General features: G+C 38.3%; 1 protein-coding gene across 1 annotated transcript; it reads left to right on the top strand.

Moving 5' to 3' along the window:
• The first annotated feature begins 14,727 nt into the window (after positions 1-14,727).
• Positions 14,728-48,244, top strand: mxf (myxovirus (influenza virus) resistance F). Its single transcript, XM_059533598.1, has 14 exons — positions 14,728-14,791; positions 14,920-14,949; positions 15,277-15,485; positions 29,114-29,248; positions 29,617-29,771; positions 37,294-37,432; positions 37,540-37,738; positions 37,837-37,915; positions 38,104-38,226; positions 38,351-38,483; positions 39,011-39,169; positions 39,432-39,508; positions 39,607-39,864; positions 47,977-48,244. Exons 2-14 carry the CDS (start codon positions 14,927-14,929, stop codon positions 48,199-48,201), a joined length of 1,914 nt encoding a protein of 637 aa, XP_059389581.1. The 5' UTR covers positions 14,728-14,791; positions 14,920-14,926; the 3' UTR covers positions 48,202-48,244.
• The last annotated feature ends 23,845 nt before the right edge of the window (positions 48,245-72,089 follow it).

The raw sequence follows: 72,089 nt of genomic DNA, 5'->3' as shown, positions 1-72,089 counted from the left end.
GCACTGATTCAATGCACTCTAGCTCGACAATTTTTTATAGAAGCATGACATTTTTTTGAGTCAGAGATGAAGTATTACATGTCTGCTATCTGGTGCAGGGGCGGTCACATGAAATCGGCCGTTTTATTCAGTGCCACATCTTGTTGAGTAAACTCGACCGTGGCGCCAAGAGGGTTAAAGCTTATGCAGCCTGTCTATGTGTGAGAGAGAAACTCTCGTGTAGAGCTTGAAACTAATGAGAACAACAGCACACACAAACTCAAAAAAGAAACACACAGCTGTAAAGTTTTTATATATTTTGTTAACATTATATTGGCAACATAGCATTATCTGAATAAGCATGATTGCAATTCCAATAAACGAATAGTTAATATTAAGTTTCTTAAATACAATGCTGTTTCAACAATGTTGACTGTTTCTACTTGTTTACAAAAATAGTGCCAGAAGATCACAACAGAACTGTCAGGGTGCGTGCTAGAGAGGACTCGGAAGCAGAATAGAGAAAAGGAGAATCTTTATTCTCGCCACAAAACACAAAATAACATAAATAATAATAAAATGCTCTGGCACACACAGAGATCTCCGAGCTGGCCGGCACACTGCGTACCACTCGCGCTGCCGGATCTCCGAACTATGGATCCTTAGATGGGAAAACAGAAGGTGAGACTGAGACTTGGAACCATACAAAACATGGGCAAAGACAAAACAATCTACTCACGATGACAAACAGAAAAGCAGGGACATATAAGGGAGTGGGGGAACGAGTGACAGGTGGGGAAGAATCAGCTTGTGATTTGCACAACCCCACAACGATCAGCGCTGATTGCTCAGACCACGAACTACCGAACAGACAGGACAACACAGACCGCAGGGGAAGCTGAGATGGCACCCTCCACCGTGACAGTACCCCCACCTCATGGATGCCTCCTCGCGTCCCTGGAGGACTCACCATGACGCAGATGAAATTGATCAATGAGAGCGCGATCCAGAATATAGCAGGCCGCAATCTCTCCTCCGGACCATAACCTTCCCAGTCTACCAGATATTGATGACCTCTAGCCCTACGCCTCAAATCAATGAGCCGCCTTACAGTATAGGCAGGCGACCCCTCGATGAGCCTAGGAAGCAGAGGGGCAGAGGTCAGGGGCTGAAGGGGGGAGCAAAAGGCGGGTTTAATCTTCGAAACGTGGAAAACCGGGTGGCTCCTTCTAAACTGAGGGGGTAATTTGAGCTGTACTGACACCGGACTAAGCACTTTGACGATGTTAAACGGTCCAACAAATTTGGGTCCCGGTTTATGTGAGGGCAGTCTGAAGTTAATGTCCTTAGATGACAACCAGACTCTCTGACCAAACATGTTAAGTGGGGGCTTAGTACGGTGACGGTCCGCCAATGCCTTGTTCCTCTCGCCAGTCCGAGTGAGGGCTTCTCTGGCGATCCTCCAAGTATGGAGGCATCTCTGAATAAACGCATGCGCGGAGGGAACAATGACATCGGATTCTTGAGAGGGGAATAAAGGTGGCTAGTAGCCTAAACAGCACTAGAAGGGAGACCAAACCGTAGATGAGACCAGGAGGGAGGTATGCGCATACTCTACCATGGTCAACCTGGAACTCCAAGATGATGGTTCAGCAGACACCACACAGCGCAGGACTCTCTCCAAATCTTGGTTTGACGGCCACCAAAACCACTGCTTGATTGACCTACAAGTACGAGGCATGGCAAGCTAGACTAGAAGAGTGGCCCCACTGAAGTACGCTAGTTTGGACTGACTCAGGTACAAAGAGCAGACCCTCTGGGCATCCAGTGGGAACAGAAGCATCGCGTAGTGCCGCGCAGACCTTGGACTCCACCCCGCCAGGTGACCGCATCCAGAACCCGCTCGGGATGCAAAATGGCCACCGGGAGGGTGGGACTAGCCTCAGCCTCAAAAACCTGCGACAGCGCGTCAGGTTTACCATTCTTAGAGCCCAGGCGATAAGAAATGGTAAACCTGAAACATCCAAAAAATAATGCCCAGCAGGCCTGTCTAGAATTTATTCTCTTAGCGGTGCGAATTTACTCAAGATTCTTATGATCAGACCAAACGATAAACGGAAATCATGCTCCCTCTAACCAGTGACGCCACTCCTCCAGGGCCAGCTTGACAGCTAGTAACTCCCTATTCCCAATGTCATAGTTCCGTTCTGCGGGGGTTAAACGATGAGAAAAGAAGGCACAGGGATGTATTTTCTCGTCCGAAGATGATCTCTGAGACAAAACTGCCCCAACCCCACCTCTGACGCATCCACCTCCACAATGAACTGACGAGATGGGTCAGGGGTTGTTAAAATGGGGGCCGAAATAAATCGACTCTTAAGGTTCTCAAATGCAGCTTGGGCCTGCGACGACCAACAGAATCGTTTCCTTGTGGAGGTGAGATCAGTCAGAGGAAAGGCAATCTGGCTAAAGTTCAGAATGAACCGCCTGTAAAAATTGGCAAACCCCAGAAAGCGATGGGCCGCTCTATGACTATCTGGGGTGGGCCAATCAACAACTGCCTTTACCTTGGCGAGATTCCTTCGGATACCTTCAGACGAGAGAATAAAACCCAGGAACGGAACCGACTGTGCGTGAAACACTTCTCCAACTTAACGAATAAACGATTCTCCAGCAGCCGCTGGAGCACTCGCCTGACTATGTTACCCTTGGGAGATATCATCAGGAAACATGGTGTTAGCTTTCACTGTTATGCTGATGATACTCAGCTCTATATTTCTTCGCGGCCTGGTGAAACACACCAATTGTGAAAAACTAATGGAATGCATAGTCAGTATAAAAAACTGGATGACGAGTAATCTCTGACTGCTAAAATCTGAAAAAAACAGAGGTGTTAATTATAGGACCTAAAAAGTCTGCATGTAATAACCTAGAAAACTGTCTAAGACTTGATGGCTGCTCTGTCAATTCTTTGTCATCAGTTAGGAACCTAGGTGTGCTATTTGATCGCAATCTTTCCTTAGAAACCACGTTTCTAGCATTTGTAAAACTGCATTTTTCCATCTCAAAAATATATCTAAATTACAGCCTATGCTCTCAGTGTCAAATGCAGGAATGTTAATCCATGCATTTATGACCTCAAGGTTAGATTATTGTAATGATTTATTGGGTGGTTGTTCTGCACACTTAGTAAAAAAACTACAGCTAGTCCAAAATGCAGCAGCAAGAGTTCTTACTAGAACCAGGAAGTATGACCATATTAGCCCGGTTCTGTCAACATTGCACTGGGTCCCTATCAAACATCGTATAGATTTTAAAATATTGCTTATTACTTATAAAGCCCTGAATGGTTTAGCACCTCAGTATTTGAATTAGCTCCTTTGACATTATAATCATCTACGTCCGCTACATTCTCAAAACTTGATAATACCTAGAATATCAAAATCAACTGCGGGCGGCAGATCCTTTTCCTATTTGGCGCCTAAACTCTGGAATAACCTACCTAACATTGTTCGGGAGGCAGACACACTCTTGCAGTTTAAATCTAGATTAAAGACCCATATCTTTTACCTGGCTTACACATAACATACTAATATGCTTTTAATATCCAAATCCGTTAAAGGATTTTTTAGGCAGCATTAATTAGGTGAACCGGAACCGGGAACACTTCCCATACCACCCGATATACTTGCTACATCATTAGAAGAATGGCATCTACGCTAAAATTAGTCTGTTTCTCTCTTATTCCGAGGTCACTGTAGCCACCAGATCCAGTCTGTATCCAGATCAGAGGGTCACTGCAGTCACCTGGATCCAGTACGTATCCAGACCAGATGGTGGTAAGCAGAGACACATAAGGGAGTGGGGAAACAAGCGACAGGTGGGGAAGAATCAGCTCGTGATCTGCAAGACCCCGCCACGATCAGCGCTGATTGCCCAGACCACTAGCTAACGAACAGACAGGACAACACAGAACGCAGGGGAAGCTGAGACTGCACCCTGCACCGTGACAAGAACAGTTGTGCATCTATTTAGTTTTTAAGTGTTTTTAAACAAATCGAGTGAATGATTCAATGATCCATTCATAAAGACAGATGAATTACTGACTAAATGACTCACTCGTTATAGAAAAAATCCATTATTTTTGATAATAGGCTCATTTTCCAACTCCCCTAGAAAAAAAGTGCCAAAAAAACCACTACAACAACAACAACAACAAGCACAGTAAATGACTGTCAGCTATGGCTGCCAAACAAAAATGTCTCATGGTTCCCTGAGTAGGGAACGAGACACTGCGTCCTCTAGGGGGCACTATGGGGGAAAACCTCATCGTGACCCGTGTCTGAAGCATACATTGAAAAAACACCAACTTTTTGGCCGGCTACAGCCGCTGACGTCAATACCAGCGTGACTATAAACAGGAACCAGGAGAACATGTCATTCCCTTCTTCATCTGAAGCTTGCGTCCGAAGCATGGCAGGGAGCTAGAGGACACAGTGTCTCATTACCTACTCAGGGAACCATGGTTACATTGGTAACCTGAGACGTTCCCTTTCAAGGGAACCTCGAACTGCGTCTTCTAGGGGGCGCTATGGGGAACAGTATATCTGAAAATCTAACAGTAAATCTGAATTCACCTATTCTTGTTTGCTTCTTGATGTGTGTCTCACTTACATTTGCCATTGTGGTTGGGTGTTTCGATCGTAGGTGGTTGTGCATAGCTGTAGTCATGCTGCTATATTTTAAAGTAGTATAACAGAGTTAGCAAATTTCAATATTTTTGTCATCCTTGATGAAAAACTTCCACACATCTGATGTGTGGCGTCTGTTGATGACGTTCGACATTTTGAATTAGCTCGTTTCACACGGAACTAACTTCCGCTTTCCATGTATCTGTATTTCTGTTTACACTGAAGACTTCTCTGGAAAATGAGGGAAAAACTTGAAATATGCAAGGTGTTAGTTAAGAGTTAAGACTAATAATGTTAATTTTATGTTAATGCTCGCTCGGGTAGTCGATTTTTTCCAACAGCGCCGACTAGTGGTTGAAGTAATCGATAACTCGACTAGTCTATGCAAGCAAGCCCTACTATAAAGTCATACAATTGCGTCTTTAACGGTCCACTCTGTTGCATAATTACATGCATCCTGTCCACTGTTGGGAACATTACTTTAAAAAAGTAAATTGGTTATAGTTACTCACTACTTGTTCCAAAAAGCAAATGAGTTTGTAACTGAATTACTCTATAATAAAAGTAACTCATTACCAGGGAAAGTAACTATTTGCGTTACTGTTTAAAAAAAAAGTTGCTATATGTCAAAGAATTTGTATTTTTTAGCAGTTTTAACAACTCAGTTGAAATGAGTAGAACAGACAGGTGTTCGTACATAACTTTCGATATTTATTGCACATCAACATACAGCAAGAGTTTTTATCCTGCACTTCAAGTAGTATCTTTGTAAGAAAAGTGTTTTTGGCCACTAGCTTTGTAGATGCATGTGTCGTTGTGAGATGCTTCATTAAATTAGAGTTGCCTTCAAAGTCTTCGATCCATAATGTACACATTACATGCACTTTCTTGCCTTTGACCACAATGAATTTGAAGTAGTACTTATATCTCCACCTTGAAAATGCCAACTTTTCATCGGATTGCTCCTGACTCGCCATCTCTGCTAATGCTGTGAATCTCTGTTTAGCTGTTGCGTGTGTGTTAGTGATGCGCGGGTCGTCTCATAACCTGCGGACCCCGCGGGTTACCCGCGGGTCGGGTTGGGGCGGGTAAAGAAATTGTCACTTTATTTGCGGGGCGGGTTGGGGCGGGTCATTAAAAACAAAATAAAAAAAATATCAGCCTTTATTAAATATTTGCGAATATCTATTTTAATATTCTATTAGGTTATTTGATAAGGTTACAATATGAAGGTCGCCGCAACGTAAATTGCGTGATGTGCCCCCACTGCCCAGGCGTCACGTGACACGTCACAAAAGCGGCGCGCCAAACAGCTCCCAGCCTCCCACCGCCAGCTACAAAAAAAGGAAAAAATAAAAGTGGAGATGGAAGACGAGGTGAGGGAGAAATTGAGGTCGGGAATATACATCATTAAAAGAAAAGAAGGTCAGGCTGCTAAATCTAATGTTTGGGACCGGTTCTCAGAAATAGTTGCAGCAGGAGACAACAGCAGGCTATGTGAAGTGCAACTCGTGTGAAAAAATATATAAACACGAGAGCCACAAAACGGGCACTTCCAGCCTGTCAAGACATGTTTGTGGGGGGTCTAAGAAAAAGGACGACAGTGGCACGTCTCAAAATATTACCGCTTTCCTCAAAAGTAAAGTAGTACCAGCACATGTCAAGTCCGAGGTCACAGACGCTTGTGTTGAATTGTGCTGTCGAGACCTGCGGCCCTTCGACATAGTATCTGGAGATGGATTTCATTCCGTAGCCCAGTGTCTAATTAACATTGGTTCACGTTACGGACGTGTGGATGCCAGCAGTGTACTCCCTCACAGGCAAACTGTTTGCGACAGAGCCAAAGCAACCGCTAAAGAAAAAAAAGAAATCCTCTCAAAGAAGATAAATAAAGCTCTGGATTGTGGCATAGCTATTACCACTGACATGTGGACTGATGAGTTCAACAAACGATCATACACGGCGTTTACTGGTCACTTCATTAATGACGACTGGAAATTGGAGAGCCGTGTGATAAGCACAGCTGAATTTGACTCTACTCTCAAAAAGACAGCGCACAACATCCACGAGCAAATTATTAAGGAGCTGCATGACTTTGGTATTGAACCTGCTGGCATATCAAAAGTAATGTTTGTAAGTGACCAGGGAGCAAACATAAAAGCTGCCCTTCGCAGCTACAAGTGGGTGCCGTGCACAGCCCATGTCATTAACATCGTTCTCAAACACACATTTGATGTAAAAGAGAACACGCCAACATATATGCGCGACGTGAATGATGTCATTGCAAAGTGCAAAAGCCTTGTGACATACCTGAAAAAATCCGGGACTGTAGTACAACTCCCTCACACTGTGACACAGGAATGCGAAACCCGTTGGAACAGTAAAGTTGCAATGATGCAGTCAGTCAGTAAACAGTATCGTGAAATCCAACAGGCCTTGCAGGATAAAGATCAGCTCCACAGAATGGATGGCATTCAGCTGGATGTGTTAAACACAGTTACTGAGTTTTTGCTGCCTTTTAGAACTGCGAGTGAAGAGTTGGAGGGTGATACGTATCCAACTATTCAGCTGGTCGTGCTTTGGTTTTTTAAACTGAAGAAACACTGCGAGCCCCAATACGGTGATCCGGAGTACATGGTTTATATTCGGGCTCAGGCAACGCAGCTGCTAAACGAGAAAATGTCCATCAGCGTCACCCACAAGCTTGGAACGTTTCTCTGGAAAGTCCCTGAAGATGTTTCAAGCGGAGGAGAGAAACGCTGTGTACGACCAGGCCAGAAAACTTGTCAGGGAATTTAACAGTGCGCCGCTTACACCTCCAGCAAGTCTGAGGGAGCAAGAGCCGATGCCTCGAGGTGAGTATTGTAACACCAGCAAATAGGCTTTTTAGCTATAGTGGTCTAATGCATGTTTTAAAGGTTAAATATTGTTATATTTTATTTTTAGTTGACGAAGCCGAGCGAGTCAAAAGAAAAAGAGATGCGTTTAGTGAGTGGGAGGATGAAAGTGAAGTTGCCGCCGAGAAAGACGAGGTTCAGCGCTACATTGAGGGACAGTTCTGCTGGGACGGAGAGGACATTCTTAGCTTCTGGCAGTCCCAGTCAATCGCCTTTCCTGTGCTTTCCAAGCTGTCAAAAATGATACTCTGTATCCCGGCCACAAGCGCATCAAGCGAGCGCACATTCAGCTCTGCTGGCCGGGTGCTGGAGTCTAGGAGAAATAGATTAAACCCTGGTACAGTGGATGCCATTCTTTTTTTGCACAGCGAACGCAAAAATGCCAAATGAACATTTCCATGTGCTGAATAATCAAAAGTTCATTGGTTATATGTAGCGTACTAGGTTGTAAGTTGTTGGCCAGCCTATTAGATGATTACAAACGCTGCTTTGTAAATGTTTAAAAAATGTTATCACATGACCTGATAAATGGTTCATTTCATTCATTCATACTTAATCGTCTGTTGTTGTCAGTTAACAGGGCAATGTTTCTGCACTTTCAGGCTGTAATAAAGGCTGTTTTCATTTCCATTACAATGCATGTCTATTTAATTGTCGCCGGGGCGGGGCGGGGCGGGTTGTAAAAATAGATACAGTGGTGCGGTGCGGTGCGGGGCGGGCCAAATAATTTCATAAATGCGGGACCCGCGGGTTGGAAAAAAAGCCGACCCACGCATCACTAGTGTGTGTGGCGCCGCTGGCGCGTGTGCTGGCATTTGTGTAAAAACACTGGCTCTGATTGGCTACCATGAAACACATGACTCCGCCTTAGCCAATCATAATCGCTTATCTCGTTATTAACCCACCTCCTCACTAGCTGTGTGAGCCAGGGGTGTGTTCGGATTATACAGTTTATTCAATCAATGCATAGTAACGCACCGCATTTAACGTCCAGTAATGTTAACAGCATTGTAACGACGGGAAAAGTAATTCATTTACACCATTACACCATTACTGAAAAACGAATGTCTTTACCTAACGCCGTTTATTCCAAACACTGATCCTGTCACTGTAAACTAAAAAGACAGCGTGGATCTTTATGCAGAGAACTCTGCTAATTTTATTTATTTATTTGTTATTATTTTTTGCATAATGATGCATTTAAAAGTTAATGGCCAATGGATGTTTATAAAAGTTCACATTGTTGTTGTTAAATATTAGATTAAATATCGTAAGATAGATAACATTAAATAAACATTCTTACAAGGTTAAATGTTGATTATTAGTCTTGGTATTACTGTGTTCACAGTGTGTGTGTGTGTGTGTGTGTGTGTGTGTGTTCACTGCTGTGTGTGTGCACTGGATGGGTTAAATGCAGAGCACGAATTCTGAGTATGGGTAACCATACTTGGATGTATGTCACGTCACTTTCACTTTCACTTTATCTAAACCTCTCTACTTAACCGTTGGTCATGCACATCCGTCATGTTTGTATTTAATATTTTTTATTTGTGTTTGTAGTTCTGTACCAAATAATCCGTCAAAGCACATTCTTCATTTACACAATATAAACGCTTTTATGTATTTTGACGAAAAGTGTTTTTTTTTTGTGCACACACTTTTACAAACTTGTCTCACTACAAACCTATTGAAATGCTGTTATTTTCTGTAATTGTTATTATGTGAACTTGAAAATAAAGCGTTTTTCAATGCACAATGAACTTACAGCACAGATTTAATAAACTAATTCAAACTTTGTGTGCACCATTAGCAGATGTCTGTTGATAATAAAGGACAAATAAGAATGTCTAGACTGAATTTCATTGAATACCTTAACATGGGTTTCGTCAGTTCAGCTGACATACAGGCCAGATAAGGTTGATAAGATGACACAGTTCTTTATCTTGAAGAAACAATAAGCCTGTGCTCCATTTCCTGCTTCTTTGTTTCCCATTACCCTTTGGTTAATTCCTTGTTTGGTTGTTCCTTGTGCTTTATTCCATAATTAAATTATTGAAAAACAATATTGTTAATTTATTTAAAAATAAAACAAATCAGAAAATGGAAAATACACTTTGTAAATAATAATTTTTCTATTCAAAGTTACATAGATTTAAACACTTCAGGTTGACTTGGAAAGACTAGCTCCTAAATGTATTGCTTTTACAAGGGAAATTAAACATGGTCAAATATGTTGCACTGTTAAAAATCGCTGTAAAAAAATTTCGACAGTAACATACTGTTTTTCATTAAAACAGTGCATTCTGGGTAATATTGATCATTTTTGAGAAGGTAGCCTGCTGCTATATATCGTAAATTAACAACGTTCAAAGTCGACACTCAGCGGCTCTGTTTCAAATCACACCCTACACCCTCATTCACTATTTCCTACATGAGTTTACTAATATAGTCCACCTGACAGAGACAATGAAAACTAATGAGTGAATTCAGACACTGATCAACAGCTGCTGTTAACGAGCAGAATCACTGAAGAAAAAAAAAAAAAGACAAACACATGAAATTCAACTGACTTCAGCCACAGCCTTAGATGAAATGAATCTTCAACTGAAGATTTAAACAGTCAACAAACAGCTTTTACCAACTTCACTCATTACTAACCAGACTGACTTTATTTTTTATCAGATCAGAGATCAGAGATCAAAAGATCTTATTGAGAATTACAGAGATTTAGATGATAATGTTACTGTTTCTTTTGATGTCACCATTGTGGAGATCAGTGTTTGCTTTAGTTGGGCTCCTGACCCTTGACTTTTCTACTTTAAAATGTGTTCCATTGCTGTATTTGTATCTTTATGGTACGTCTGTTACAGCAATATTAATATTGATAGTCAAGTGATTATGGCTGTTTCTGTCAGGCATGATCTACTAGACTGACTTAAAGTGTTGCTATGGTAATTAAATATTAATTTGGTGTTGAAATATGTGAGTGAATTACAAAATTTTTTGTTTCTTCAATTTTATAAGACTGCACCGTAATGTGATAACCAGAACAAATGGATTTAACGACAGTTTGAGTTTTAAATATTTTGGGAAGTGGTGTCCACAACACTCAAAGAGAGACATCAACAATCAGCATATGAATCTCAACAATGGTGACAATCAAAAGGTTCATGATGCAATGCATGCTGGGTACCAGCACAGGATAAAACTCATCCATTACTCCCAGCATCCATTGCGGCATGAATAAATTATGCCCCTGAATTGTTCACTTATTTTCTTGAATTCTTATGTGCTTAGAGTTTTGCTTTTGTCTTAAGTTTTAGTAGCATGTTTTGTGAAGTTCAGAACTTATCTGTTCATTTATTTTGTGGATTGTCACCATTATTGTGTTTCATACGCTGATTCTTGATGTTTCTGTCTAAATTTCAGAAAAAGGTTTTTTTTAATGAGTTAAATTTTCTTAACAGTCTTTCATAACTTAAGTCTCAGCAGTTTTTCTTATTTTGCTGCAGTATCAATATTCAATAAGATAAGGCACACAGGATTGGATCAGAAATAATAGTATAATTTTTTTTTCAAAGATGCATTGTTACAGCATGTAAAAAAAAAAAAAAGAAAAACACCTTGGTTGTTAAGGAGTCACGTTCAAGAGCCCGACTAAAGTACACACTAATCTCCATCATGGTAGTGGAAAAAAACCACCTAAACCAATTTAACTCTCAATAAGATCTTCTGTACACATCTGACAAAAATAAAGTCAGTCTGGTTAGTAATGTGAAGCTGGTGAAGCTGTTTTAGGAGTTGTTTAATCAGATCTTGAGCGATTTGATGAATTCAAGGCTGTGGCTGAAGTCATTTGTAGTTCTTGTGTTTCTCTTTCCTTTAGTGATTCTGTTTTTAAATAGCAGGTGTTCATCACTAATGCTCAATCATCAATTAATCACAGAATTATCTCATTAACTTCACTAATTCAGTGTTACTCAAACACTCTGTAGTGTGCACACATTATAAGTGTTCACTTAAAACTGAGGATTTCGTTGTGGGGTTTAAAGGGTTAAAGATTTAAGATGAAGAAAAAAACAGCATGAAACATAATGTAACAGTAATAAGCTGTAATTAATTTACAGGAAACCCTGCTGCCAGTAAATAACTGTTTTTCTACAGTTTGTTGTGGTAAATTAATGGTTGCCAGCAAAAAAAAAAGTGTTTTTATACAGTTTGTTGCCGTTAAGTCGAGGAAAAACAGTAATATACCGTAAAAAGTAAATGTCAGATTTACCAAATGAAAAAAAAAGTTAATTTTACTAAAATATAAGTTAATAATAAAAATATAACATCCATACAAAAAAATGTATGCAAAGTCATACACTAATAAAGAGAGTAAATACTGAACTCAACTGTATTAATGTGCGTTTGCACAAGAGAGATCTGTTAATGTAGTTTTGTTGTTCACCATTGTGCTGGAGAGTAGAGCCTGTGCTTCAGTCAATGATGAGCTACAAATTCTGATCTTTTGCTGCGTTATATAGACAGTAAATTTAGAGTCTCCTGATACAGTGGTGATCTCTATGTGTTAAGTATTTCAGCACATACGTGTGAGCTGCAGTGATTTGAGTAAAAGTCATGCATTTGGTTACATTACTATTACACATTAAGTGTTTGCTGATTTATATTAAGAAATATTCCTTCTCAGTGGACTCAAATGAAAGAAGTTCATAGTACTAACATCGTAGGAATGCTAGCTTTTAAACTCGAACTGTTTGAAGCAGTGGGAGTGGAGTTAATTTCCATGGTAGAATTTACGGTAAAATACTGTAAAAAAATTAAGAGTGGTAAATTAATGTTTGAGAGCTGTAAATTAACAGTACTTTACTGGCACCCCTGCTGCCAGTAAATTACTGTTATTTAACGGCACAATTTTTTACAGTGTGTATACATGATTGCTTGTGAGTTTTGCCATTTTGAATTTCAAATCAGTCTTCCCATGTACATGTAGTACTGTCAGTCTACATTTTCTGCTTTATTTCGTTAGAGTCCTCAGCAGAGGTAGATGTTAGTGAAGTATTTTTACTTTACTCAAGTAAATGTAAAATGTATCTGTAGTTTATCAGTATTTTTTCTTTGGAAAACTTTACTTCACTACATTCCAAAGCATAATGTCATACTTTTTACTACACTACTCTTTAGAAACTAAAGTAGTTTTTTTAACCTTAAGAGCATAATTTTATATGATATAATTTTATAATAATTTTATAATAACTCCTACTTAAGAGCATAATTTTTTTTAGTACTTTCTTGTACTCTTTCTTGTAAAGGGACAAGCACAACGGTTGGGTTGTTTTGACCCAGCAGTTGGCAGAGGTATAAAGTCCAGGGATCAGAAAGTAAAAGTCCTGCCATATGTTTATTCCACCCATGAATTCAGCCAGCTTTTTATTCAACAGAGAACCAAGTCTCAAGTTAAATCCCAAGTCCTCAAAGAGTTAAAGTTAATGAGACAATTAAGTGACTAATTAAATGATAATTATATATTAGTGATGAACATCTGCTGTTAACAATCGGGTCATTCTTCAATTGTGGTGGCAAGTGGTGTCCCTCTACTTTACTACAGTTGAAATAAACTTTAAATACCAATAAACCATGTTTGTATTCTGTAGGGTTAACACAATTTGTGTATTATTAATAATTAATAGTGCAGTAAAAAAGTACAATATTATGCTATGAATTAAAGTTTTCTAAGGAAAACACTCCTTAGATTTTACAGCACAGTAAAAATATATGACTACACAGTACCAAACCATAGTCTTTCTTTGATCAAACTGGGTGGTCTGGACAAGTGTTTTTCAGCATATTTCATTACATTTAGAACAATACAATTTGTTAAAATGCACTTACAAATGATGCATCCAACCCCACAATAGCCTTGTTTCAGTTAATACCACTGTAATTTATAACACTGATTTTGTGATATACTTGGTATAGGAACATCTATGCATTTGACAGATGCTCTTATCCAAAACAACACTGTTTTAAAAATTTTCAACAGTTCATCGGTTCTACTGTTTGAGCAAAAAAAAAAAAAAAAAAAAAAGACTACAAATGCATTTGGGGGTAGATGAGACATTCATTATATAAAATATAAACTGCCAATTATCTCCACTGTATGTATTTTTGGGGTGTTTACAAACAAATGGAATTAACTGAGTATGTAACAGGGAGCCTTTAAGAAACTATGGAATGTTGTACTAAGTTTTCATCCAAAAGCTACTTACATTGAATTGATGCTACATCACTAAATTATGATGCTATTTTAATTTATTTCCTTTTTGAGCTATAAACCCAGCTAAAATATTTCAAAGGGTTACCTCATGGCTCATTATTATATGATAATGATGTCCATGTAATATTACAGTTATCTGAAGCAGAGATGTTAGACAAAAGGGAAAAAATAAGGCTAAAATGTCATAATTGTATGTACAAAATTATTATTATTATTAATTGCAAGGAATTAAAATGAAAGCAAAACAAAACAAAACTTATCTTTATTGGTTTACTGACAGTCATAACTGCCTTGATAAGGGTCATGTCAGGTGAAAGAATTTATCTATGAATCAGTTCTGATTATGTCTCCAGATAAATGATAATTCCGTCAGTTTATATGAGTGTGACGAATGAGGCTATTGAGCCGCCAGAGAAAGCCCTTGCTGAATGCTGACATGGACTGTTGCTTTGTTTGTTACTTCCTGCCTTGCATCAATATTTATAGCCATAAATTTCCATTGCTACTTTGCGAAGAACTACCTTGAGGGTTTTTTTTTTTCATCGCCTGTTTATTGTTTTATTGTTATGATCATTGTGTTTTCCTTATTGGATTTCTGTCTTTTGGATTACTGTTTTTGCTCTGGTGGCCTGGTTGGGCTGATTACTTATCTCTGTTTACCCTGCCTGCCTTATCGACTATGTCTCTGCCTAATATATTGTTTTTGTTTGTCCTAGTCTCCATGTCGAGTCTATCACGATGAGTCATCTCATGTGCCTTAAAATGTACTTAGGTTTTATTGGAGCACGCCCATTAACATATTATGAGACACACCCCACACTATATATATATATATATATATATATATATATACACTTCAAAATGTTGAAGTGTTCTTCACAAAACGCAGGCATAAAGGAAGGACACAGCAGTTTCTTTCTTTTCATTAAATATTACCAATTGAGGTAAGTGAAAGTGCTGCATCGAACATGTTGCTTTAACACAGCTTATTGCAACATTTCCTCCTAATTAACTCATTTAACAAAGTAGATTCCAAGTAAACTCAGTTGAGAATTTCTTAAATCATTTTCAGGCAAACAATGAATAGTCAGGATGAAGAGAGGTATAGTATTTAGTTATGTTTTGTGCATGTTTGTGTGTTTTGGCAATTTGAGCATTAAAATATCAAGTGTCTGTATCTGGGATAAATAAAATATCTGCCTTGAAATTAGCAAGATACATTTTTTTTATTTTTTTGCATGTTATTTCTTCCACACAGTACTGTGGTGGTAAAATATGTTGTTTCGTAACATGATAGCTCAGAATAAATGACAGTTATCTTGTGTTTATTGTACATTCACTGTTGCACCTGTATCTAAATCTACAGTAATCAATAATCTAAATCTAATAATGCCTGTTTGTTTCTCTCTTTTGATTATTCAATTATAAGATCATTTTCAGAGTCACAGACTCACGGAGCATTCCACAATTATTTGACTGAGTCTGTTCAGCCTTTGATTGAGTTGATTGACTCTCTGAGGTTGATTGGCATTGAAAAGGATATGGATCTACCATCAATTGCAGTGGTAGGAGATCAGAGTTCTGGAAAGAGCTCTGTTTTGGAGGCACTCTCTGGGGTGGCTTTACCTCGAGGAAGTGGTAAGCCTTTGAAAATGTTATCTTATTTTAGCATCTTGTGACAAAATGAGAATTACAAAAGCTATTTATTGCAGTGGTGCACCATTTTTGGTCCCCCAGTTCTAAAGAGATAGAGATAATTATATACGCACAACATTGCTTTCTTTTCCTTGAATCTGATTGGTTGAGAGGTCTTCTCACCCATGAGATATTCACCAAATATTTGTATCCGCCAATCCATAACATTACAGTGAGTGTAATGGCGGATGCCCAAATCCTCTGTAATTTTATAAATAATGCTGTTTTGTGTCACAGTACACTGTTAGACATTTCTAATTTCTACATATACCACAGTATAATACTGCAAATTCGATTTACAGAAAGTAACTCATACACGTGTGATATCGCTTTATATCACCATGGCTTCGAATACCTTCTGCATTACCCTAACCCTATGGCTGTCTCCATGCTGTATTAAATTTGATTTCACATGGGAACAAGTGTCCAATAACTTATATACAGTGAGCCCACAACTGTTATTTGATCATCTATTAACTCTTTCCCCACCATTGACGAGTTATCTCATAATTTAAAAGACAACACTTCTCTGCCAAAGAGGACTTTTCACAGCATTTTGTGTTTTCACTGTTATATACTTTACATTTACATTTATTCATTTAGCTGACGCTTTTATCCAAAGCGACTTACAATTGCTATATATGTCAGAGGTCGCACACCTCTGGAGCAACTAGGGGTTAAGCGTCTTGCTCAGGGACACATTGGTGTCACACAGTGGATTCGAACCCGGGTCTCTCACGCCAAAGGCATGTGTCTTACCCACTGCGCCAACACCACCCCACAATACTATACTTGGGGGCACTATTACACATCTACTGAACAAGTACAAAACCTACCGAACAAAAACACACATGAACAGTATGGAGAAACGAGTGATCTCTTATGTAAACAGATGCATATGAAAAATAATGTGATCATCAGCAAAAGACAGCATATAAATGAAAACAGCATAATACAGAGTAAAATGTTGATCCAGGAAGTGGTATATATCTGCGCACGCTTTGGAGGTATAGATTTACTGGATTTATGCCTTTACAATTGTACTAAATATTATCCAGATCTAGTTTTTGATAAAAAACTTTTTTTGTTTTCTCATGTTTTTTAGCTCAAAATTATGCAATTTTATCTAACGTTAACTTATTCTGCCTTACTAGATTCTACCTAGATTCTTACAGAGCATACTAATACTCTAATGAGAGTTAGTTGGCATGTAGTTGTAAAGTTATAGTCGATTGATTAAGGGGACCAACAAATGTAACCATAAAACATTTCATTTGCATTTTTTTTTTAAATATATGTATTTTTGTGCATTGTTTTGACAATAAAATAATGTTCAGTTTTTAGCAGCAATTTACCAATAGGCCTGAGTAGAAAGGTTTATTATATATGTAATAGCAGCCATTTTTATATATTAGCCTACCATTTGTATTGCCATAGTTTAACTGCAAATATGAAACTATAATTGCTATAATGAAACTGTTAAATTTGTGGTTACTGTAGCTTTACTACACATAGAATAATTATGGTTACTATAGTGAGAGAATAGTAATTTGTGAAAACTGTAATTTTTACTGCAAATACCCTAGTTAAACTGGTTACTATAGTGAAAACATGGTTAATTTAATGAGTTAACACATACACATGCGAGTTCACGCATGCTAAAAACTATACAGTGTTGAAAAGGTTACTTTGGAAATGTAATAGGTTACAGATTATAAATTGCCCTATTTAAAATGTAATAGTGTAACTTTATCAATTACCTTATTAAAGTAATGTAACTGATTACTTTTGATGACTTTTTGATTACTTTTCAAAATTTCTAATGATTTGTTTGCAACTGTTAATCATTTTCAAACATTTGCACCATGCAGAGTTAACCTTACTGTAGTGCTCAACACTGTTAGACATTCACAATCCTTCATCACTTGAATTAAGATGATCAAATTTGAACACATCCACCACAAAATCAGAATTTAGTACCGCCTTTTACTATGAGATTGATGTGAAGTTCAATGCAGATTTAAAATCATATGAAATAGTTTACTGATACTCTTTTTGAAACCAAAACTTTACATAATTACATGAAACACTGCATCTAACAATGGTTTGGAGGAAAATAGCTGATTAAAAAATAATAATAAATAAAAGCACATACATCAACTCAAATACAGTTATCAAATAAGCATGTGTCCTATTCTGTGTACTAAACTCCTGAAACATTGGTGTACTTTTGAAACATTGGTGTCTCTTTGTATATGACATGATGATAGTTTTCTCAAAATAAGTCAAATGCTCATGAAGTGTCTCAGAACAGTTCTAGAGATTATGTTTATGTGTTCATGTACTCATATGTTTGTGCCAATTCGTCCTTCACTGCTCCTATAGTACAGCTGTCCTGGCTTGCACCCTCAGCCAGAAGATAATATAATTGGCTTCAGCTTATTTTTTAATGCATTTACTTTCAATATCCATATTATTTATTGCAATATTTAGTGCCTTACAGTTCACAATATAGCCTTTGTCACAATGAACGGATCTTTTTTTACTGTTCATAGAGTTAAGAGAGAAATTGGGAAATATGCTTTCCGTGTTAGAGTCCCTCGTGATTGGAACAGTCTTCCTGCATCCATTTGCTCGCTTAGATCTTTTCCTCTGTTCCGAACTGCTTTGTTAACACATCTGCAGAATACTTGTCTATGTTTTTAGCATTTCAAATTTGGCACACAGCAAAAAAATTTGAGTGAAATTAACTCTGCTGGGAGTACATGTGAGACCACACTCAAGAGTGTGAAAGTGTTAAAATAGTAGTGTTAAATTACCACTGAAGCACAGTTAAAGTTAATGAGATAATTAAGTGATTAATTGAGTGATGATTGAACATTATTGACGAGACCTGATGTTAACATACAGAATCAACAAATACAAAAATCACTATTTTAATGATGTCACCATTATAGTGGTCAGTGTTTGCTTTAGTTGGGCTCTTGACCCCTAAAACGTTAAAGTAAGATTTTATTTGGCTGCTAATGGACAAACTGATGGACAAGCAAAGACTATTTTTACTCCTGGATTACCGAGTTAAAGATACATTGTTGATTATTGCAGCCCTCTGATTCTTCAACAAAGTATTTCCAGCATTTTAAATAGAATCGGAGGAATTTCTTAAAAATTGTTTGTTCAAAATTTTTTCAAAAGAGTCTTTCAGTTAGACATGGAAACATCAAGAATCAACCTGTGAATCTCAACAATGGTGAAAATCAAAAAAGCATGTTGCAGTGCATTCTGGGTGCCACCTATCAAAATTCATCCATGGCTCCCATTATGCATTGCGGCATGAATAAATTATTATCTGTATTGTTTCAGTAATTTAATTTATTCTTATTATTCTATTTTTGTTTTTTATGTTTCTTTTAGTAGTTTGTTTTCTAATGTTTAGAGTTGTTCTGTTTTTCTGAATATGCTGTTTGTCACCGTTGTTGAGATTCCTACACTATTTTTTGATGTATGTGTGTGGCTAAAACAAGGTTTTTTTATTATCAGAACAACTTTCAAGAAATCCTATTAAATAGCGGGTACTGTACAATCACAGGGTTGTTATAATCAATGAGGTCAATCAAATCTGTTTAGGCTTTAATTCAGTTTGGTGATTCAGGTCAAATGCTCATGTTTTGATTTTTTTCTTGCCTGTTTGTTATAGTTCTGTTGTAACAGCCAAACCGAATCTGACTTTTAAAATGTAAGGCTCAAGAGCCCAACTAAAGCAAACACTGACCACTATAATGGTGACACCATTAAAATAGTGATTTTCGTCTTTGTTGATTCTGCATGTTAACATCAGGTCTTGTCAATAATGGTCAATCATCACTCAATTAATCACTGAATTATCTCATTAACTTTAACTCAGCTTCAGTGTTAATTTAACACTCCTATTTTAACACTTTCACACTCTTGAGTGTGGTCTCACATGTACTCCCAGCAGAGTTAATTTCACTCTGGATTTTTTGCTGTGCATCAATATGTGTCATGCTATGTTTGTGTGTATATATGAATGTGCTTATGCATATATACATTCATATATAGTGATGTTAACTTGTCAGTTTTATTTGGGATTATTGTGTTATATGCAATATGTTGTATCAGTTGTTCTCCAACATCTCACATGAAATACCCCTCTTAAAACGCTTGACTTTTACTGAGTCCTAGATTAAAAAGGTTTTATAAAATGTGTTTAGTGGTATACATACCACAGTTTGGGAACCACTGTGGTTTCTTTTATTCCATCTAAGATGGGTGGTGATAATGAGAGCTGTTGTGTGTGTGCATGCGGACATGCGCGTGCGTGCATGTCCGTAATGGTGCGTGTGAATGTGTGTGAGTGTGTGCGCTAAGTTCTTTTTTTCTTTTTTCTTTTTTCTGTTTCGATTGTAAATTCGATCTGTTTGAAGCGTGTATCTGAAAGAACTGGAAAGAGCGATCTTTCTCTGATTATCATGGCGACTACTAGTAAGCGTTTAGACAATGTGTGCATCAGTGTCGGCATTATTTGACACCTGATGACACACACAATCTTTGCGCCATTTGTTTGGGTAAAGAGCACGCATGCGATGTCTTTGAGGAGGCAATATGCATGAACTGTGAGTGTTTTTTCAAGAAAAACACTTGTTTATCTTTCTTCCGGGGGGGGGGGGGGCAGTTATCTGCTTCCCATGGTTCAGGACCTGTCGATGCTGAAGCACGGAGGAGAATGAGCTCGTGAGAATACTGGTGGATCTGTCTGAATGTGAAGAGGGATTTTTCCTTTCGCACTCGTAATGGCGGTGGACAAGAGAGAGCCTTGGGAGGATGATATTATATTTTTAACACTATCTGATACTGAGGTTAGTGCATTGCTGGGTTTTTACCCAGCAAAAGCAAGAGATATTTGAGAATGGTGAAGAAGCTGAGGCTGAGCCTTCTCAATTCTCCTGCTATGCGTATGTAGAGCTGTTAGAGGTTATGGATCGCGCCACGGCAAAGTTGGACTAACAAGATGACGATGTAAGGCCACTAAAAAAAAAAAACCCTCGATGAGCGTTATCTTTCTGACCATAGTCATTCAGCTCAGGTGATCCTTCCATTTCTGCATACAGATATCAAAATAAATGAAAGAGGCCGTTTTATTCTCGCATCCATCGGTTTCGGCATAAGAGTAAATCTGCCGACATCGAGGTGATGCGCGAAAGCGGCTATGAGAGGATGCCCCCTGTAGAAAGAGCTAAAAACTTCAGGGGAGGCATCCTCTCTTAACCCTCTGGAGTCTAAGGGTATTTTTGGGGCCTGAATAAGTTTTGTCATGCCTTGACATTAGTGCTTTTTTCAGTTTTTTATGCACATCTAAATGGCTAAAGTTTAGTCTCACTGTAATCAGCACAAACTGGGCTATACTAATATGTGAGCAGCATGTATGTACATCATTGTATTTTTGAGAAAAAAAATGTTATGCATGGTTAGTGAAAAACTAAAAATGTTTAACCACTTGAATAAGGCCATTAAACACATACAGAACATTGGTTCCCAGGACTTTTGACAACTGGAGCTTGTAGATTTTTTTCTTTCTAAATGATGTGAAAATCATCTTGTTTACTCACTCACAGAAAACAATATATTGATTTAAATTTTCTAAGACACGTTTTGTTGGTAAAAGTCATTTGTGAGTAGGCGTCACACCTGAGAAGACAAAGACTCGCATAATGAGCTGCATAATGAGCTGCATAATGAGCCTTTCAGTCAGGTTTGTCACTGAGAGGGAGGAGTTACAAAAAAGAATGTGAGCACAAAATAAATGTATATAATTTTATGTTTGTAGATTATTTAGAATATATTTAATTATCCCACAACATCATTTAATCTCCACTTGGGAGTGCAGTTAAACAGTTTATTAGGAACAATCAAAGCTGACTTTGAAACTGAATTTTTTGCATCATTACTCCAGTCACACAATCCTTCAGAAATCATTTTAACAATCTTATTTTTTACAAAAAAACATTTATAGTTATTATTATCATTATTATTGTTATTATTATTAATGTTGAATATTTTTGCTTTCTTTAGGGGGGATAAATTGAAAGAACAGAATTGTTTGTTACATTTGCTACAGTTACATTTATTTGTTACATTTATATTATTTACATCAAGCTTTTGAATGGTAAAGTATTGTAGGCTATATTGTTATTGAAACTTCATAATATTTCACTTGATTATACATTTAGTCAGGAATTATAGTTTGGATAAAGTCTTTGGAAAAAGTCTAACTAGTAAAATGTACGTTATGTGAAAACTAGTACAAGTATATAAATAAATAAAAAGAGACTTAGGCCCAATCCCAATTCTATTTTCATACCCCTTCCCCTTCCCCTTCCCCTACCCCTCCGCCTACCCCTTCCCCTTGTCCCTTAAAACAAAGTGTCAAGGGGTAGGGGAGAAGATATTCCCCTAAGGATTGGGACACCACTACTATGACGTCACACGTCATCAGGGTTCGTCGTCTAGCTCTTACAGTACACACGTATACTGGTGTGCTGGTGTGCAATAGAGCCTTTAATTATTGTTCTGTATTATGAGCTGCTTACTGACACACACACATATCGGAAATCGCGCAGTTCACACATCCAGGAGAAAATAAAATTGTCAACGCTGCCCCACGACTTTTATTAAATACAGTTTAAATACTGAATCGCTACATTATATTTTCCAGCGACGAGAGGATACAATCACTGTTTTTAAGTAAACTCACTCAAAAAAGATAAATGAACAGATGCGAATAAACGCAACCTCCATTTCTCTCTCTCTCTCTCTCTCTCTCTCTTGAATAGGCAATATTTGAGAAAATGGTTTAGCGATCTCTAACTATTGCGGGGATTAGTCTACGTCAGTTATCACCCTGATCAGACATATGTTGTGGCACTATCATGCAGTCTGTAATGATATGACGTTAGCAAATATCAGCGATTTTTTTGCAAACATTTCTTTGAGTAACATGACCGTTAATATGAACTCACAATTGAATGTAACATAAAACAAATGATTACTTTTCGTTAAAATCTTTATTTATGCCAAAAAAAAAAGTTTACATTTATGTGTCTTTTTGTTCGCTGAAGCAGCCATGTTGCCAAGATAATTCTTACCCCTTCATTTGAAGTGTGGTCCCAAAAAATCTTAGTTTGAAGGGCTATCTGGCCCTTCCCCTTACCCCTACCCCTCCAACCAAAAGAGAATCGAGACAGCCCTACCCCTTCATGTGAACGCGCGAAACGGAGGGGTAGGTGAAAGGGGAAGGGCTAAGGGGTAGAATTGGGTTTGGGCCTTACTCATGTTTATGATCTCTGCTGAATAAAAGTGATTCATTCTTTTTTTCTGAGGAAATCCAAATCTCAAATCCTCAACCACATCACATCTTTTTGGGGTGAATTATGTCTTATTCCTCTCATTGCGAAGCAAACAGTAAAATAAAATGAACTTGAAGAACAGTCTTGCTGTGTTGTCTTCTGTTGTGTGGGCGCTTTCAAGCCGCACACTTCAGTGAAACATTAGAATCTGAATAGGGCGCTCAGCGCGGGGGCGTGGTCACATTAGAAGATAATGAAGGGAAACGGACATCGCATTGTTTTCATATGGATTACTTTATCACAGAATATTTGTTTTTGGCAGCACTTGTTTAGTTTAAAAGTAGTCATGGCTTTCTGTTGATATATCTCTCATGTCTCTTCATTGAGTATTCACTGAGTTACAGTTCATTTTAATGACATGATTGTAAATGAAGATCAGCACAGACAAAGGCTGCAGACAGCACACCTTGTTTGTTATCTTTATTTTATAAGTACACAAAGTTTTGTTGTTATTATGTCTGTATACAAAAAAGTAGACTCTTAACAGATTTGATTGATGTATTGCTCTTCTCTGTACGATCAAAACTGAAAGTGTAATTTAAGTTCTTTTTGGGGTTATCAGGAGAAAATGCCTCATAACGCATATACACGTTAATCAACTTCAGAGAGTTAAGCTCCCTCCTTGCTATCTAAGCCCCTTCAGAAATGAATCTGGCTTAAATGGCAAGGCATACACAGCAGTAGGTCAGGCTGTGGCTTTGTTACACACAATGGTGGTGCTTCAAGCATATCAGGCTGATCTGCTAAGAGACCTGGATGGAGGCAAGAGCCTTTCTCCTGATCAGGTAGCTGTGCCGCACCACGGACCTCTCTTCATGCTACCAAGCAGGCCACCTCCCCCATGGGCGGGACTATGGCGGCCATGGTGGCAGCGGAGAGACGTCTGTGGATGAACCTGGCAGACATCGGGAAGAAAGAAAAGGCTTTCTTTTCGATGCTCAGGTTTCGCCTTCTGAACTTATCGGTATTTCCATTGAGATGGTGATCGAGAAGTTCAGGGAGATGAAGGTGCGCTCTGCTGCTTTCAGATCCTTCGTTCCACGAAGGTCCAGGTCCGAGCCCGAACAACGTAGCAGGGCTCAAGCGGGGCTCTAGCGCAGAAGGGTAGGTGAGTATGTAACCTTCTCTGTATATACTTATGTATATTAAATTGCTGGTGGTTATGGGTCTACTGATAAACTCTGTGAGTTTCCTTTGAAGTGCTTAATTACAGTGTTTACTAAACACTCGCCAGCACCAGCCATCCGGCTTCATGTTCCGGTATTAGGTGGCTGAGATCACAGGCTTCTGTGGGAGCCTCCTTGATCATCAGGCCTGGCAAAGCACTGCAGGGAATTTCATGGATGTCCGGCCAGGTCACCCTGAGGGGTCTCCTGGCCACTTAGTGGTGCTGTCGCATCTAGCGGGAAGTGGAGGTGGCAGTTACAGAAGTCTTCTTGTATATGGTGATGCTCCCCTCACCCGAGGTTTGTAAAATTGAGCTTGCCTCTCCGGTGCGATTCAACGCCTCTGTGATGCTTAGGAACCTTTAGGTACACACGCTAAGCTTTGTGTACTTTCTCAAAAACCACATGGTGGTCAGTGTGCACGTGAACACTTTGCACACTTTCTAAAATCCACGTAAGTGATAAGTGTGCATGCAAGACTCTGCGCACTTTCTGAAATCCTGTACATTTACATTTACATTTACATGTATTCATTTAGCAGACGCTTTTATCCAAAGCGACTTACAAATGAGGACAGTGGAAGCAATCAAAAACAACAAAAAGTGCTATAACAAGTCTCAGTTAGGTTAACACAGTACACGTAGCATGGGCTTTTAAATAATATAATAAATAAAAAGAAAACAGATAGAATAAAAAAAATAATAGAGCAATCTAGTGTTATAGGACTTTACACACACACACACATACACAATTGCTGTACGATAAGGGTTACGTACTCCGCCTCATTCCGTTTCTTGAGATGATTAGACATTGGTTCCTTGGGCTCCATTCAGCCAGTGTGTACTTGTTTATACACTTCAAGCATTGCTTCCCTCAACATGAGGGGCTTTTGGGCGATTCTCGTGGTAGTTTAGCTGCACTCCCCTTCTTTCGCCCATGAGCACGCTACTCTGAGCTCGGAGTTCTCCTCTCATATGAGACTGAGTTCTCTGTTTTTTTTTTCCCAGAGCGCTCCAGTATTTATTTCCATTGATCAAGTTGATGACTCTCAATCATACTGTTTTGAGATGCAACATTCCATCTATGAGCTACTCTAGCAGAATGCCACGAGAGCCCTCCTTAGAACAGTATTTGAAAATCCATGCTATGGTAAGTGTGAAGTCTTTGCACACTTTCTGAAATCCACACTGTGGTAAGTTCACACACTAGTATTCTGCGTTCTTTCTAAAATCCTATATGGTGAGGGCTTTGCGCGGTTGCTTCGTGCCCTTTCTTGAGTTGGTAAAAGCCCTGTTCATCTTGGGCGCCGCTCCACCTATGTATCCTCGGAAACATATCTAAACAGCGTGTTGCTACTAGAGAACTGTTGAGACAGCTCTTTTAGCAAACTTATGCGTAAGCTAGCGGTAGCCCCTGTGTGACAGGCAAGACTTGGTAGAAAATGCTAGATTCTTAGTCGTATCCCTTTAAAGGAAACTTTCCTGATTCTAAGCCTTCAGCTCTACCCCGGGCAGAGGCCCTAACAATTAAGTTGGGTATGTAGCTTAAGACTTTGGCCGTAAGGGGTACTGTCATAGACAGCCGTCTAAACGTCCCTGGGGCAACTCCCGTGGAAATGGTAGATTTGGTACTTAGTGCTCACCATGATTCTGGCCTGCACTCCCCTCAGCATGGTGGCGTGGGTATACCATATAGTATTCCCCATAGTGACCCCTAGAGTACGCAGTTCAAAGTTCCCTTGAAAGGGAACGTCTCAGGTTACGAATGTTCCCTGTGTAGGGAATGAGACACTGCGTCCTCTAGCTCCCTGCCATGCTTCGGATGCAAGCTTCGGACGAAGAAGTGAATGACGTGTTCTCCCATTGCATGTTTATAGTTGCGCAGGTATTGACGTCAGAGGCTGTAGCTGGCCAACAAGTTGGTATTTTTTCAATGTATGCTTCAGACACGGATTATGACAAGGTGTTCCCCATAGTGACTCCTAGAGGACGCAGTGTCTCCTTCCCTACTCCGGGAACCATGGTTACATTTTTAACCTGAGATGTTTTGTTACCAAGTACAGTAATATTTTTTTTTTCTTTTTCTTTGGCAAATTAATTACCATTTGTATTTATTTTTTAATACAAATTCCATGGTTAAATTGTTTATGGTTTGTATAACAAAAAACTTGGTTAATTTGTGGTAACCATGGCATACCATACATTCATTTTCGTAAGGGTTGTGTTGTTGCCTACCCTAGCTCCCCTTTAAACTATTATATAATATGATTATTTTTCTGCATTGTCCTGGTTCTCCCAATGGCCACTCTGTGCCTGATTTCCACAGCCACACAGAACATGTAGAATTCATGTATTTTCTTTTTGCGGCTTAATATTCACAGACACTAGTCCATATCATGTTTTGATTCAAGTGTACTGACCTACTTTTGATTTATTCGTCCAAAATGTGGCATATTCCGTCAGAGTGAGGCTATAGGAATTCTGTTTTTATGACTGGATTCTATGAACCAGATTTCCACATCGCAGAAATTATAGGGCCTTATGTCTTGAAATCAATTACATCTGTATGCGGATGTGTGTAAATATTCAAATGTAATCCCCTTTGTAATCGTTAAAATTTTCATAAGTAACTGTAATTTAATTACACATTTTTTCTTAGTAACTGTAACTAATAACAGTTACATTTATTTTTTAATTAAATTACATAATACCTTTACATGTAACTAGTTACTCTCCAACACTGGAACTACACATGTTCTTTGTCATGCAGATCAAGGTGTAGGTAATTTTTATTTACCATATGCTGATCATTATCTTCTAATAACTTTCATCGTGGCGCTCGGCCTACGTAAAGCATCACATACAGTTGTCTCTTTAAAATCAATGTGGTGAACACACAGATGATCACACCACATTATAAGTATGTGCCTTTTTCATCTTTTATCATCTTATTTGCCTTTTTAGAGCATGTTGTGTAGTGCAGATGTTTAGTTTAGCTGGGAAGGTCCAGAGGTTGCCAGATATTTAGTTTAGCTGGGAAGGTCCAGAGGTTGCCAGATATATGTATATATGATTCCTTTAAGAGAGTAGGAGATTTGCATGCTTTATCAGCTGCCTTCTCTTGTTTAGAATTTACCCCGGAATGGTAGTACTAGGGTTTTGCACTGACATCGTTTGTCTTGTTTTTGTGTGTGTGTGTGTGTGTCAGCACATGGCCTTGTTTGTTTTCTTGGTCATGTGCTTCCTTAGCCCCTCCTCATTATTTCCTCTTTACCACAGCCTCTTGTTGGCCTTGTTTGTCTAATTGTGCCCACCCATCTCTCGTCTGTTTTCCTCCATATTTTTAGTGCCCCTTACCCTACTGTCTTTGCTGGATTGTGTTCATTCTCACCCCCTTCTGTCACAGTCTTTGTCTCTGTCTGTGGATGTGTTTTATGTCCTTGTTTTATCTTGTCCTTTTGTAGTTCCATGTTTTTGTCTAGTTCCTTGTTAAAGCAATCTGTTTGTTCTCGTTTTTTTTTTTTTTGCTTTTACATGTAATATTAATTTGCTCTATCCTGATCTTTGGTTTTGTATTTTGTTTGATATTCTTTTAAGTTAGTGTGTTGGTTAAGTTGATAATTATTTATTACTTGTTACTTTACTCTTTATTTGTTCATTATTTTATGTATCCCCTCACTGTTGGGAAATTATGTTCCTGTGGAGCTTTGTCCTGTCTTGTCTCTTTGTGTTAGAGTTCCTGTCCTGTTCCTGTGAATCTTGCCACTGGTTCTACCTGCCAGGCACTTGGTCTGCTTCAGAGTCGGCAGTCAACAAGTATCTGAGCTCTGCTCTATGGTGGCTTGTTTGGTTTTCAGTCAGGTCTCGCTGCCCCCTCTGCTGTTATAGTTTTCTGCCAGTTGATGTCTAAAGCTGTTCCAATGGCCTTCCCTAACTGTCTTTTACGGTTTACTGTGTTCCTATTGTAGTATTACTTATGCACTTCACAACCCTCTTGTATCTGTCTGTTCTGTCAATAAACTCTTATTACTCATACTGCAATTAGGTCCGCCTTCCAGATCCCACACATGTAGAGGTGATTCTATACCCTTGGCCAGGTTATGTCTCAAAGGTTCCATCCTCAGTCAACCATTTATTCATGTTTTCCCCTTCCCTATTTGACTCCATGCAGTGGGATATGCTTCATTGTCTTTGGGCCCCCAGGATTTATATTAATGACAAAGGGAGTCATGTTGTTAATTCGACGAGCTGTTAGTCTGTTGTTGTTCTCTCCAGATGTACTATTGTAATGCTCTCTTGGCGGGTCTCCCTGAATGTTCTATCAAGCCATTGCAACTGAACCAGAATGAAGCAGCGAAAGTTGTCTTCAATGAGCTCACATTACTCCTCTCCTCATCAGGTTACACTTGCTACCACTAGCCGCTCGCATCAGATTCAAGGTATTGATGCTTGCCTACAAGACGACCACTGGCACTGTAACAATATACCTAAACTCACTAGTTCAAACTTATGCGCCCTCCAGAAGCTTATGTTCTGCAAGTGAATGTCATCTTGTGGTGCCATCCCAAAGAGGTTCAAAATCACTCTCACAGACCTTTTCCTCGACTGTGCCCAGCTGGTGGAATGACCTTCCAATCTCAATTCAATTGAGTGTTTCGTCATTTTAAATAAAAACATCTAAAGGCACATATTTTTCACCAGCACTTGACCAACTAATACTATAAGTTACATTTTCTTTTCTATTCTTAGAAAAAAAACAAAAAAAAAAAAACAGCTATGTGTCTAGTCTAACTGAGCCTTGTCATGGGACTTGAATACTGTTGTTGTTCTCTCGTTGGTGTGATTGCTTCTATTGTTCTCATTTGTAAGTCGCTTTGGATAAAATTGTCTGCTAAATTATTAAATTTGTAAGTTTTAAATGTGTAAGTTGTGTGTTATACGGCACATTGGAGTAAAAACCACATGCTTTCATGTTTTTCTAGGTATCGTCACTCGCTGTCCCCTTGAGCTGAAATTGCGGAGGGTCAAAAAGGGACCATGGTCCGGGACTATTTCTTACTGTGGTCACAAAGAGACCTTTTATGACCCATTAATGGTGGATAACCTAGTTAGAAAAGGTCAGTAAAAACAAAAACCCTTATAAGAAAAGAAGAAATGGTGATTATATTATAAGGTGGCAAATTAACCAACATCATAAAATGTCAATGAGGAAGCAAATATTCCACTTGTGTCCAACAGGATTTTGCAAAATTACAAATTTGAAGGCTTGATTCCCTTTTTATTAATGAATATGAAATGGATTGGATATATGGAATTTAAATGAAAAGAATTTGAACAATTTAATTTTTAAATTATATTCTCTATTCAGCTGTGAATGCACACAGCCCTTGAGCCCAGAGGTGGATTTTTTAAGGTTCAAACTCACCAATCCCAAAATTATACTCCCATGTATGTTTGTTGAAAAACTTGCATGTGTATTCAACAGCTCAAAATGATCTTGCTGGAAATAAGGTTGGAATCAGTGATGAACTTGTTTCTTTGGAAATTTCATCTCCTGATGTTTGTGACCTCACTCTGATCGATCTACCTGGTATAACCCGTGTACCTGTGCAAGATCAGCCTGAAGATATTGGAGAACAGGTGAGTGTATGTGGTGTTTCCTCAAAGCAAAGATAGTGTACACAGTGTCTTCTCTGCATGATCAGTAGCTATCTCCTTATGTCCCACCTAGTGATATGCGAAATTTGATATATAACAAAATAATGAAAAATCCTTATATTTATTAAAGGTGCCACAATATACCAGTATTGGTGATATTTAAAAATTAGTAAACTTTTGTTTACATGCAATCACAAAAAGGTCAATATGTGTGTGAGGCAATTTTAATCTTGTTTCCAGACCAAATGTTGCAATTGGAAAAGTGCATAATTAATAAGCATAATTCACTTTTTTTCTTTTTTTTTTGGAGTAATTATGCAAGTGTGTCTTTTGCAGAGAATATGCTTCCAATGTAAACTGTGAAATGTGCAAGATTTTTCAAAAAAAAAAGAGTAAAAAAAAAAAAGGTAAAAAAAAAAAAAATTATAATTTAGTTGTAAACATAAGACAATAAGATGAATAATAATTCAGAACCAGTGCTATTATCGAGCACTAATTTCTTACATGTAATTTTTTTTATTTATACTCGACACTGAAGGGCAACCTTGGCACAAAGTCCACAAGCAAGACAAGGAGGAATAGAACTAATGACATTCAAGTAAATTCCTTTAGGCTGGTGATGGGTAAAATGCACAAATAAATGTTTTATCTGATGGTCCTGTTTAAGATTACTTACAACCGAACAGCAACGTATTTTATGGATGACCATTTCATGAACCTAGGAGAGGAGGTCATTCTGACTTTGCTACGACAATCTGGTGCTTTAGAACAGTTAATGTAAATATGTTTTGTTTTTAGTTTAAGTATTTACTATTGAATGTTCCAATGCAGTTTTGCGTGTCATGTTTGTGTGTGTGTGTGTGTGTGTGTGTGAGAGAGAGAAAGAAAGAGACAGGGTCACACTGTGGAGTCAGCTGTCTTAACCATCCGTGGCTTGTGTACTGCAAACACATACGAGCTTCATCACTGTGTCTGTCATGTGACTTTTTTCCCCTTCTCGGGCTTGAACTGATGGTAAAACTAAGGACATTATTAAGTTATTAACTTTAGATTTTGTGTGGCCGTGGTTATAACATACAGACAGACCACAGCAAAGGCAATCTTATGGTATTGATTGTGGTTTGGACTATTTGTCATGGAGTGACCTGAATGCCTGAGTTCAGGTTTCTTTACTGTGTACATAAATTAGGTGGAAAAAAAGTGATCCAGCATTTTTGGCATAATATGAAATGTTTTTAAAAGTTAGTTCTACATAAATAAAATTTTTTTTTTTCGTTTAGAAACACAGACATCAAGAATCAGTGTGAGCATCACAACAATGGTGACCATCAAAAAAGCATGTTGTAGCCAATAAAAACTCATTCATGGCTCCCATCATGCATCGCGGCATGAATAAATTATGAGCTGAACTGTCTTTTTAACTTTTTATTCTAACTATATTTTATTTTTGCTGTTTTTATGTGTTTTTTATTGTATCTTGTTTTGTGATGTTCAGAGTAGATCGGTTTATCTGAATATGCTGTTTGTCACCGTTGTTGAGATTCATACGCTGATTCTTGTTATCTGTGTGTGCCTATAATTAAAATTTTTTAATAAAAAAGAAAATCAGAATCGCTTGCAAGAGATGCCTAAAAATGTATAGAAAATACAAACTCTTTCATTGTGGAATCAAAGCTGTTACAATCAATGAAGACTCAAGACTCAATTAAGGTCAAGCAATGATTACATTAACACATAATCATCACCACCCAATGATTTTTGCTCTTGGCTTGACACACTTATTCGAAAATTAAAAAGTCACAAGTCAAGATCCCAAATAAAGCAAACACTGACCACTATAATGGTGACATACAAATTGTGATTTTGTCATTTGGTGATTCTGCTTGTTAACATCAGGTGTCTTCAATAAAGGTCAATCATAACTCAATTAACTTCTTAATTATCTCATTAACTTCAACTCTGCTTCAGTGTTACTTTTAACACTGCTTCAGTGTTTATATGTGTCCACACTCAGAGAGATAAATTAACACTGGGGATTTTGCAGTGTACACATACAAACATGAACAATGGAAACGCTGTACATACCAGATCCGTCGTAATAACCAGTCATGAACACATCCACAGCTGTAAATCCCGGTTTAGTTAGGAAGGTCCACTGAACGACATCTCAAGAAGCATGTTTAGTCCAACGAAGCAATAACGTTGTAAAATGGATCATAATTCCTTTGTTTACATTTCATTTCTTCAGTGACAGAATTGTTTGCATCCGTTATGGAATAACTCACGGTCGGAAACTGCGTCTTGGTAGTAAAAACACGGCATGGTTTTGTAGCATACAGTGTCACAAACAGAATGAGGTGATCCACCGGAAAAAAGAATGAATGAAAAATAGGCGGAAGATAGTTTATTTGAATTTTGGCGCTCCCTCGTGACGCGCTCTAACGCACCTGTCAGCTGATGGAGGCGGAACTTATAGCGATCGCCTTTTCCTTTGTTTGTTTTATTTTTCAACAGCTTTTATATATGTGAGAGTGTGTTTTATGTTGAATGTGAATGTATCTGCATGATTACCATCTTTTGAATGCAAATCTCATGATTTTCTGTAATTGGCAAACAAAGTTAAATCTTTTTTTATTATTTTTCTTATTATTCTTATTTTTCTTACTCCAATTATTATTATTGTATTTTTCTAGTGCTAAATCACTTATATGATGTCTAAGTTTCTGTCTAGTGTTTTATAATTGAAAAAAAAAACTATGCAGTGGTATGTTTACTGACTAAATAGTTTGTAGAAGCCTTCAATACTATTGGGAAATATATTCTTGTATATTTGGGGGGTGGGGGGTGTAGACACAGTCTCATAAAAATATTTGCAGGAGTCTCATTTTTCATGATATCCTTTTCAGATTTGAAATAGAGACTTTTTTTGAAATAGGCTTTCAACCCAATACTTTTCTAGATTGCTCCAGGACTCATTTCATGTATTTGTATATCAAATAAAAAAAATATTTAAGTGTGGTAAAAAAAAAATTCAAGGCACTTCAGTGTCTATAACTTTTAATATTTTTGAGCATTATCAAATCTGGTTGATAAAAAGTAATGCCCAAAGGGTCTTCTTTCCAAAGACACCAAAATTATGTTTGTAACACACTGAAGTAGGAAACTATTACAATTATAAGTTAGGTAGAGCACTTTCAGCTGTGAGTCCCATAATGGGGGGTGCTGGCTAACAGGTTAAGGGTCAAGATCCCAACTAAAGCAAACACTGACGACTATAATGGTGACAAGCAAATTGTGATTTTCTCAGTTGGTGAGTCTGCTTGTTAACATCAGGTGTCTTCAATAATGGTCAATCATAACTCAATTAACTTCTTAATTATCTCATTAACTTCTGCTTCAGTGTTACTTCTAACACTGCTTCAGTGTTTATATGGGTCCACACTCAGAGTGTTAAATTAACACTGGGGATTTTGCTGTGTACTGCTTACACAAATGTAGCAAATACAGTCTTTATAAGCTTTCCATTGAAAACAGCGATCTGTCGTCGATGCTTGAGGCTTAGATCTTTATAATGATACATAGATTGTCACGATTAAATTTGTCCCGTTTCATTTAATCTATTCATAAACACTGACACGTGCGAGTTGAAAGGCGTTTAGGACGAGGACGTCTTTGTGCTGGCTAAGAGGGAGAGAGGGCAAGTTTGCCTGTGTCTCTGTGTGAATGTAAGTGTCTTTGTGCTTGTATGTATGTGTGTGTGTGTGTGTGTGTGAGTGAGTGAGAGAGGGAGAGAGAGCATGTGTGCGTGTGTCTCTGTCTGAGTGTGTGTTTTTGTGTGTAAGTGTTTTTGTGTGTGTCTGTGTGAGTGTGTCTGTATGAGTGTAAGTGTCTTGTGTGTGTGTGTGTGTGTGTGTGTGTGTGAGTGAGTGAGTGAGAGAGGGTGAGAGAGCATGTGTGCGTGTGTCTCTGTCTGAGAGTGTGTTTGTGTGTGTGTGTGTGTGTGTGTGTGTGTGTGTGGTTGTGCAGGTGTGTGTGTGTGTGTGTGTGTGTGTGTGTGTGTGTGTGTGTGCACATTAGGTCTCACCTAGGGCTGGACGATTATGGCCTAAAATCAAAACCTCGATTAATTGAACATTTTACCTCGATTATGATTATTGAACGATTATTTTGTTTCAGTTTGGTTTTTTTTTGCCATGGTTTGTAAGGACAGATTGATTAAATGTTTTTTACACACCTTCAGAACAACCGAATAAAGCTCAGATTTTTTGTGTATGTATAGATAGATAATGTAGGAAAAGTCACAAAATTGTATTCCTCTGAGATGAAGGGAACCCTTTTTTTAACTTATGAAAAGTCATATTGACCTCAAGGACAGAGAAGTTCCCTATTATGGAAAGATGTTACATTTCCAACGAGTTCTTGTTATGTTCAGCCAATCACAATGCACTGGGTCAGTTGGCCAGTCAGAGCAGACTCCGCTTGTTGGAAGGAGGGATTTTGTAGAAAATGGCCATTTGAGAGAGCTGGGGCATAGAGGACCTACATTAATGTACAGTAATTGAAATTTTTTTTATTTTAAACATTAAAGCATGTCAACATATTCTGTTACACCAAATACACAAAATAATGATCTGATTAAACAACCCCACAAACAGCATCACCAGCTCCACTTATTAATAACCAGACTGACTTTATTTCTGTCAGACGTCTACAGAAGATCTTATTGAGAATGAACTAAGGTTTAGATGTTGATTTGTTGTTTCATTTGAAGTAACCATGTCCATTGGTGACCATAAAAAAAACCGTGCTGCAATGCATGCTGGGAGCCATGGATGAGTTTTGTACTACAATAGTACCCAGCATGCATTGCAGCATCTTTTTTTATGGTCACCATTGTTGAGGTTCATATTCTGATTAATGATGTCTGTGTGTGACTAATTGCTTTCATAGAAGAAAGATGTATAAGCACAAGATAATTGAAAAGTCCTTTTTGACTGATTATGACAGAACCACTGGCTCTTTGAATGTTTTTCATTGTAATCATCTGAACTAATTAGAGAACACCTATTTAGTCTGATTTTTTTGACTCTGAAAAACTCCATAATTGATGATTGTCATCAACAAAATGCTGTATAATAACCAATATCTGATAATATTCTCTATGATTTTGAGTTATAACCAACATGTCTCATTAACACATTGTTACAACAATCAGAGAAAAATAAACTGAGACAGAAGTCAAGGGTCAAGAGCCCAACTAAAGCAAACACTGATCTCTAACATGGTTACTTCAAATGAAACAATAAATCAACATCTAAACCTTAGTTCATTCTCAATAAGATCTTCTGTAGACGTCTGACAGAAATAAAGTCAGTTTGGTTATTAATAAGTGGAGCTGGTGATGCTGTTTGTGGGGTTGTTTAATCAGATCTTGAGAGATTTAATGCATTTTATTTCAGTTGATTTTATCTAAGGCTGTGTCTGAAGTCAGTTGTAGTAGCGTTTCTCTTTTCTTCAGTGATTCTGTTTGTTAACAGCAGCTGTTCATTACTAATTCACAGTTATCACTCAATTAAACACTTAATTACTTAATTGAAAAGTTTTTAAACGTACATGGTTTAAATCAAGGCAATCGGTTTACCCAAAGGTTTGAGTTAAGTTAACTTGTCGGGTTTTACAGTGAGGTTTGAGTGAGGCTGTGTCTGAAGTCAGTTGTAGTTCCTTTCTCTCTTTTCTTCAGTAATTCTGTTTGTTAACAGCAGGTGTTCATCACTAAAGCTCAATTATCACTTAATTAATCACTTAATTATTTAATTGCAATGTACATCTTCTTTCAGTGGACTCAACTGAATTAAGTTCAGAGTACTAGTTCAACTTAAACGGTTTAAGGCAATCAGTTTCCTCAAATGGTTTGAGTTAAAATAACTTGTCAGGTTTTTAAGGCTATCTCTTTACTCAAACCGTTTGAGTTAAGTTTACTTGTCGGGTTTTACAGTCAAGGCAATCGGTTTACTCAAACAGTTTGAGTTAAGTTAACTTGTCGGGTTTTACAGCGAACCTGAAGCTGAACATGCTCAAAAATGTGGGGGTGATAGTGGGCTGCAGGAGAAACCCCACTGCATCCCCCAACTCACCACCACAAATATCACTGTGGCTGCAGTAGAGTCATTTAGGTTCCTGGGCAAGACCATATCTCAGGACTTGAAGTGGGACACTCACATTGACTCCATTGTAAAAAGGCCCAGCAGAGGTTGTACTGCCTTCACCAGCTGAAAAAGTTGAATCTTCCACAAGCCCAAATGATACAGTTTTACTCAGCTGTTATTGAGTCGATTCTGTGCTTTTCTATAAGTCTCTGGTTTGGGTCAGCCAGCAAATCAGAGATAAAAAGACTGAAACAGACTGTCAGGGAGAGCTGAAGGGATAATTGGTGTGTACCTTCCTAATCTTCAGGATTTGTACAACTCCAGAGTGAAGAAACAGGCAGGTAATATCACAGACCCTTCTCTCCCAGGCCACAAACTGTTTGCACTTCTCCCCTCAGGCAGATGCTTCAGATATCTGTCCACAAGAACATCTAGGCATAAAACAGTTTCATAGTTTTATTGTGTCACCTGCCAAATGATGTCATAACCCCTCGATTTCGATCACTACCAGTCAAAATGGTTTTGTTTTGTTGAAAACATGGAAAAACCAAAGCCACTTTAATATGTAATGCACTTTATTAGAGAGGTGACAACCGTGCAGAGTTGCATTGCAACAGAACTTTCAAATGTATCTAGTATGATAAAACAAAGTTTTTCTCACATACACACGACTGGAAGGAGCAGAAGCAGTCGACTGTGGCATAGTAAAAAGTCTGCTGCTTTCAAACCATGTGTCGCGATCGTTCAGCGGCCTCATTTCGCTTTGACGGCTTTCAGCCTCACCCTGCTTCATTCTACAATGTTAATAAATCATTAGCTCATACATGAACATGATTTCTGCATGAGTCCTTTCGGATTGCGTCAGCTGTGGGGATAAAGACAACAACTCCCATGATTCCACACTAGACACATGGTGTCATCTAACTAAGCTTTTGTTTTGAATATGCTCCCTCTTGTGGTGAAAACATACATATTGTGCCTTTAAAGTTAAACTTTAAAACAAACAAAAAAACATATTTTTGACTTATTTCCTTTTTGACACATCACACTCAATTTCAGATCAATGGAGATCTGAGATTAACATTTGATTTTAGTGTTTTATGTAATCTATTTGTAGCTGACTGGTGTAATTTAAAGTCAACATGAACTCAGAATTGGGTATATTTAATCAGTGTCTTAATTCTGGGTTATCTGGCCCCATACTGATGTAATACCCACTTTTCCCTAATATTTTTCCTGATTATCAATTTTATCATGGATATTATGGAAGTATAATGGGTTCAATGTTATTTCATACTGACCTGAAGATTCTCTCCTCCCTAATCAGTGAATATGCCATTTTTTTTTCTTTTTTTTAGATCAAAATCTTGATACAGAAATACATTTCCAAAAGTGAAACCATCATTTTAGTTGTGGTGCCCTGCAATGTTGACATAGCAACAACAGAAGCACTAAGAATGGCACAACATGCAGACCCTGAGGGATACAGAACACTTGGTTTGATAACCTATTGTATTTCTATAACATTTTTTCTCACTTTATCTTTATGAATCTCGCTATTCTAACCAATTATTATTATTATTATTTTTTTATGTGTGGGTTAGCAATTCTCACAAAACCAGATCTCATTGACAAAGGAGCTGAGATTGATGTTTTGAACATTGTCCAGGGCAGAGTTGTTCCTCTCAGTAAGGGTTACATTATTGTGCGATGTCGTGGTCAGAGTGACATTAATAACAAAATTCCTCTTGATGAAGCCATAGACATAGAAATGGAATTCTTTAGAAACCACCGATATTTCAGGTAAACAATTATTGACTTAAATTACTTTTCATATTGATGAATGGTTTTATTTCAAATAAGTAAAATAATATATTTTTAGCGTTTTTCTTTCTTGACAGCTCTCTTCTGGATGATAATAAAGCATCTATTCAGTGCCTGACAAATAAATTGACCACAGAACTGGTTGATCATATCAAGGCAAGCACTAAATTATGACAGGCATTCTTTTAAACCTTATGTTGATTTTTTTAAAGTAAATTAACAAAGTTATAAATACTAAAAAAAAAATTAATATATATATTTATATATATATTTATAGATATAGATATATAATATGGTGCAATTAACCAGCTGATTTATCCAAATATATTTTCTTATTGACACAGAAATCACTACCACACTTAACTGAGCAGATAAATGCTAGAATACTTGGTGTGCGAGAAGAACTTAAAAAGTACGCTCAGGGTCCACCTCTGGAAGAAGAAAAGATGGGACCTTTTTTCAGTGAGGTAAGAGCCCTGAGAATAAAGTAAATTACAACTATCTATCCTTACTGTTATGGCATTTTATTTATATTTTTTTATTAATTGGTTAATTGGTTGACTGATTCATTGAGATTGTTTTCTTATATAGATAATAATAAGGTTCAACGATCAAATCGATGAACTGAGTAGAACAGGACATTCAAAAGACAGAAATATTTATGCACTTCTACATCCTGTGTTCAATAAATGGGACATCCACTTGAAAGAAACTGAAAAATTATGTAAGTCAAGATATGTTAAAACGTCTCAGGTTAGGAATGTAACCATGGTTCCCTGAGTAGGGAACGAGACTCTGCGTTCTCTAGGGGGTGCTATGGGGAACACCTTGTCGTGATCTGTGTCTGAAGCATATCTTGAAAAAACACCAACTTGTTGGGCGACAAGTTCCCATTGAAGTTCCCTTGAAAGGAAAGTCTCAAGTTACGAATGTTACCATGGTTCCCTGAGTAGGGAACAAGACACTGCATCCTCTAGCTCCCTGCCATGCTTCGGACAAAGAAGTGAATAACGTGATCTCCCTGTGCCTGTTTATAGTCGTGCTGGTAATGACGTCAGAGGCTGTAGCCAGCCAACAATTTGGTGTTTTTTTCAATGTATGCTTCAGACACGGGTCATGAGGAGGTTTTCCCCATAGCGCCCCCCAGAGGACGCAGTTTGAGGTTCCCTTGAAAGGGAACCACTGGTTACTTTTTAGGACTGGACCCAAATCCCTAAACCTGATTTTCTGTTATCTTTATCACAAATTTAGTCAATACAAAAATTACAGAAATTATCGAAAAGTATAATGAGATGCATCGTGGGAGAGAATTGCTGACATTTAGTGAGTACATAAACTTTGAACATGTCATCAAAGACCATGTGGCAGCCCTTCAAAAGCCAGCTATGGAAACAATGAAAGATGTACGAGGTAAAGTCTGTATTTTTCTTAATGTACAATTAAAGTTTTTTGGCAATAAAGATTTTTTAAACACTTCAGAGTAACTCAGAAGTACTCTAGGCCCACTCTTTTGTATGGTGCATATTGTTTTACATTTCAAAACAATCTACAGCCCACATAAAACAATGAGATATTTTTTACCTAATTCTAAAAACAAGCATTTGTCATCTTCTAAGTGTAAATGATCAGATAAATATATATTCTTGTCCTTTTTCTCTCTTTCCATTTTCAGAGATTGTTAAAAATAAATTCAGGGAAGTATGCAATTTATGTTTTGTTCAGTACCCGTTACTGCAGCACAATGTCTCTGTAAGTAAAACGTTTACATTATTATTATTATTATTATTATTATTATTATTATTATTATTATTATTATTATATTTGATGTATTATGTTGTACTCCTCAGAAAAAGATTGATGAGATTCAGTCAAAACAAGAGGCTAAAGTGGAGAAAAGAATCGAGGAGTTTATTGCTATGGAGCATCTGGTTTTCACCCAGGACAAGGTATTGCAAAAGAAACTTGATGAATCTGAGATCCATCAGAAGACTGGGCTAGAACGTTATGAGAACCTCCATGAAGAAGACATGGTTTTAAATTCCAAAGGCTGTGGGTTGTTGGACACGAGGAATCTAGTACCAGAAAAACTGGCTCTTTATTATGAGGTGGGTGACAGCTCATGCATGCAATGAAACGCACGCACGCATGCAGAGAGAGCAGTGTTCATCATTTATGCTGCGGCGCTCGGGAGCAGTTGGGGGTTCAATGCCTTGCTCAAGGGCTCCTCAGTCGTGGTATTGCCAGCCCAGGTTTCGAACCCACAAACCTAGGGTTAGGAGTCAAACGCTCTAACCACTAGGTCACAACTTTATATTATTTAAATAGTCTAAATAAATAAAAGACCATGTCAATGTCAATGTCACCTTTATTTATATAGCGCTTTAAACAAAATACATTGCGTCAAAGCAACTGAACAACATTCATTAGGAAAACAGTGTCAATAATGCAAAAATGATAGTTAAAGGCAGTTCATCATTGGATTCAGTTATGTCATCTCTGTTCAGTTAAATAGTGTCTGTGCATTTATTTGCAATCAAGTCAACGATACCGCTGTAGATGAAGTGTCCCCAACTAAGCAAGCCAGAGGCGACAGCGGCAAGGAACCGAAACTCCATCGGTGACAGAATGGAGAAAAAAACCTTGGGAGAAACCAGGCTCAGTTGGGGGGCCAGTTCTCCTCTGACCAGACGAAACCAGTAGTTCAATTCCAGGCTGCAGCAAAGTCAGATTGTGCAGAAGAATCATCTGTTTCCTGTGGTCTTGTCCTGGTGCTCCTCTGAGACAAGGTCTTTACAGGGGATCTGTATCTGGGGCTCTAGTTGTCCTGGTCTCCGCTGTCTTTCAGGGATGTAGAGGTCCTTTCTAGGTGCTGATCCACCATCTGGTCTGGATACGTACTGGATCCGGGTGACTGCAGTGTCCCTCTGATCTGGACACAGACTGGATCTGGTGGCCACGGTGACCTTGGAACAAGAGAGAAACAGACAAATATTAGCGTAGATGCCATTCTTCTAATGATGTAGCAAGTACATAGGTTGTTATGGGAAGTGTTTCCGGTTCCGGTTTACCTAATTAATGCAGCCTAGAAATCCTTTAACAGACTTGGATAATAAAAGCATATTAGTATGTTATGTGTATGCCAGGTTAAAGAGATGGGTCTTTAATCTAGATTTAAACTGCAAGAGTGTGTCTGCCTCCCGAACAATGTTAGGTAGGTTATTCCAGAGTTTGGGCGCCAAATAGGAAAAGGATCTGCCGCCTGCAGTTGATTTTGATATTCTAGGTATTATCAAATTGCCTGAGTTTTGAGAACGTAGCGGACGTAGAGGATTATAATGTAAAAGGAGCTCATTCAAATACTGAGGTGCTAAACCATTCAGGGCTTTATAAGTAATAAGCAATATTTTAAAATCTATGCGATGCTTGATAGGGAGCCAGTGCAGTGTTGACCGGACCAGGCTAATATGGTCATACTTCCTAGTTCTAGTAAGAACTCTTGCTGCTGCATTTTGGACTAGCTGTAGTTTGTTTACTAAGCGTGCAGAACAACCACCCAATAAAGCATTACAATAATCTAACCTTGAGGTCATAAATGCATGGATTAACATTTCTGCATTTGACATTGAGAGCATAGGCCGTAATTTAGATATATTTTTGAGATGGAAAAATGCAGTTTTACAAATGCTAGAAATGTGGCTTTCTAAGGAAAGATTGCGATCAAGTAGCACACCTAGGTTCCTAACTGATGACGAAGAATTGACAGAGCAACCATCAAGTCTTAGACAGTGTTCTAGGTTATTACAAGCAGAGTTTTTAGGTCCTATAATTAACACCTCTGTTTTTTCAGAATTTAGCAGTAAGAAATTACTCGTCATCCAGTTTTTTATATCGACTATGCAATCCATTAGTTTTTCAAATTGGTGTGTTTCACCGGGCTGCGAAGAAATATAGAGCTGAGTATCATCAGCATAACAGTGAAAGCTAACACCATGTTTCCTGATGATATCTCCCAAGGGTAACATATAAAGCGTGAAGAGTAGCGGCCCTAGTACTGAGCCTTGAGGTACTCCATACTGCACTTGTGATCGATAGGATACATCTTCATTCACTGCTACGAACTGATGGCGGTCATATAAGTACGATTTAAACCATGCTAATGCACTTCCACTGATGCCAACAAAGTATTCAAGTCTATGCAAAAGAATGTTGTGGTCAATTGTATCAAACGCAGCACTAAGATCCAATAAAACTAATAGAGAGATACACCCACGATCAGATGATAAGAGCAGATCATTTGTAACTCTAAGAAGAGCAGTCTCAGTACTATGATACGGTCTAAATCCTGACTGGAAATCCTCACATATACCATTTTTCTCTAAGAAGGAATATAATTGTGTGGATACCACCTTTTCTAGTATCTTGGACAGAAAAGGGAGATTCGAGATTGGTCTATAATTAACTAGTTCTTTGGGGTCAAGTTGTGGTTTTTTGATGAGAGGCTTAATAACAGCCAGTTTGAAGGTTTTGGGGACATGTCCTAATGACAATGAGGAATTAATAATAGTCAGAAGAGGATCTATGACTTCTGGAAGCACCTCTTTCAGGAGCTTAGATGGTATAGGGTCTAACATACATGTTGTTGGTTTAGATGATTTAACAAGTTTATACAATTCTTCCTCTCCTATAGTAGAGAATGAGTGGAACTGTTCCTCAGGGGGTCTATAGTACACTGTCTGATGTGATACTGTAGCTGACGGCTGAATGGTTGCAATTTTATCTCTAATATTATCGATTTTAGAAGTAAAGTAGTTCATAAAGTCATTACTGCTGTGGTGTTGGGAAATGTCAACACTTGTTGAGGCTTTATTTTGCGTTAATTTAGCAACTGTATTGAATAAATACCTGGGGTTATGTTTGTTTTCTTCTAAAAGAGAAGAAAAGTAATCGGATCTAGCAGTTTTTAATGCTTTTCTGTAGGATATGTTACTTTCCCGCCAAGCAATACGAAATACCTCTAGTTTTGTTTTCCTCCAGCTGCGCTCCATTTTTCGGGCTGCTCTCTTTAGGGTGCGAGTATGCTCATTATACCATGGTGTCAAACTGTTTTCCTTAACCTTCCTTAAGCGTAAAGGAGCAACTTTATTTAAAGTGCTAGAAAAGAGAGAGTCCATAGTTTCTGTTACATCATTAAGTTGTTCTGAGGTTTTGGATATGCTAAGGAATTTGGTTACATCAGGAAGATAACTTAAAAAGCAGTCTTTTGTGTTAGAAGTGATGGTTCTTCCATACTTGTAACAAGAAGTAGAATTTAGAATTTTGGCTATATGAATTTTGCAAAGAACTAAATAATGATCTGAGATATCATCACTTGGCTGAATAATTTCAACACCATCAACATCAATTCCATGTGACAGTATTAAATCTAGAGTATGATTTCGACAATGAGTAGGTCCTGAAACGTGTTGTCTAACACCAATAGAGTTCAGAATGTCTATAAATGCTGATCCCAATGCATCGTTTTCATTATCAACATGGATATTAAAATCACCAACTATTAAAACTTTATCTGCAGCCAGAACTAACTCGGATGTAAAATCACCAAACTCTTTAATAAAGTCTGTATGGTGCCCTGGTGGCCTGTATACAGTAGCCAGTACAAACATAACAGGGGATTTATCATTAACATTTGTTTCTCTGGATAATGTTATATGAAGTACCATTACTTCAAACGAGTTATACTTGAAGCCTGCCCTCTGAGAAATCCTGAAAACGTTGTTATAAATTGAAGCAACACCTCCACCTTTGCCTTTTAGACGTGGCTCATGTTTATAACAGTAATCTTGGGGGGTGGACTCATTTAAAATAATGTAAACATCAGGTTTTAGCCAGGTTTCTGTCAAACAGAGTATATCTATATTATGATCAGTGATCATATTATTTACAAAAAGTGTTTTCGTAGAAATGGATCTGATATTCAATAAGCCAAGCTTTATCATTTGTTTATCCATATTGCTTCTGTTTTTTATTTGTTGAACCTCAATTAAATTGTTAATCTTAACTTGGTTTGGACGTATTACACGGGTCAAATAACTTTTTTTATTATCGAAAGTTTGTGTCCAAAGCATACTTGCCAACCTTGAGACCTCAGAATTAGGGAGATATTAAAAAGGACCCGGGGGGGGGGGGGGGGGGGGTGTTGTGTGTGGTGTCATATATATCACATACACAAACGATGTGTTGCCATATATAACATCACATACACAAACGCAAAGAAAAATGTAATTCATTTATTTGACAAATTCAATTCCTTAAGGCCTCTCCTCAGGAGGTTAGGCCCTAATTTGTTAGCTACTGTAAATGAAGAGATATGAAATAGCTAGATCTTATCAATAAACATTTATTAATTCATAGCCTAATGCAACAATTACATAAGTAAACTCTCAAAACATTATAATTATGACATTTCATTTTTAAATTTTCATGTAACAGTCTAAAGCTAAATAAATAGCTGTTCTTGCCTTTCATTTCAGACGTCTGTTTCTAGGGGCCGTTCACATATCGCATCTTTTTCGCGCTCAAGGTCGTTATTTCAACCGTAGGTGCGCGGCCGCGGTGAGCACGCTCATAATGGAAGCAACGTGGTGCGCTACTTTTTCCAGGCGGGTTTTTCCTTCTCATCTCCAGAAATATATCTAGTAGTAAAGCTAATGCGAGCCGAGGTGAGGCTAGAAATCAATTAATCCTTTGCTGATACTTCTTCGTCGTCATCATGGAGAGCGCAGTTTGGTTGCATAGCAACGACAGACGCCATGGGAGCGCAAGCGTTTGGTCTAAAACGGCACCCAGTGACGGATGGTGTAGCAATATTGTTGTCCGGGTGGAAATCGGGAGAAATTCGGGAGAAAGGTCGTTCCGGGAGATTTTCGGGAGGGGCTTTGAAATTCGGGAGTCTCCCGGAAAATTAGGGAGGGTTGGCATGTATGGTCCAAAGCACAAGGACATACCAAGTCTTGTATATCAACTTCTTTAATCAATGGATTTTAGACTGAACTCAACACATGGTACATAATGTATGTTAAATAAAGCCAGTGTTAATCATACCTTAATATGTTAGCATTCTTGTGGCATGAAGTCACATGTATTTAACATTTTTGTTTGTTTTTAAAGGAACTATTATGTGAAAATTACTATATTGCGTATTTAAACATCAACCTAATGCACTGGGCAAAGTTACGTCCAGTGGACGTCTTTTTATGTCTTTGCAGACGTTGAAACGACGTCCACTGAGGAGACAGAATGTTTTTATGACGTCTTTTTTTTTTATGTTTTTTATGTCTTCTATACGTCCGATATAGAAGTTCCCAGATCCTCCTTACAAGGTTCTGTGACTTTATTCTCTCTGTGCTCTGTGAAGTGTTTCATCCTGTCAAAGAGTTACTCAACCTTGAGCCAATAGCCTTCGAGTATGAGATGTGACAGAGCATGTGATTTGTTGAATGTAGTGAACTAATACGCCCTTCACTGAACGAGTTCGAGAGATCTTCTCTGAACTGGTACACATGTCGTTCGTGAACGAGTTGAAGGATTTAGTACATCTCGTTCGTGAATTAAATGACTGAACTGGCACACATGTCATTCGTGAACGAGTTGAATGAATGGATACATGTCATTCGTGAATGAAATGAACTGGTACATAGCTTACCTCATTCGTGAACGAAATGAATGAGAGTAAACCGGGTCAGTCTGCCCATTTAGCATGTACATCTCGCAAAATGCAAAGCACAGTTATTTATGAATGTGAATATATAATATACAAACTGTCTAACCAAACAATTAAAATGCTAACTAGGCAAGAAAACCTTGCGCTTTGTTCATCTGAACAACTTAATTAGACTTTATACATTGAATGGGATTATGCACACATTTTAATAATACCAGAGCAGTTTTTGTAACAAGTGAATACGTTCGTTGACTTAAGACATGACACATAATACACTCTTTTTGGCCACCTGCTGGCATATTTTGTGTAATATGAACAAATGATTACTGAACGAATCAGTGAACGATTCTGAATGAATCATTTTGGTGAACGAACTGAAAATGAACGAATCTCTTGAAAGAATCATAATTTCCACCACTAATAAACACTGAAGCAGAGTTGAAGTTAATGAGATAATTAAGTTAATTGAGTTATGATTGACCATTATTGAAGACACCTGATGTTAACAAGCAGAATCAACAACAAAGAAAATCACAATTTATGTGTCACCATTATAGTGGTCAGTGTTTGCTTTAGTTGGGATCTTGGCTTTTGACTTTTTAATTTTCTAATTAGTGTATCAAGCCAAGAGCAAAAATCAATTTGGGTGTTGATGATTATTTTTAAGGAGTTTTAATTTTAGGCACAAACAGATAACAAGAATCAGTTTTTTAATCTAAACAACGGTGACAAACAGCATATTCAGATAAATAGATCTACTCTGAACATCACAAAACTAGATTTGATTTGATTATTTTCCGTGAACCAGTTCTCTCGGATGGTTCGATTAAATAAACCGGTTGAAAAAAATGGTTCAGCAGTTCTTTTACGCTCCACGTAATGACGTCACGTCTATCAAACATTCAGATATGTAAAGTCAGTATTCATAAATTTAGTCAGTTAAAAACCTCATAATCATGAAAAGTTTACAATTGAGTTGTGCAACAACGCACCCGAATACAGTAACAACAATAATGTGCATACGAGGATTTAAGTCTTGAAGATATAAAGTAAATAAATTAGGTGTCATCAGCGCAGAAACCATGATCCACTTACTATACATAATCAATTGCGATGTATTTCAATCAATCAATTCTGATCGTCATTTCCAAAAGGCAAATATTCCCCTTCAGAGTCAGAATCGGCGAACAACATTTGCAACACATCCTCACGGTATAACTTTGTATTAGCCATCTGGCGATTTTCTCTCATAAATCTCACCATTTACACTCATGCTATGAAATTAATTGCTTCTGCATCAATGACATGAGAGCTCACTTGCTCTGCTATTTCCTCGAAAACTTTGAACAGAAACAATGCATAATGTTGTTCTAGAATCAAAGTACTACATGTCTGCCATCTAGTGGAAGGGAATACAAATGAGATATTACACCATATAAGGAACTACAGTCTATTTTATTAAGGATGACGTCTTGTCGCAATTTTGCGACTTTGGCGCTTAGAGGTGCTTATTGGAGACGTGAACCATTTCAAACGATTCAGTTCGATTAGGTGAACTGGTTCAACCGGTTCACTAAGAAGAACCGGTTAAATTGAATGTTTTGTTCATGAATCGGACATCACTAGTTTTTATTGGCTACAACATGCTTTTTTGATGGTCACCGTTGTTGTGATGCTCACACTGATTCTTGATCTCTGTGTGTCTAAACTAAATATTTTATTCTTTTTGTAGAACTAACTTTTAAAAACCTGTCATATTATGGCAAAAAATGCTGGATCACTTTTTTTTCCACCTCATTTATGTACACTGTAAAGAAACCTGAACTCAGGCATTCAGGTCACTCCATGACAAATAGTCCAAACCACAATGAATACCATAACATTGCCTTTACTGTGGTCTGTCTATTATAACTCAGTTACCACAGCCACACAAAATCTAAAGTTAATAATTGAAGGGTCAAGATCCCAACTAAAGCAAACACTGACCACTATGATGGTGACACACAAATTGTGATTTTCTCAGTTGGTGATTCTGCTTCTTAACATCAGGTGTCTTAAATAGTGGTCAATCATAACTCAAATAATTTCTTAATTATCTCATTAACTTCAACTCTGCTTCAGTGTTACTTTTAACACTGCTTCAGTGTTTATATGTGTCCACACTCAGAGTGTTAAATTAACACTGGGGATTTAGCTGTGTGGCGCCTCTAAGCGCTAAGATCAATCATTATCAGGAAACCTGGCCCAGAACTTTACACACAGGCAAACACGGCATGTGTAACGCAGGAAAGCGCGTTCCTATAGTCTAGTAAAGTAGTGTAGTTACCAGTATTATTAGTGTAATGCGTTACTTTACTTCGTTACCCTAAAAAGTTATATTGTTACTGTAATCTGTTACTTTGTAACTCGTTACCCCCAACACTGCCAAAGGGTTACTCAAACAACTTTATTTTTCAAGTGAATGTTATTTTTTTATTAATGTCCTGTCTCCTTATAGATCATCTATCAACGCCTGACAGACTATGTGCCCATGCTGCTAATCCTCTTCATGCTGAAGAATGCAGCTAAGACATTGCAACATCAAATGCTGGAAATGAGGAACAGAGCAGATGTGGCCAAGCTGCTGAAAGAAGACTCAGAGCAAGGGCGCAGGAGAGCTGATCTAAATAAGCGTCTGGAACGTCTTACGGAAGCTCAAGAACTAATAAACAACAGATGCTGACAAATCTTTATAAAGTTGTGGATATGCCTAAATTAAGCATATCCACTGGGCAAAGTGACGTCCAGTGGAGGAGCCAGAATGAAAGTTTTAATGACGTCTTTTGTTATGTGTTCTGTACGTCTGATTTAGACGTTCACAGAACCTCCTTACAAGATTAAAAACTAATTCAAAAGTGGTCAGTGGACATATTTTCATCATCAATTAGGGGCCGTTTACACCTGGCCACTTCATGCGTTTCTCTGATCGGATAGCTATCCGATCATGAAAAGACCAGGTGTAAATGCCCTCCGAAACGCATTTGAGACGGATTTGAATCCGATCGCTCAAACCACTTCAGGAGGTGGTCTGGGCCGCATTCCAGACAAAACTAGACAAGTGTAAATGCATCTGGTTGTTAAAACCACATATGTAAATTGTACTCCTCCCCAAAATGCTAAAAAAATAAACGTGTGAGGGTGTGTTATAGGCTATATGTAATGTTATAGCTAGATATGACGACGCTACTGGAACACGCACCACCAGATGAGAAGCTGAGCATATATTCATTAAACCAACGTGCAAACTATCGCAAATCAAAGTGAAAGTAAGTCGCGAACGCTTAACACACAATCATCATCATTAATAGTAGAGAAACGAAATGATCTTACCAGTGCTGTTGCCGCTCTCTCTTATTGCGGTCTTTGATTTTGAAATTTTAGCTGATGATCAATAAAATGCAGCTCATATCTGTTGCTTTGGGTGACGTGCACTCCATTAAATCTGCATATAGCGCGGGAATTGAAGATCAGATTTAAATCCGTTTCGCAAAAACACATTCATGTGACCAGGTGTAAATGGAATCGTTTTGATAAATCAGATAGCTATCCGATCTGAGAAAACGCATGAAGTGGCCAGGTGTAAACAGCCCCTTAAGGTTCATTTAGGCATAACTTATACAGTTTCTGGACCAAATCAACACTCTCATTATGTATTAGATTTAGAGTCATGTTATTTCCATGTAATTTCCAGACACTGCGTTTGTCCTAAATTCAAGAAAAAAAATCTTTATAAAATAATGTAATAACTGATGATTGAGCATGTGGTAAAATCAACTGCAAATCAAAGACATTAAATCTCTGAAGATCCCAGCTGAGGAGGATCAAAGAAGGTTTGAATGTTGGAAACAGGCAAAACAAAACAAGGGGGAAATAACAAAAGAAAGATTAACGTTGCCTTTGTAAATCAATGTTTCATTTACATTAATTGCACTAATAATAATAAAAAATCTAACCACTGGGTCTTTATTTCCTATGTGATGTTGTTTGATGTTGTTGTTGCAGCAACTCAGCATGATGCTGGAATACACTACTCAACGTTTGGTCTAATTTAGCCTACAGTCTGTAGCCAGCTACTGTAGTTGCCATAAGTTAGAGCCAGTCTGCAGATTTAAGTTTACAGATTTCACAGAAAGTGTGCAGTCCACAGATTTGTTCTATTCCAACTAAGATTGTATCGAAAGCTGAGGATATTAAACAAATTTTATATTTTGGCTTTCAGAAAATATTGTTTTCTTTTGTCTCGCATCTACTGGAAACAAGGCATGTGATTTTTTGCATGAGTTTGTTGTGTTTGGAATTACTTGGAAGTGTTTAGTGTGCAATATGCCCCATTTTTTTTCTCTTTAAATATTTAAAATTCAGCAAGTTTTATGAAATATGATACCTATAGTATTTTAAAATCTGATAAAATAAAGACATGTAATGTTTTCCAGCTTTTATGTGTTGCTGGTTATCTAAAACTAAGGTTACAAGATTATAAGAATCTTGTTGCTACTCCCTAAAGTTAATACCCATGTTTGGGAAGATATGCAAAGTGCAAGCTAGAAACATTTATAAACATATACATGAAGAGAAATAATCAATAATAAACACATTTGTGCAGCAGAGTGGCACTCTCTCGACGTGATGTCTTGTATGATGTGACAGACATCTAGTTGTCCAGTCCTGTTCCGTTCACACATCGTGGGTTTTTCGAGAATGCAGTTGTAAGTCCTGAAAATTACTGTACTGTGGGTGAACATTACTGTATTTACTTAAATACAGCAGTGACAACTGCATTCTGCTGCTGTGTGGATGTGGCCAAATAGTAGACAACCCCTGGTATAGTTTTTGCATTACCAAGATCCTGGGACAGACATAACAACTAGAGATGCACAATATTATTGGAACATTATCGGAATCAGCCAATAAAGGGTTAAAATCTAAACGGACCATTCCACTGGTTCAGTACTATTTCTGTCACTAGAACATTACATGTATGTGTACAATTAGGCATCGAAATCCATCCATCCATCCATCTTCTACCGCTTATCCGGGGCCGGGTCGCGGGGGCAGCAGTCTAAGCAGAGAACCCCAGACTTCCCTCTCCCTAGACACTTCCTCCAGCTCTTCTGGGGGGACACCGAGGCGTTCCCAGGCCAGCCGGGAGACATAGTCTCTCCAGCGTGTCCTAGGTCTCCCCCGGGGTCTCCTCCCAGTGGGATGTGCCCGGAACACCTTCCCGGGAAGGCGTCCAGGAGGCATCCGGAACAGATGCCCGAGCCACCTCAGCTGACCCCTCTCGATGTGGAGGAGCAGCGGCTCTACTCTGAGCTCCTCCCGGGTGACTGAGCTTCTCACCCTATCTCTAAGGGATCGCCCAGCCACCCTGCGGAGAAAGCACATTTCGGCCGCCTGTATCCGGGATCTTGTCCTTTCGGTCATGACCCAAAGCTCATGACCATAGGTGAGAGTAGGAACGTAGATTGACCGGTAAATCGAGAGCTTCGCCTTGCGGCTCAGCTCTTTCTTCACCACGACAGACCGGTACATCGACCGCATTACTGCAGAAGCTGCACCGATCCGTCTGTCAATCTCCCGTTCCATCCTTCCCTCACTCGTGAACAAGACCCCAAGATACTTAAACTCCTCCACTTGAGGCAGGAACTCTCCACCAACCTGAAGTGGGCAAGCCACCCTTTTCCGACTGAGGACCATGGCCTCGGATTTGGAGGTGCTGATTCTCATCCCAGCCGCTTCACACTCGGCTGCAAACCGTCCCAGTGCATGCTGAAGGTCCTGGCCTGATGAGGCCAACACGACAACATCATCCGCAAAGAGCAGAGACGAAATCGTGTTGTCACCAAACCTGACCCCCTCCGGCCCCTGGCTGCGCCTAGAAATTCTGTCCATAAAAATCATGAACAGAACCGGCGACAAAGGGCAGCCCTGCCGGAGTCCAACACGCACCGGGAACAAGTCTGACTTACAGCTAGCAATACGAACCAAGCTCCTGCTCCGTTCGTACAGGGACCGGATAGCCCTTAGCAAAGGGCCCCGGACCCCATACTCCCGGAGAACCCTCCACAGGCCGCCGCGAGGGACACAGTCGAATGCCTTCTCCAAATCCACAAAGCACATGTGGACTGGTTGGGCATACTCCCATGAACCCTCCAGCACCCTGTAGAGGGTATAGAGCTGGTCCAGTGTTCCACGGCCTGGACGAAAACCACACTGTTCCTCCTGAATCCGAGGTTCTACTATCGGCCGGATTCTCCTCTCCAGTACCCTGGCATAGACTTTCCCAGGGAGGCTGAGAAGTGTGATCCCCTGTAGTTGGAACACACCCTCCGGTCCCCCTTCTTAAAAAGAGGGACCACCACCCCGGTCTGCCATCCCAGAGGCACCGTCCCCGACTGCCACGCGATGCTGCAGAGGCGTGTCAGCCAAGACAGCCCCACAACATCCAGAGACTTGAGGTACTCAGGGCGGATCTCATCCACCCCCGGTGCCTTGCCACCGAGGAGTTTCTTGACTACCTCGGTGACTTCAGCTTGGGTTATGGACGAGTCCACATCTGAGCCCTCAGCCTCTGCTTCCTCAATGGAAGACGTGACACCGGGATTGAGGAGATCCTCGAAGTATTCCTTCCACCGTCCAACGACATCCCCAGTTGAGGTCAACAGCTCCCCACCTCTACTGTAAACAGCGTTGGTAGGGCACTGCTTCCCTCTCCTGAGGCACCGGACGGTTTGCCAGAATCTCTTCGAGGCTGACCGATAGTCCTTCTCCATGGCCTCACCGAACTCCTCCAAGGCCCGAGTTTTTGCCTCCACAACCACCCGGGCTGTAGTCCGCTTGGCCTGCCGGTACCTGTCAGCTGCCTCTGCCTTCTTCAGCTTGACGGCATCCCTTACTTCCGGTGTCCACCACCGGGTTTGGGGATTGCCGCCTCGACAGGCACCGGAAACCTTACGGCCACAGCTCCGAGCGGCCGCTTCGACAATGGAGGTGGAGAACATGGTCCACTCGGACTCAATATCTCCAGCCTCCCTCGGGATCCAGTCGAAGCTCTGCCGGAGGTGGGAGTTGAAGATCTCTCTGACAGGAGACTCGGCCAAACGTTCCCAGCAGACCCTCACAGTACGTTTGGGTCTGCCGAGTCTGTCCAGCTTCCTCCCCCGCCATCGGATCCAACTCACCACCAGGTGGTGATCGGTTGACAGCTCCGCCCCTCTCTTCACCCGAGTGTCCAAGACATACGGCCGGAGGTCGGATGAAACGACCACAAAGTCGATCATCGACCTACGGCCTAGGACCTCGCACCAGGCATGGAAATGAACTATAATATTTTATTATTAGGCATAGTGTCCTGCACATTAATCTAACTGCAAATTATAAATATATAATTTAAAACTACCTAAAATGCCTACCAAAAAATAAATAAATAGCATTTGTTACATATCCCCAATCTCTAATTCTACATTTTAACAGGAAATTATGTGTTTAAAATCCTGCAGAAATATTTTTATTTTGCATTTTTGTGTACAAACATCCGTCTGTGATTTAAACACATTTGTATCAAAATAAATCTTTAATATTTGAGATGAAACACACATTTTAGTCATGACCCCATATTATCACTCAGTCCTCACACATTCTCCTTTCTCAAAAACTGGGAAAAAATATACAATACACATTTTCAACATGATATTGCAACATCTGGATCTTCTGAGTCAAGTCAAGTCACCTTTATTTATATAGCGCTTTAAACAAAATACATTGCCTTAAAGCAACTGAACAACATTCATTAGGAAAACAGTGTGTCAATAATGCTAAATGATAGTTAAAGGCAGTTCATCATTGAATTCAGTGATGTCATCTCTGTTCAGTTAAATAGTGTCTGTGCATTTATTTGCAATCAAGTCAACGATATCGCTGTAGATGAAGTGACCCCAACTAAGCAAGCCAGAGGCGACAGCGGCAAGGAACCGAAACTCCATCGGTGACAGAATGGAGAAAAAAACCTTGGGAGAAACCAGGCTCAGTTGGGGGGCCAGTTCTCCTCTGACCAGACGAAACCAGTAGTTCAATTCCAGGCTGCAGCAAAGTCAGATTGTGCAGAAGAATCATCTGTTTCCTGTGGTCTTGTCCTGGTGGTCCTCTGAGAAAAGGTCTTTACACACAGCAAAATCCCCAGTGTTAATTTAACACTCTGAGTGTGGACTCATATAAACACTGAAGCAGTGTTAAAAGTAACACTGAAGCAGAGTAGAAATTAATGAGATAATTAAGAAATTAATTGAGTTATGATTGAGCATTATTGAAGACACCTGATGTTAACAAGCAGAATCACCAAACAAGAAAATCACAATTTGTGTGTCACCATTGTAGTGGTCAGTGTTTGCTTTAGTTGGGATCTTGGCTTGTGACTCTTTACTTTTAAAATGTGTTTGGCAAGCCAAGAGCAAAAGTCATCGGGTGGTGATGATTATGTATTAATGTAATCATTGTTTGACCTGAATTACTGAACTCATTTAAACTCTTTTCTCTAAGTAAAACTTCCATTATTGATTGTAACAGCTTTGATTCCACAATGAAAGAGTCTGTATTCTCTATACTGGCTGTTTTGTAGGCATCTTTTGCAAGTGATTCTGATCTTTTCTTTTTTTTTAAATTAAAATTATTGGTTTTAGGCACACAAAGATAACAAGAATCAGCGTATGAATCTCAACAACGGTGAAAAACAGCATTTTCAGATAAACCGATCTACTCTGAAAATCACAAAACTAGATACTAAAAATTCACATAAAAACAGCAAAAATGAAGTATAGTTAGAATAAGAAGTTAAAATGACCGTTCAGATCATAATTTATTAATGCTGCAATGCATGATGGGAGCCATGGATGAGTTTTTATTGGCTACAACATGCTTTTTTGATGGTCACCGTTGTTGTGATGCTCACGCTGATTTTTGATGTCTATGTGTCTAAACTAATGATTTTTTTAATTATTTTTTTTATCTAGAACTGACTTTTAAAAACATGTCATAATATGCCAAAAAAGCTGGATTGCTTTCTTTTTTTCACTTAATTTATGTACACAGTAAAGAAACCTGAACTCAGGCATTCAGGTCACTCCATGACAATTAGCTCAACCACAATCAATAGCACACATGGTTGCCTTTGCTCTGGTCTGTATGTTAGAATTCAGTTACCACAAACCACAAAGTCTAAAGTAAATAACTGAAGGGTCAAGATCCCAACTAAAGCAAACACTGACCACTACAATGGTGACAAAATTGTGATTTTCTCGTTTGGTGATTCTGCTTGTTAACATCAGGTGTCTTCAATAATGGTCAATCATACCTCAATTAACTGCTTAATTATCTCATTAACTTCAACTCTGCTTCAGTGTTACTTTTAACACTGTTTCAGTGTTTGTATGAATCCACACTCAGAGTGTTAAATTAACACTGGAGATTTTGCTGTGCAGGGGATCTGTATCTGGGGCTCTAGTTGTCCTGGTCTCCGCAGTCTTTCAGGGCAATAGAGGTTCTTTCTAGGTGCTGATTCACCATCTGTTCTGGATAAGTACTGGATCCGGGTGACTGCAGCGACCCTCTGATTTGGATACAGACTGGATCTGGTGACTACAGTGACCTCGGAATAAGAGAGAAACAGACAAATATTAGCGTAGGTGCCATTCTTCTAATGATGTAGCAAGTACATAGGGTGTTATGGGAAGTGTTTCCGGTTCTGGTTTACCTAATTAATGCAGCCTAAAAATCCTTTAACGGATTTGGATATTAAAAGCATATTAGTATGTTATGTGTAAGCCAGGTTAAAGAGATGGGTCTTTAATCTAGATTTAAACTGCAAGAGTGTGTCTGCCTCCCGAACAATGTTAGGTAGGTTATTCCAGAGTTTAGGCGCCAAATAGGAAAAGGATCTGCCGCCCGCAGTTGATTTTGATATTCTAGGTATTATCAAATTGCCTGAGTTTTGAGAACGTAGCGGACATAGAGGATTATAATGTAAAAGGAGCTCATTCAAATACTGAGGTGTTAAACCATTCAGGGCTTTATAAGTAATAAGCAATATTTTTAAATCTATACGATGTTTGAAAGGGAGCCAGTGCAGCGTTGACAGGACCGGGCTAATATGGTCATACTTCCTGGTTCTAGTAAGAACTCTTGCTGCTGCATTTTGGACTAGCTATAGTTTGTTTACTAAGCGTGCAGAACAACCACCCAATAATGCATTACAATAATCTAACCTTGAGGTCATAAATACATGGATTAACATTTCTGCATTTGACATTGAGACCGTAATTTTGATATATTTTTGAGATGGAAAAATGCAGTTTTACAAATGCTAGAAACGTGGCTTTCTAAGGAAAGATTGCGATCAAATAGCACACCTAGGTTCCTAACTGATGACGAAGAATTGACAGAGCAACCATCAAGTCTTAGACAGTGTTCTAGGTTTTTACAAGTGGAGATTTTAGGTCCTATAATTAACACCTCTGTTTTTTCAGAATTTAGCAGTAAGAAATTACTCGTCATCCAGTTTTTTATATCGACTATGCATTCCATTAGTTTTTCAAATTGGTGTGTTTCACCGGACCGCAAAGAAATATAGAGCTGAGTATCATCAGCATAACAGTGAAAGCTAACACCATGTTTCCAAGGCAATTAAATGACCTAAAGTATGTTTTCACATTTTCTTTTTGGTATATTTGATGGTATTGTAATGATGACTGGAAGCAGCAATCATAACATACGGTCTTGTTGTCTAAATTATTTCTTACATGTTATTTGTTTATTTAAAAAATACAAAAATTTGGTAAATCGCTAGGATTTGCTGAGTATCTTCAAAAAATTAGTATATACTCCATGTGGCTATATTATGTATTTGCCCATTTTAATTTTGTAATAGGAGTGAGTGGAGTCCTCTGGTATACTGATTTATTAATGTAAATATTAGGCTACATCAATATTGATCTAGTTACATATATAACATTTACATTTACATTTATTCATTTAGCAGACGCTTTTATCCAAAGCGACTTACAGATGAGGACAGTGGAAGCAATCAAAAACAACAAAAAGAGCAATGATATATAAGTGCTACAACAAGTCTCAGTTAGGTTAACACAGTACACCTAGCATGGGATTTTAAATAATATAATATAAAGAAAACAGATAGAATAAAATAAGGATAGAGCAAGCTAGTGTTAGAGGTCTTTACACATACACACACACACACACACACACACACACACATACAATTGCATAATTAATAAAACGAAAATAGAATATAAAAAGATTAGAAAGGTAGTTAGATTTTTTTTAAAGAACAGAATTAGAATAGTGAGTGTTAAAGTTAGAGGGACAAATAAAGATGGAAGAGATGTGTTTTAAGCCGATTCTTGAAGATGGCTAAGGACTCAGCTGTCCGGATTGAGTTGGGGAGGTCATTCCACCAGGAGGTAACATTTAATTTAAAAGTCAGTAAAAGTGACTTTGTGCTTCTTTGGGATGGCATAATCAAGCGACGTTCACTTGCAGAACGCAAGCTTCTAGAGGGCACATAAGTCTGAAGTAACAAATTTAGGTAAATGGGTGCAGAGCCAGTGGTAGCTTTGTAGGCAAACATCAATGTCTTGAATTTTATACGAGCAGCTATTGGAAGCCAGTGCAAATTGATAAACAGAGGTGTGACATGTATTCTTTTTGGCTCATTAAAAATTAATCTTGCTGCCGCGTTCTGAATTAATTGTAAAGGTTTGATAGAATTGGCTGGAAGACCTGCCAAGAGGGCATTGCAATAGTCCAGCCTGGACAGAACAAGAGCTTGAACAAGGAGTTGGCAGCATGTTCGTAAAGAAAGGGCTTCATCTTCTTGATGTTGAATAAAGCAAATCTGTAGGATCGAACAGTTTTAGCAATGTGGTCTGAGAAAGTCAGCTGATCATCAATCATAACTCCAAGGCTTCTAGCTGTTTTTGAAGGAGTTATGGTTGATGTGCCTAACTTGATGGTGAAATTGTGATGAAACGATGGGTTTGCTGGAATCACAAGCAGTTCTGTCTTGGCTAAATGTCTAAATGATGAGGGAAAAACACCAGTGTGGAGGGATGTGTTTATGATGTGAGTGAGTGCAGGTACAACTGCAGGAGAAATGGCTTGAAGGAGATGAGATGGAATAGGATCAAGTGGGCAAGTTGTAGGGTGATTAGAAAGGATTTTTGAGGAGTTTTGAGACATCTGCCTCAGAGAGTGAAGAGAAGGATGTAAATGAGTGTAAGTTTGCTTGTGATATGAGCTTGACTGACTGTGGTGTGGAAAATTGTGCACTAATGTGTTCAATTTTATTAATGAAAAACGTTGCTAAGTCGTCAGCTATTAGAGATGAAGCAGGAGGGGGAGGAGGAGGACAAAGAATTGAGGAAAATGTTTTAAAAAGCATGCAAGAGTTAGACGAATTGTTAATTTTGTTATGGTAGTATGTCATTTTAGCAGTGGAGACATTAGCAGAGAAAGAAGATAGGAGTGACTGATACACAATAAGGTCAGTAGTATTTTTGGACTTGCGCCACACCTTTTCAGCAGCTCTAAGTTTAGAACGGTGTTCGCGTAGAACACCAGATAACCAAGGGGCAGAAGGGGTTTTACGGGCTGGCCTGGAAGATAAGGGGCAAACAGTGTGTAAACAAGATGTAAGAGTGGAGAAGAAAGTATCAGTAGCACTGTTAGCATCCAAAGATGCAAACAGTTTAGGGGAAGGGAGTGCATGATTATTTTAGCATGATTATGTTGCTAACATGTTTCTAGCATGATTAGCATGCGACTAGCATGTTTCTAGCATTATTAACAATGTTGCTAGCATGTTTCAAGCATGACTAACATGCGACTAGCATGATTAGCATGTTTCTAGCATGATTAGCATGCGACTAGCATGTTGCTAGCATGATTTTAACATGATTAGCATATTGCTAGCATGTTTCTAACATGACTAGCATGAGACTAGCATGTTTCTAGCGTGATTAGCATGTTGTAAGCATGTTTCTAGCATGACTAACATGCGACTAGCATGTTTTGCTAGCATGATTTTACCATGATTAGCATGTTGCTAACATGTTCCTAGCATGATTAGAATGTTTGCTAGCATTTCACTAGCATGTTTCTAGCATGATTAGCATGTTGCTAGCATGTTTCTAGCATGACTAGCATGCGACTAGCATGTTGCTAGCATAATTAGCATGTTGTTAGCATGTTTCTAGCATGACTAGCGTGTGACTAGCATGTTGCTAGCATAATTTTAGCATGATTAGCATGTTGTTAGCATGTTTCTAGCATGATTAGCATGCGACTAGCATGTTTCTAGCATGATTAGCATGTTGCTAGCATGTTTCTAGCATGATTAGCATGTTGCTAGCATGTCACTAGCATGTTTCTAGCATGATTAACATGTTGCTATCATGTTTCTCGCATGATTAGTATGCGACTAGCATGTTGTTAGCATGTCACTAGCATGTTTCTAGCATGATTAGCATGCAACTAGCATGTTGCTAGCATGATTAGCATGTTGCTATCATGATTTAAGCATGATTAGCATGTTGTTAGCATGTTGCTAGCATGATTTTACCATGATTAGCATATTGCAAGCATGTCGCTAGCATGTTTCTAGTATGATTATCATGTTTCAAGCATGACTAGCATGCGACTAGCATGTTGCTAACATGATTAGCATGTTGTTAGCATGTTTCTAACATGATTAGCATGCGACTAGCATGTTGCTAGCATGATTTTACCATGATTAGCATGTTGGTAGCATGTATCTAGCATGATTAGCATGTTTCTAGCATGACTAGCATGCGACTAGCATGTTGCTAGCATGTTTCTAGCATGATTAGCATGTTGCTAGCATGACGCTAGCATGTTTCTAGCATGATTAGCATGCAACTAACATGTTATCATGATTTTAGCATGATTATGTTGCTAACATGTTTCTAGCATGATTAGCATGCGACTAGCATGTTTCTAGCATGATTAACATGTTGCTAGCATGTTTCAAGCATGACTAGCATGCGACTAGCATGTTGTTAACATGTTTCTAGCATGATTAGCATGCGACTAGCATGTTGCTAGCATGATTATCATGCTGCTAGCATGTTTCTAGCATGACTAGCATGCGACTAGCATGTTGCTAGCATGATTTTAGCATGATTAGCATGTTGCTAACTTGTTTCTAGCATTACTAGCAAGTTGCTAGTTTGATTAGCATGTTGCTAGCATGATTTTAGCATGATTAACATGTTGTTAGCATGTTTCTAGCATGACTAGCATGCGACTAGCATGTTGCTAGCATGATTTTAGTATGATTAGCATGTTGCTAGCATGTTTCTAGCATGATTAGCATGTTTCTAGCATGACTAGCATGCGACTAGCATGTTGCTAACATGATTAGCATGTTGCTAGCATGTTTCTAGCATGATTAGCATGTTGCTAGCATGACGCTAGCATGTTTCTAGCATGATTAGCATGCGACTAGCATGTTGCTAGCATGATTTTAACATGATTAGCATATTGCTAGCATGTTTCTAACATGACTAGCATGTTTCTAGCATGATTAGCATGTTGTTAGCATGTTTCTAACATGATTTTACCATGATTAGCATGTTGCTAACATGTTCCTAGCATGATTAGAATGTTTGCTAGCATTTCACTAGCATGTTTCTAGCATGATTAGCATGTTGTTAGCATGTTGCTAGCATGATTTTACCATGATTAGCATATTGCAAGCATGTCGTTAGCATGTTTCTAGTATGATTATCATGTTTCAAGCATGACTAGCATGCGACTAGCATGTTTGTAACATGATTAGCATGTTGTTAGCATGTTTCTAACATGATTAGCATGCGACTAGCATGTTGCTAGCATGATTTTACCATGATTAGCATGTTGGTAGCATGTATCTAGCATGATTAGCATATTGCTAGCATGTTTCTAGCATGTTTCTAGCATGATTAGCATGTTTCTAGCATGACTAGCATGCGACTAGCATGTTGCTAACATGATTAGCATGTTGCTAGCATGTTTCTAGCATGATTAGCATGTTGCTAGCATGACGCTAGCATGTTTCTAGCATGATTAGCATGCAACTAACATGTTATCATGATTTTAGCATGATTATGTTGCTAACATGTTTCTAGCATGATTCGTAAGCGACTAGCATGTTTCTAGCATGATTAACATGTTGCTAGCATGTTTCTAGCATTATTAGCATGCAACTAACATGTTATCATGATTTTAGCATGATTATGTTGCTAACATGTTTCAAGCATGACTAGCATGCGACTAGCATGTTGTTAGCATGTTTCTAGCATGATTAGCATGCGACTAGCATGTTGTTAGCATGTTTCTAGCATGATTAGCATGCGACTAGCATGTTGCTAGCATGATTATCATGCTGCTAGCATGTTTCTAGCATGACTAGCATGCGACTAGCATGTTGCTAGCATGATTTTAGCATGATTAGCATGTTGCTAGCTTGTTTCTAGCATTACTAGCATGCGACTAGCAAGTTGCTAGTTTGATTAGCATGTTGCTAGCATGAATTTAGCATGATTAACATGTTGTTAGCATGTTTCTAGCATGACTAGCATGCGACTAGCATGTTGCTAGCATGATTTTAGTATGATTAGCATGTTGCTAGCATGTATCTAGCACGATTAGCATGTTTCTAGCATGACTAGCATTCGACTAGCATGTTGCTAACATGATTAGCATGTTGTTAGCATGTTTCTAGCATGATTAGCATGTTGCTAGCATGACGCTAGCATGTTTCTAGCATGATTAGCATGCGACTAACATGTTATCATGATTTTAGCATGATTATGTTGCTAACATGTTTCTAGCATGATTAGCATGTTGCTAGCATGTTTCAAGCATGACTAGCATGTGACTAGCATGTTGTTAGCATGTTTCTAGCATGATTAGCATGCGACTAGCATGTTGCTAGCATGATTATCATGCTGCTAGCATGTTTCTAGCATGACTAGCATGCGACTAGCATGTTGCTAGCATGATTTTAGCATGATTAGCATGTTTCTAGCATTACTAGCATGTGACTAGCAAGTTGCTAGTTTGATTAGCATGTTGCTAACATGATTTTAGCATGATTAACATGTTGTTAGCATGTTTCTAGCATGACTAGCATGTTGCTAGTATGTTGCTAGCATGATTTTAGTATGATTAGCATGTTGCTAGCATGATTTTAGTATGATTAGCATGATTAGCATGTTGCTAGCATGTTTCTAGCATCACTAGCATGCGACTAGCATGTTGCTAGCATGATTATAGCATGATTAGCATATTATTAGTTAGGTTAACACAGTACACGTAGCATGGGATTTTAAATAATATAATAAATAAAAAGAAAACAGAATAAAAAATAAAAATAAAAAAGAATAGAGCAAGCTAGTTAGAGGTCTTTGCACATACACACACATACATATACAATTGCATAATGAATGAAAAGAAAAGAAAATATAAAAAGATTAGAAAGACACCTATCAAAATTCATCCATGGCTCCCATGATGCATTGCGGCATGAATAAATTATTAGCTGAATTGTTTCAGTAATTTCCTTTATTCTTACTATTCTATTTTTGTTTTTTATGCTTCTTTTAGTAGTTTGTTTTCTAATGTTTAGAGTTGTTCTATTTTTCTGAATATGCTGTTTGTCACCGTTGTTGAGATTCCTACACTAATTTTTGATGTATGTGTGTGCCTAAAGCAAGTTTTCTTATGATCAGAACAACTTTCAAGAAAACATTTTAATTAGTCGGTACTGTACAATAACATGGTTGTTATAATCAATGAGGTCAATCAAATATGTTTAGGCTTTAATTGAGTTTGGTGATTCAGGTCAAATGCCCATGTTTTGATTTTTTTCTAGTCTGTTTGTTACAATTCAGTTGTAACAGCCAAAATGAATCTGACTTTAAAAATGTAAGGCTCAAGAGCCCAACTAAAGCAAACACCGATCACTATAATGGTGACATAAAAATAGAGATTTTCATCTTAGTTGATTCTGCATGTTAACATCAGGTCTCGTCAATAATGGTCAATCATCCCTCAATTAATCACTTAATTATCTCATTAACTTTAACTCAGCTTCAGTGTTAATTTAACACTCCTGTTTTAACACTTTCACACTCTTGAGTGTGGTCTCACATGTACTCCCAGCAGAGTTAATTTCACTCAGATTTTTTTGCTGTGCAGAATCAATCACCAAAAGAATCAGTTCAGTTCAGACGCTCTGTGTGTCAGTCTGCTTCACGCTGAATGACACATGCGCAGTATCATCAGCACTTCGGTTCTCAAATCGGACGCATCTGACAGAAACAGTTCTTGACTCTTGAACGAGTCATTATCTGGCTCGGCGGACAGTTTACCATACACACAGTTTCAATGGAGGGACTCAGAGCTCTCGGACTAAATCTAAAATATCTTAAACAGTGTTCCAAAGATAAATGGAGGTCTCATGGGTTTGGAACGACATGAGGGTGAGTTATTAATAACATAATTATGATTTTTTGATGAACTAACCCTTTAACTCTTTCCCCATCATTGACGAGTTATCTCATAATTTAAAAGACAACACTTCACTGCCAAAGAGCAGTTTTCATAGCTTTTTGTGTTTTTACTGTTATATACTAAGGGGCACTATTACAGATCTACTGAACAAGTGAAGTTAATTTGAAGTTAATGAGATAATTAAGAAGTTAATTGAGTTATGATTGACCATTATTGAAGAAACCTTATGTTAGGGAGAATCAGGCAGAATCACCAACCGAGAAAAATCACAATTTGTGTGTCACCATTATAGTTGTCAGTGTTTGCTAAAGTTGGGATCTTGACCCTTCAATTATTAGGGCCCGAGCACCGAGGTGCGAGGACCCTCTTGTATCTGCTTTGTTTATTATTATTATTATTATTATTAGGGCCCGAGCACCGATGGTGTGAGGACCCTCTTGGAATTGCTCCGTTTATTATTATTAGGGCCCGAGCACCGATGGTGTGAGGACCCTCTCGGTATTGCTCCGTTTATTATTATTAGGGCCCGAGCACCGATGGTGTGAGGACCCTCTTGGAATTGCTCCGTTTATTATTATTATTATTATTATTATTATTATTATTATTATTATTATTATTATTATTATTATTATTATTATTATTATTATTCTTCTCTAAGATGAATCGCATTTTTGAGAGCCTAAACATGCTCGAAAAGTCATGAAACTTTGCACACACCTCAGAACTGGCGAAAATTTACGTCTGATATGGGTTTCAGAAGTGGGTGTGGCAAAATGGCTCGACAACGCCACCTATACATGTTCAACGGTGTGCGCCTCGAGCTACGTTTCACGTACATGTATGAAAATTGGTATACACATGTATCTCTCCAATACCTACAAAAAAGTCTCTTGGAGCAAAATCCGAAACCCAACAGGAAGTCGGTTATTTTTAATTTTATGAGCAAATTTTGTGTCATTTTTGTCATTTCCATGCGTTGTATTTTAACGAACTCCTCCTAGAGATTAATTCAGATCAACACCAAAGTTGGTATGCCTAATCTAAAGGCCTTTGCGGTGTTAAATTGCGAAGATTTTGAGTTTTCGTTAAAGGGCGTGTCCGTGGCGGCCTGGCGAATTTCGATGATTCGCCATGAAAAATGAAGTTGCTATAACTCAGACATACAATGTCCAATGTGTCCAAAACTTCACATTTTTAATAAGACTCCTGACCTGAACAGATTGACATGCCCATATTCAGTTATAGTCATAGCGCCACCTATAGGCAACAGGAAGTGACATATTTTACACTGCGACTAACTACTCCTAGAAATTTTATGACATCAATGTCTTTTTTGTGGTCAGTCTAATCTAAAGGCCTGTGCGATGTTAAATTGTGAAGATCTTGAGTTTTCGTTAAAAGGCGTGTCCATGGCGCCATGACGAAGTTTGATGTGTCGCCATGGGAATAAAAGATGTTATAACTCAGGCATAAAATGTCCGATCTTGCCCAAACTTCACATGTGTGATAAGAGTCCTGGCCTGAACACATCTGTAGGCCAATATTCCATCGGGTGTGGCAAAATGGCTCGATAGCGCCACCTATACACTTTCAACATGGCACGCCTCGAGCTCCATTTCAAGTACATGTACAAAAATCGGTACACACATGTAACACACCAGTACCTACAAAAAAGTCTCTTGGTACGAAATCCTAATCCAAACAGGAAGTCGGTTATTTTGAAATTTCCCTGCAAAATTGGCGTTGTTTTTGCCATTTTCAGGGGTTGTACTTTAACGAACTCCTCCTAGAGATTTATTCGGATGAACACCAAACTTGGTCAGTGTAATCTAAAGCCATTTGCGATGTTAAATTGCGAAGGACTTGAGGTTTCGTTAAAGGGCGTGTCCATGGCGGCCTGACAAATTTCGATGTTTCGCCATGAAAAAGGAAGTTGCTGTAACTCAGACATACAATGTCCAATCTGCCCCAAACTTCACATGTTGGATAAGACTCTTGACCTGAACAGATCTACATGCCAATATTCAGTTATAGTCATAGCACCACCTATTGGCAACAGGAAGTGAAATATTTTACACTGCGACAAACTACTCCTAGAAATTTTATGACATCAATGTTATTTTTTTGGTCAGTCTAATCTAAAGACCTGTGTGATGTTTAGTTGTGAAGATCTTGAGTTTTCGTTAAAAGGCTTGTCCATGGCGCCGTGACGAAGTTTGATGTGTCGCCATGGGAATAAAAGATGTTATAACTCAGGCATAAAATGTCCGATCTTGCCCAAACTTCACATGTGTGATAAGGGTCCTGGCCTGAACAGATCTGAAGGCCAATATTCCATTGGGTGTGGCAAAATGGCTCGATAGCGCCACCTATACATTTTCAACAGAGTGCATATACACTTTTAACGGAGTGCGCCTCAAGCTATGTTTCACGTACATGTACAAAAATCGGTACACACATGTAACACACCAATATCTACGAAAAAGTCTCTTGGTACAAAATCCGAATCCAAACAGGAAGTCAGTTATTTAGAATTTTCTCTGCAAAATTGGTGTTGTTTTTGGCATTTTCAGGGGTTGTACTTTAACAAACTCCTCCTAGAGATTTATTCAGATCAACATCAAACTTGGTCAGTTAAATCTAAAGGCCTTTGCGAAGTTAAATTGGGAAGATCTATAGGTTTCGTTAAAGGGAGTGTCCATGGCGGCCTGACAAATTTTGATGTTTCGCCATGAAAAAGGAAGTTGCTGTAACTCAGACATACAATGTCCAATCTGCCCCAAACTTTGAATGTTAGATAAGACTTCTGCCCTTAACAGATCTACATGCCCATATTCAATTATAGTCATAGCGCCACCTGCTGGCAACAGGAAGTGACATATTTTACGTTGTAACAAACTACTCCTAGAAATTTAATGACATCAACATTTTATTTTGGTCAGTCTAATCTAAAGGTCTTTGCAATGTTAAATTGTGGAGATCTTGAATTTTTGTTTAAGGGCGTGTCCATGGCGCTGTGACAAAATTTGATGTCTCGCCACAGCAAGAGAAGTTGTTGTAACTCAGGCATAAAATGTTCAATCTTCCCCAAACTTCACATGATTGATAAGATTCCTGGCCTGAACACATCTGAATGCCAATATTCCATTATAATGATAGCACCACCTGCTGGCAACATGAAGATTGGCACATATTAATGACTTTGACATATTGCAATTATGTTTATGACATGAAATGCATATTTCTCACCATTCATCTTTTTACTAAATCAACTCGCTGGCGGTGAGCCCGGGTGCGAGGGCCCGTTCATCGCTGCTTGCAGCTTTAATTAGGGCCCGAGCACCGATGGTGTGAGGACCCTCTTGGAATTTCTCCGTTTATTATTATTATTATTATTATTATTATTATTATTATTATTATTATTATTATTATTATTCTCTAAGATGAATCACATTTTTGAGAGCCTAAACATGCTCGAAAAGTCATGAAACTTTGCACACACCTCAGAACTGGCAAAAATTTACGTCTGATATGGGTTTCAGAAGTGGGTGTGGCAAAATGGCTCGACAGCGCCACCTATACACGTTCAACGGTGTGCGCCTCGAGCTACGTTTCACGTACATGTATGAAAATTGGTATACACATGTATCTCTCCAATACCTACAAAAAAGTCTCTTGGAGCAAAATCCGAAACCCAACAGGAAGTCGGTTATTTTTAATTTTATGAGCAAATTTTGTGTCATTTTTGTCATTTCCATGCGTTGTATTTTAAAGAACTCCTCCTAGAGATTAATTCAGATCAACACCAAAGTTGGTATGCCTAATCTAAAGGCCTTTGCGATGTTAAATTGCGAAGATTTTGAGTTTTTGTTAAAGGGCGTGTCCGTGGCGGCCTGGCGAATTTTGATGATTAGCCATGAAAAATGAAGTTGCTATAACTCAGACATACAATGTCCAATCTGCCCCAAACTTCACATGTTTGATGAGACTCCGAACCTGAACAGATTGACATGCCCATATTCAGTTATAGTCATAGCGCCACCTATTGGCAACAGGAAGTGACATATTTTACACTGTGAATAACTACTCCTAGAAATTTTATGACATCAATGTTATTTTTGTGGTCAGTCTAATCTAAAGGCCTGTGCGATGTTAAGTTGTGAAGATCTTGAGTTTTCGTTAAAAGGCGTGTCCATGGCGCCGTGACGAAGTTTGATGTGTCGCCATGGGAATAAAAGATGTTATAACTCAGGCATAAAATGTCTGATCTTCCCCAAACTTCACATGTGTGATAAGGGTCCTGGCCTGAACAGATCTGAAGGCCAATATTCCATTGGGTGTGGCAAAATGGCTCGATAGCGCCACCTATACACTTTCAACTGAGTGCATATACACTTTCAATGGAGTGCACCTCAAGCTATGTTTCACGTACATGTACAAAAATCGGTACACACATGTAACACACCAATATCTACGAAAATGTCTCTTGGTACGAAATCCGAATCCAAACAGGAAGTCAGTTATTTAGAATGTTCTCTGCAAAATTGGTGTTGTTTTTGCCATTTTCAGGGGTTGTACTTTAACGAACTCATCCTAGAGATTTATTCAGATCAGCATCAAACTTGGTCAGTTAAATCTAAAGGCCTTTGCGATGTTAAATTGGGAAGATCTTGAGATTTCGTTAAAGGGAGTGTCCATGGTGGCCTGACAAATTTCGATGTTTCGCCATGAAAAAGGAAGTTGCTGTAACTCAGACATACAATGTCCAATCTGCCCCAAACTTTGCATGTTAGATAAGACTTCTGCCCTTAACAGATCTACATGCCCATATTCAATTATAGTCATAGCGCCACCTGCTGGCAACAGGAAGTGACATTTTTTACGCTGAGACAAACTACTCCTAGAGATATTTTGACATTAATGTATTTTTGTGGTCAGTCTAATCTAAAGGCCTGTGTAATGTTAAATTGTGGCAATCTTGAGTTTTTGTTAAAGAGCGTGTCCATGGCAAAAATGACAAAATTTGATGTCTCGCCACAGCAAGAGAAGTTGTTCTAACTCAGGCATAAAATGTTTGATCTTCCCCAAACTTCACATGTTCGATAAGAGTGCAGCCCTGAACACATCTGAAGGCCAATATTCCATTATAATGATAGCGCCACCTGCTGGCAACAGAAAGATTGGCACATATATGGAATAAACTTTGATATATTCCACTTATATTTGGGTCATTCTTCAATTGGGGTGGCAAATGAGAGGCAGAAATTTTAAAAATGCTTGTTTGTTTTCTTTTAATAAAATGTATTGCTATACATTTAAAATTAGTTTAATATTATATATCCATTAAAATTGAAGCTTAATAAAATTTAGATTTTTAAATAATTTGAATCAAACACTGGTGAAACAACCACTTATGTCTATGGTGTTTCCAATATTTGAAGTAAAATTTTGGTTTGTTCTAAAATGAGCAGGGATATGCAACTTTAGATAATAATTAATAAATACATAAATTACTGTAAGGACTCAGTTGCATTGATCATTTAAATTTAATTTTTCAAAAGAAATGTTTAATTGTTCATCTTGGCCCCTATTTTTGCCAAAGAAGAATTGTTTCGTTTTTTTTAAATGTGTATATACATAAAAAAGGCAGGGAAAATGGTCTGTGCTACTTTTATAGTCTTTATTCTAAAATATTAAAACCACTTTACAGTCTAAAAACATTAAATTATATGATCAAATGGCTCTGAAGGAAAGAAATTTCAGATACTTTTTGAAGTAACACCACAGACATAATATAATACCACAGACATAATATTGCATAAAAGGTTTAACAATTTAAAGTTTATTGAGCAAAATACTGAAATTCATCATGAGTAAGATTACAAGAACTATCTTCTCTAATAAAAATACATTTAGAGAAAAACTGAATAAAAAAATTATTAAAACACTACATAAACACTGTTTCTCACAGTGAGTGTTTCTCACTCTCTCAAAAAATTGTCTGCACAATGGATTGTGCTGCAATCACAATGCGTGATATGTTTCAATAGAGAATACAAAAAAACTGTCCACAGACTTGACACAAAACATTCAAAAAAATAAATAAAATAATAAAAAAAATCTGAACATCTTCAGTGAATAAATCATGTATCCACAAACTCATTTAACACAAAAAATGCAGAACATCTTCAGTGAATAATTCATGTATCCACATACCTGACAAGAGAGATACAATTATGTGATTATGGCTGTTCTATGTGTTTTATTAAAAATACAACATTGCTGGTTGTATATTGTCTGTGGAGTTACTATAGAGTTACTATAGAGTCTGTGGTGTCTGTGGTGTTACCAGGATAGGCAGATAACACCACAGACAGTAACACCACAGACAAATTAGCCTAAATCCAGACTTTTCTAAAATGGAGGCTGCCATCATGATGATTGAAAGATCAGGGCATATTTTTGGAGATATGAATAAACATGCAATTATCAAAATTTTGATTAAAATTTGTAAAAATCTGCAAGTTATCAACATAACACCACAGACACTAATAAAGTGTGACACATGAAATTGTCAGGAATTTAGCTAACTTTAAGAAAATTAATAAGAAAGAATGTACTCACCATGCACCCCTAAGATCAACCAGCACCTGCAATGGCCTTTACACACAGTAAGTAGTCCAAATAGATTTCCCCCTTTTCTTAAAGGGACGACGTCCATTGATGTATCACCACAGACATGAATTTGGGGGACACTACTTTTTTCTTAAATATTACAAAATATGTATTTTTAAAAACAATTTAATAGAATTGTACATGTTGAATTAAATCTATATTCACAATATAACCACTTTATTTGTGTTAAAAATTTTATATTGTTGCCATTACATTCTATAAAACCTCTCTGAGGTATGGCGGGAACATGCATATTTTGTTACAAAAGTAATCTCTCAAACTCAATAAAATATGTATTTTAATACAAAAATGTAATTATTAATAGTGAAAAATTTGTTTTTATCCTACAGAATACAAAAATGCAACAACACATTTTTTTAATGGTATTTAAAGTTTATTTAAGCTGTTTTAAAGTAGAGGGACACCACTTGCCACCACAAATGAAGAATGACCCATTTATGAGTTTAAATGCATATTTCTCACCGTTCACCTATTTACTAAAGCCACTCGCTGCCGGTGAGCCCGGGTGCGAGGGCCCGTTCATCGCTGCTTGCAGCTTTAATTATTATTATTAGGGCCCGAGCACCGATGGTGTGAGGACCCTCTTGGAATTGCTCCGTTTATTATTATTATTATTATTATTATTAGGGCCCGAGCACCGATGGTGTGAGGACCCTCTTGGAATTGCTCCGTTTATTATTATTATTATTATTATTATTATTATTATTATTATTATTATTATTATTATTATTATTATTATTATTATTATTATTATTATTATTATTCTCTAAGATGAATCGCATTTTTGAGAGCCTAAACATGCTCAAAGTCATGAAACTTTGCACACGCCTCAGAACTGGCGAAAATTTACGTCTGATATAGGTTTCAGAAGTGGGTGTGGCAAAATGGCTCGACAGCGCCACCTATACACGTTCAACGGTGTGCGCCTCGAGCTATGTTTCACGTACATGTACAAAAATTGGTACACACATGTAACACACCAATACCTACAAAAAAGTCTCTAGGTACGAAATCCTAATCCCAACAGGAAGTCGGTTATTTTGAATTTTCCCTGCAAAATTGGTGTTGTTTTTGCCATTTTCAGGGGTTGTACTTTAACGAACTCCTCCTAGAGATTTATTCAGATGAACACCAAACTTGGTAAGTGTAATCTAAAGCCATTTGCGATGTTAAATTGCGAAGGACTTGAGGTTTCGTTAAAGGGCGTGTCCATGGCGGCCTGACAAATTTCGATGTTTCGCCATGAAAAAGGAAGTTGCTGTAACTCCGACATACAATGTCCAATCTGCCCCAAACTTCACATGTTGGATAAGACTCTTGACCTGAACAGATCTACATTCCAATATTCAGTTATAGTCATAGCGCCACCTATTGGCAACAGGAAGTGAAATATTTTACACTGCGACAAACTACTCCTAGATATTTTATGACATCAATGTTATTTTTGTGGTCAGTCTAATCTAAAGACCTGTGTGATGTTTAGTTGTGAAGATCTTGAGTTTTCGTTAAAAGGCGTGTCCATGGCGCCGTGACGAAGTTTGATGTGTCGCCATGGGAATAAAAGATGTTATAACTCAGGCATAAAATGTCCGATCTTGCCCAAACTTCACATGTGTGATAAGGGTCCTGGCCTGAACAGATCTGAAGGCCAATATTCCATTGGGTGTGGCAAAATGGCTCGATAGCGCCACCTATACACTTTGAACTGAGTGCACATACACTTTCAACGGAGTGCACCTCGAGCTATGTTTCACGTACATGTACAAAAATCAGTACACACATGTAACACACCAATATCTACGAAAAAGTCTCTTGGTACGAAATCCGAATCCAAACAGGAAGTCAGTTATTTAGAATGTTCTCTGCAAAATTGGTGTTGTTTTTGGCATTTTCAGGGGTTGTACTTTAACGAACTCCTCCTAGAGATTTATTCAGATCAGCATCAAACTTGGTCAGTTAAATCTAAAGGCCTTTGCGATGTTAAATTGGGAAGATCTTGAGATTTCGTTAAAGGGAGTGTCCATGGCGGCCTGACAAATTTCGATGTTTCGCCATGAAAAAGGAAGTTGCTGTAACTCAGACATACAATTTCCAATCTGCCCCAAACTTTGCATGTTAGATAAGACTTCTGCCCTTAACAGATCTACATGCCCATATTCAATTATAGTCATAGCGCCACCTGCTGGCAACAGGAAGAGATTTTTTGACATTAATGTATTTTTGTGGTCAGTCTAATCTAAAGGCCTGTGTAATGTTAAATTGTGGCAATCTTGAGTTTTTGTTAAAGAG

This window comes from Carassius carassius, chromosome 41, assembly GCF_963082965.1.
Source record: "Carassius carassius chromosome 41, fCarCar2.1, whole genome shotgun sequence".
NCBI lineage: Eukaryota > Metazoa > Chordata > Actinopteri > Cypriniformes > Cyprinidae > Carassius > Carassius carassius.
The sequence above is the reverse complement of the archived record's forward strand: the minus strand, read 5'-3'. Positions and strand labels throughout refer to the sequence as shown.

Coding starts and splice junctions, on each gene's coding strand:
- mxf (XM_059533598.1), top strand. CDS start 14,927: ATGAATAGTCAGGATGAAGAGAG. Junction 14,950..15,276: donor AATAGTCAGGATGAAGAGAG/GTATAGTATTTA, acceptor TTCAATTATAAG/ATCATTTTCAGAGTCACAGA. Junction 38,484..39,010: donor GAAAGAAACTGAAAAATTAT/GTAAGTCAAGAT, acceptor TCACAAATTTAG/TCAATACAAAAATTACAGAA.